Source organism: Phodopus roborovskii, unplaced genomic scaffold, assembly GCF_943737965.1.
Source record: "Phodopus roborovskii unplaced genomic scaffold, PHOROB, whole genome shotgun sequence".
NCBI lineage: Eukaryota > Metazoa > Chordata > Mammalia > Rodentia > Cricetidae > Phodopus > Phodopus roborovskii.
Genome location: NW_026126480.1, coordinates 15,401,309 through 15,473,397, shown reverse-complemented (window position 1 = coordinate 15,473,397; position 72,089 = coordinate 15,401,309). Strand labels below are relative to the sequence as shown.

Sequence of the window (72,089 nt, the reverse complement as noted above, 5' to 3'; positions counted from 1 at the left end):
TAGATAATGTGTAAGCCAGGTAATAAAAAGTAAAGAGAACAGAAGTGTATATGTTTATTCTTACCCCTTTAAATGTGTTCAGTTGGGCCAGTTCTTCCTAAATCCTCTGTTGAAACTCAGTTCTCTGAATTTTTGGGATCATATCCAGATGGTAAAGCTAGAATTTATGGTCTAGTGTAACCACACAACTATCCAGCATTCAGAACTACAGCTTTTGGTTTCTTCTCATTCTTTATTTGCTAACACTGGTCTCTGGCTTCTTGTTGAGGCAAGTTCCAAGGTTCATTGCCACTTAGGTATTTAGTTCACCTATTAAGTATTCAGAGCTGATTTTTCATTTGTTGTTTTCCTATTCAAAGAAGCTTTTCTTCATTGTTTTCTCATTCTGCATTTGATTTAAGTTAATATGCCATTGGTATTTATGTTTATGAGTCCATCCAAATTCCACGATTCCATTTGTAAGAGCCATGTACTCATTTTAAAAGGACACTATCAAGCTCTTCTCTCTAGGATGTGCCTCATCCATGAAATGCTCCATGAATGCCTGATCTCAGGTCTCCAATAGCTTCTCACTCAATCCTGAGAAGTGGCAACTTCAACATTTATTCCCAGTCAACCCTGCTAAGTACACATCATGTTTGATTAATGGTAGAATTCAAATGTGTGTGAGTCACATTTCCAGAAGCAACAAAATCATAATCCAGTCAAAATATAAACAATTAAAATACAGAATTATTAGCCAAGAGTTACAGAACATGACAGACAAACCAAAATTAAAAGGTAATGTTGGAATTAGTAAATTCAGGAAATGGCTTCTAAGCCTAGGTCTGGATGACAAAAAGGAAGACTCTGGAATTATTAAATGATACAATCTTGCAATAAGAGTACCACACAACTGAAAGTCAAGATTTTTAGGAGAGGCCATGAATTAGGTGGTCTTGGACTCTCCAAAGTTCAGAGGAGAGGTTAGTTGTGATTGTGATTTACTCTTCAGAGAAAGGGGATTGGAGAGGGGTTTTCTGGTTTGTTTTGAGCAGAATAAAACAAATATGGCCATAAACTCCCCTTCCTGATCAGGTTCTTCCTGTCCCAGAGTCACAGATCTTAGGTGTTGATTGACAAAGAAGGAACACAGTTTGAAGTGCTTAGCTATAAAATCACAAACAAATAACACTGAAGATGAAATTGAGAGATCAGTTAAAATATAATGAGCATAGGTTTTGAAATGAATTTTATCCTGTAACTTGTTTAGGCAGATTTCAAAGCAACTGAGAAAGTGAAGAGCAGACAGGGATGCATCCTGGAGATTTACAGTAACAAGATGTTACTACTGTGCAATGATGTGAGGTGTAATTATTAGATATCAGAAAAGGTGAACCCAAGCACAGAATTAATGGAAGAAGTGTCATCTACATCATAGATACCATGAGGTAGGCTGGGGTAGAGAGACTCTATATCTGTGAATGCTTCCTACCAGCTGAATTTATCTAGAAAGTGGCTGATACAGGACTTTGACATATTCCAAAAGTAACAATTGAGCAGGCCACACAGAGGTGGGGCATGTCTTAATCCCAGCACTTGGGAGGCTGAGGCAGGGGGATCTGTGTGAGTTCGAGGCCAGCCTGGTCTACAGAGTGATTGCCAGGATAGGCTCCAAAGCTACACAGAGAAACTCTGTCTCAAAAAACCAAATACATACATACATACATACATACATACATACATACATACCATAATAAAACAGACATACAAGGGTAAGGAGTCGATGCTAAGGCATACAAGCTTTGCCTTGTCAGAATAAAAAAAATGCTTAGTACATCTTACTCTTATTATAATATTAGTATTGTAGGATAAATGATCTCCCATGATTTTCATAGTCATAATAAGCACTAAGCAAAGTGCTAGCTAACTCCCCATAAAACCATGAAACTTGACCAGGTAACTGACATGTCTGTCAATGTCTGAGGAATAGAGATTTTATTGCACTTAACAATCATCTCTTTCAAAGTCAGCCAGATTTCTCTGTGAGCTATTTTAGTGTTTATGTATTAATGAACCCTATTGTTGTCTTCAGAAATTAACCTGTCCAAGGAGGACTGATGCCTCTTTGTTCATAACACTGTCTATGTTCCATGAAAAGGTGGTTGTGCATGGTTCCTATCTACTCATGTGTCTGCCCTATTAGCCATTTATATATTCATCTTGCTTTTTGGAAATTTTTCAAATTTGTTGACATAATAATACCTCCCCTCAAATATGTGAGCATTTATATAATTTATTGCAATTCAATATTTTATGTGGTTCTTTGCTTACTTGAAAACATATAGAGTGTGAATATTAGTAAACAGCCTAGTGTACAAACTTGTACCTGTGGGATATCAGGGTGACTACAGCTGTGTATTTTTCCCTGAATTATTTGAAGTATGTTGACACCCCATCAAGGAAATATTGAAACACTAGTGGGTGTGGATGATGACATAAAAAACACCCAGGCCAAGAATGAGATCCTCCTCTTGGGAGCAATTCTCTTGTGGATGAGCTCCCTTACTCATTGATGCCACCCTGCTAATTATGCCAGTTTCTTGCCCCTCTATTTCATAAAGACTTCTGGGTTTTGGAGGGATTCATAAATTTATGTTCTAAGGAGATGATGAGGCCGCTCTGACGGCTGGACTCACAGCACAGCACATCCAACTACAAAGAAAAGACACAGCTTCCATCCAGTGAGTGCCCCTCCCTCAGGCCCACCACAGGGATTCTTGTTCAGAGAGCTTAAATGCTATCATTTTTTATCATCTATGGATCTGTCTTCCACAACAGGCCAAATGTATCTCCCTATAAAGGCAAGGATCACCAGGAAATGACAGATTCCTATCTAAATCAAAGCTCTAATACTTGATCCCTTGTCACTAGGCTAAGAGGGTTTTACAAACTCCTTATTTTAAAAGCCTGTATTTTGAATTATGATTTCCTGTACAAGGCTGCAAAAGGAAGCAAACAAGCAAACAACAGATTAAAAAAAAAAAAAACAAACAAAACCAAATAAAAATCCCCATATAAGCAAATTTCCCATTCAACAGCATACTTTCTAATTTTAGTTGATTTCTCTGTTGACTGTTTAGTGAGGATATAATTAGGAGGGTTTCACTGTGTGTCTGTAAATGATGGTGCACATGTTATTCCTTGTGTGAGTATGTGTGGGGGAGACTGTACTTATAAGTAAAGGAGAATATAAACATGAACACATATTTGTAATATTTTATATTCTGTAGTATCAATAAGCAGCTGTAGGTTTTCCTAAACTCTATGGTACAATAATGTCAGGTGTGACAAAAGAGGATGTGGCAGGTCCTGTGTATGCATGACTATAAATGCTTAGACATGTGTGTGGAAGTATAAATGTATATTTCCTGAGGTGTTAGAGGGGCTCTGGATATGTGTTTACTCATAGATGCTGTGTTCCATCTTCTGACCTTTATTCCTAGAGCAGTTGCATTTGAGGGACTTTGACTAACATACACACAGATGACCAAAGAAAAGACTTCAGTTGGAGTGGGAATTATTTTTTGTGGGAAGTTTTCAGAGCTTTTCTCCAGACAAGAAGGTCTGGCACCTTCTTCGATTCCTTCAGTTGGCTCAACAGAGGAAAAAAAGAGGGGAGTTTAGTCTATATATTGGAGGATTTCTTAGTGTTCCTTGGAATTGTCAATTTTCCCATTTTTTATCAACACAGAGATAGTCTAAAATAACAATAACAAAATGTTAAGCTCTGTATATACTATATCTAAAAAAATCTTATTAGAGACATCAGCTTTCATCCTTGTTTGAAATAGAAAGAGAAGTCTATAGAGAATAGATGACAAGAAGCCCACTAGTGAAAAGAATGTTTTCATTTATCTGTTGGAGGATATAGAAGCCAAGACATAGATTTCATCTTACATCCCATCCACTTTTAGGATTATGACTAGTAAGTTTTCTTTCTCCAGACTCTTGTCATCATCCAATTTCATTAAGCTTACCAAGGGCACTAAGAATAGAATGAAAACTCTAGAAATGGAAAAGGATATAAGGAGCCATTTTACTTTTGTACCAAAATAGAACTTTAATTTGGGGTTTTTATGCAGTGTGGAAGCATCTTTGGATAAAACTAAAAAGGTAGTTATCTATGATCTGTTCATGATTCTACCATTTCTTTTGCTGGCATTATTATGGCTGCTAAAAGACAAAGAGATTCCCAAAAAGAAGGGATAAACAAAAAGACTAATGTGGATGGAAAACTAAGACGCAGTTGTTAAGGGAAACTGGGGAAGAGGGGATCTGGGATGAAACTGGGAGGAGTGGGATGGGGAAGCTATTTGGGATGCATTGTATGAGAGAAGAATCTATTTTAAAAAGAAAAAAAGAAATAGTTTCTACAAGGAAGGAAATCTGCTTTAATAAGGTGAGTTGCCAACAGTATTAATTCTGAAAGGGAGTGCCATGTACTAGAAATATGTTTTCATTACATTTAGAAACAAATAGGTCATCATACAGAAATATGCTTGTGTAGCAAAACGATGCTCTAACTACAGTACAGCAAAACAAGCAACACTAGCTGCTTTTAAGGAAGCAGGCACTCAAGCAGATAACCTTCCCTGGTGTCAAGAGAGATTTACAAAACAGAAGTTTGATTACATGTGGGGAACAGCCATGATTTGGAACTAGAGAGAAATGTTACTGTGTCTTTATCATGGGTGCTTATGTACACAGTTATTGCCCCAAGAGAGAGAACCAGGAAAGGAATGGCTGTTAGAATAGGAGTCTTGAAGAAGTAGGAGGAATGGGTTCTTAAGTAGTGCTCGCCTTCCAAAAAGGAGAGACTCCTGCTCCCAAACCTGGGGTAAGAATAAGTAAAGATATGAATACATTTAAAAATTTAAATAGCAATACTAATATATGTAATTCCAATAAAACATTTTCTTTTGTTTGATGGATCCAAAAGTTGGTTTCATTATAGATTGTTTTTTTAAACATTTGTAGTCTTTGATTTCAAAGAGAAGGAGGGCAGAGACCACAGTAACTGTTTCAGTAGAGAAGTATATCAGAGAAAAGTTAAGAGACAAATTGACCAGAAGAAAATGGAACAATTATAGAGACTTTTTTTACGCAATGTATAAACATTAGATGTCAAAAGATCTTGAAAGTAAAAACCTAATGTTGAAATGTGAAACCATGGGATTTCAGAGGTAATTCTTTTTTTGTATATGTGATGACAACTTTAGGGTGACCATAGCCTTGGGAGGTTGAGGCAAAGTCTGGTTAAAGGTTATTGGAGCTAGAGTTCTGTAGTTGCATGTAGTGTATCTATGCTATCAAAAAGTGAGTTCCCAAAGTCATGGACATTTTCCTATTTCTGGCCTACTTTAATTTCTATTTTTCTCTTCAATTGCCAGTATATTTGATTTCTGAAGTATATGGGGAAGTGGTAGAATACTGCACCTAATGATAATGCTCATAGAATCTTCTACCCTGCTGCTATGTTATAGGCACTAATTTGATCATCAGCTTTTCATAGAATTTCCACTCTGATCTAGGGAGTATACTTGGCTTGGCTGTATAAAACTGAGTGGAAATATATTCCTTTCTCAAAAATCTAACAGTCTGATGGGGAAGGTAGAATGTAGTTACACATATTAGAACACTGAAATTTCGTGTTGGAGACAGGATATCTGAGAGAATGTGAAGAACTCTCTTCACATTCCCTCTTAGGCCAAATCCTCATCTGCATTCTCCCACCAGCCTGCCATGCTAGGCTTGAATGGCACTCCCTTCCAGCCAGCTACACTACAGCTGACAGGCATTCCTGGGATGCAGACAGGCCAAGCTTGGATTGCCCTGATTTTCTGCTTCCTCTACTTCATCTCCATTGCAGGTAACCTCAGTATCCTTGCTTTGGTCATTCGGGAACCTCCTCTGCACCAGCCCATGTACTATTTCCTCTCTATGCTCTCTCTCAATGATTTGGGAGTGTCACTATCTACACTTCCCACTGTGCTTGCTACCTTCTGCTTCAACTACCGCCATGTTGGTTTTGATGCCTGCCTGGTCCAGATGTTCTTCATTCACACATTTTCTTTTATGGAATCAGGCATACTTCTTGCCATGAGCTTTGATCGTTTTGTGGCTATCTGTGATCCACTACGCTATTCCACTGTGCTTACCAATAGCCGCATCTTAGCTATGGGACTGGGTATCCTTACCAAAAGTTTTACTACCCTCTTTCCTTTCCCCTTTCTTGTAAAACGATTGCCCTTTTGCAAGGGCAATGTGTTGCATCACTCATATTGCCTCCATCCAGATCTGATGAAAGTGGCATGTGGAGATATTCATGTTAACAATATCTATGGACTCTTTGTGGTCATTTTTACCTATGGTGTGGATTCAATTTTTATCCTACTGTCCTATGCATTGATCTTGAGAGCTGTATTGGCCATTGCATCCCAGGAGCAGCGACTCAAGGCACTCAACACCTGCATATCACACATCTGTGCAGTGCTAGCATTTTATGTCCCCATAATTGCTGTCTCTATGATCCACCGCTTCTGGAAAAGTGCTCCTGCTGTTGTTCATGTTATGATGTCCAATGTCTACCTTTTTGTGCCACCCATGCTCAACCCCATCATCTATAGCGTGAAAACCAAGGAGATACGCAAAGGCATCCTCAAGGTCTTCCATAAATCCCAACCCTGAGGAATGCTGCAGATACCGAGAGAGATCTTTTAGAGGAAGGACTAAGTCTTGTCTGCACGTTTAAGGATTTTGCAAATACAACATAGAGGACTCAAGCTCTTGAGAGTTGTGAATTTGGAATCAATAAAACAATGTCTAATTTAATACAATGATGTACTTAGTTATTGGACACTGATGGTGCAAATTATGTGCTAGTTGCTAAAAATGTTATAATGGTGAGTATATCACATTGTTAAATGAATAGATATACATGTCAAAAGTTGTACAAATAACAACTGTCACCCTGAAAAAAAGTTAGTTATTTTTCGGGAATAACAAAGTCTTGTAGTGAAGACTGTCTTTAACATTGAGAATTCTTAAATCACAAGGAATGAGTTGGTAAATTTAAATGCAGAAAAATGGGTGGCTAGGAAGTAGCTTTTGAAAGAGTTGACAGAGGTTAGCTAGAGTGTTTGCTTGAGGATGACAGCATGAAGGGAGGGTTAAGGTCTTGCCAAAATAAATAATATATATATATATAGCCTGGGATAAAATATTTAGTCAGAAAATGTACAGCCTTAGCTCTCCAGTTGTGGTCCAAAAAGAAGCACCAACATACTTCATAGCTTGATAGAGAACAAAATCTTGATTTTTCCCATTTACGCTACTGAATGAGAACTGCAATAAATAAGAACTTGATGACTATAGCTTAGAAAGCATAGAAAGTCTCTGAAGACTTTGCAGGTACCGAGTGTTGTGTATTTGCTGTGAGGTGAGAATGATAGGATACATTAAGTATTTGGAAACAGTTCTCATTGTGTGATTCCCTGGTCAGCATTGTGATCCACATCTGGAAATTTGTGAGCCATGCCAGCTCCAATGATTCCCGAGTTCACGAAAAAGATTTTGGAGAGTGGATACAGCAGTTTGGATCTTAATAAATTGCCAGACTTAATCTGGTATTTTTGACTTAGAATACTAACCTAGATATTTGGGGAAAGTCATAATTAATTTTGTTCAATGAGGCTTCCTTTTGAGAAGCATGGGAACAATGTCTAGAGATGTTATTCAAGTCTAGTAGATAGTTTTGTTGTTGTTGTTTTGTGGGACCAGATCGGCGGGAAACATGCTCGTAATAAAATGGGGCCTGCAAAGTGGCTACTAAGAACTTCCACTTAAAACTTAACAAAAGCAGCAATATGCAAAATAAGAAAACAAACAAACGAAAAACTTCTTAGTAACAATATTTTTCTCAGTTAGACTCTGTTTTGCTAGAAAGAAACAGAAATTTGGCCAGCTCCTTTAAGAGAGGGTTCCTGACTCATCAGAAGTGGCAAAAACCACATGGCTTTTTAAGAAGCACTGCTAACAGTTCAATGTGTGTATAGAAGCTGGAGAGAGTAGCTGGATATGGTGGCACAAGCCTTAATTCTAGTACTCAGGAGGCAGAGGCAAGCAGATCTCTGTGATTTCAAAGTAAACCTGGTGTATGGAGTGAATTCCAGGGCCGCCAAAGTTACACAGAGAAACCCTGTTAAAAAAAAAAAGCCACATAAATATGAAAAGCACACAAAGAATCTGGATACCGTATGCTATGATATTGACTTTAAATCGCTCAGTTACTAAGGAAGAAATAATTGCTCTAATATACTTGATTATCAATGATGTGAAATTAATCCAATTTATATATTTTTAAAATGCTTTGACTCCAAAATTTAAGTCTAAGGACTGGTTACTGGGAAAAGGGATTTCTAGTTTTTGTTTTCACAGAAAATGAAAAGCTGTGATTCCTTCCAGACTAATATGGTTTGATCAAGCAAAACCCCCTGAATAACTGTCCCAGGTGATCCACCATTCAAAACAGCTGGGACAAGGCAGCCTTACAAACCATTACAGACAGGATTTCTGCATCTTCTTAGGATTCCTTGACAACACCCCCTACCAGCAGGAAGCAGTTTGGAAAGAAAAATGCCCATATTCCCAAGTATTGTCTATAAATGTTTGTTTTCATTTATATGGGGTTGATTATAAATGGTTAATGACCACAAACAATCTCTTTAAAGGTAAAAATGGGATTATGGTATAGATATAAATACTTTGCTTTGAAATGGATTTTCATTTATTGATACAATTTAAGGTCAATTTTGTGATATGTATATTTCTGCTCTTGTTTAGGTATTTTGTTTATGTAGCTCATTTAAACGTGTAATGTATAATTTAGTACAGATTATAGTTACCTATAATAGTCAAAACTTATAGTTAGGTGAGTTAGATTTTCTAGATATATAGAGATGTATTTGAGATGGATAGGCATTCTTCAAACCTTCAAAGACCTACAGAAATGGTTTAGAGTTTTTCTTGACAATGAGACATAACTGATCCTGGCAACACACCTGCATCAGAAAGGAAGATGAACATCAAAGGAAACATGTTATGGAGTTGGCTTCCAATACGGCAAGACTAGCTATTTGGGCAAGATACTGCTCTTGTCTGGACTGTTTTACTTTATCCTGTATAAATTGTACATGCAAAGCCCACAGAAAAGTGACTGCTAAAACAAGATAGACAATGCTACAGGGTTCCTGCTTCATAGAAGACGCTGCCAGACATTCTGCAGGACACAAAGAAAGGTGACTGAAAAACTGCCAACACAGGTGGGACATTTTAATATTTGTTGCTTTGCTGAGAAGTCTGCCAGACACACTATGGCCTAGACGCTGAAGATGGAACATTACAGAAGAACTTCAGGCGGCTGACCAGGCAGTGAGTCGTCTCTGTCATTTCTAGAGTTTATATATTATTCTTCTGTGGTCTTTGATGGAGTTGAAGACAGATACTTATGGTTATAGTTTTCCTTAATTAGGATTAAAGATAAGTTACATATAGGACTTTAGACTAACAAAGATAGGACAGATGATGGAATATTTTTTTTAAATCTTGCTAAATGTTAATGGACTGAACGCTGTTAACTGTGATTCTTATTTGATAACTGTTTTGTTAAATGTTTTGCTATGTTATGGTTAAAACCCTTCTTTTTATTTTAGACAGAAAAGAGGAGATAATGGAATATGTCATTCTGTAAATATGTTTCTCTTATTGGTTAATGAATAAAGCACTGTTGACCAATAGGAAAGCAAGATAGGTGGGACTAGGAGACAAGGAGGATTCACGAAGTAGTAGGGAGGAGATTCAAAATGTAGGACCTGAGAGAATAGAGGTCCAGGCTCTCTCTCTGGTAAGATAAGACCATGTGGAAATACTAGATTAATAGAAATGGGTTAATATTTAAGACAGAGCTAGTCAATAAGAAACTAGTAACTGGCCAACAGCTTTATATCTAATATAGTGTCTCTGCGTGTTATTTGGTCTGCGTGTTATTTGGGGCTGGTACAGCTGTGGGACCAGGCTGGTGGAAAAACTACCCATAAGTTTTGTTTTGTTTTTAAGTTGGGGGGAAACCTAATTCACCTCAGGATTGTGGTATCCATGGTGAAGAGAGCACACATAGACTTACTGCCTTCCAATCACCATGAGATGGTGGAGATTAAATAAGCTTAGCTTCAGATGAGAGTTTGATGAACACCCTTCAGAAATTACACACTGGCTGTTCCATGATACACATTCTTTCCTCACACGCCTGATCACTGTATTCTAAATCCACCTAATATTGAAAATTTTTGATAGGACTCTCAAATAAGCTTTTACAATGAGATGAGGCATCAGAGTGTATCAACAAGAATTCAATATGGACAAGTACCCTGACTAGGTAGTCTCCTGAGAAATCATTCTAATGTAAGGCATTCCCCTTGTGATTAAAAGGGTGTGTTTATTTCTCCACTTAAATTTCACCAGGGAGGAACCTCATAATTTCTTTACAAATGCTAAAATTTAATGTAATATTCATTTAAAATATTTTATTAGTATATATTTGTTGTATTGATGTATTTTTTAATAGTATTTTCATTCAAGTGTGTCAAGTGCTTTGAACACATTCCCCCATACCCTCACCTATGCTAGTTCCTTCCACTTCCTAAATAGTCATTTTGCTACCTTAATGTAGTGTGTGTGTGTGTATTATCTACAAGTGAGAGAAATAATAAAATTTTCTTTCTGAATTTATACTGCAGGGAGCACATAAAATTGTTTATTTATGACATTTTCATGTAGGTATAACATTTTACTTGGCTTGTATTCACTCCCATACATTTTCTGTCATCTCTACTCCACTTTTCTGTTAGTTTTTTCATCCTCAAAATAGTCCCCCTTTTGCTTTCATATTACAAACATGCATATGCACACACACATGTGTGTACACATGCACATAAATACATGCCCACATATTACATGAATGAATAAATATTTAGGTAAATTTTTATTTATCCACTCACTTGATAGAGATAGCTATAGATTTTATAAAAGTACAAAACCCAAAGGTCACCAGGGACATGGTAGAGTCATAGCACTCCATGACTTTTGAAATTGATTCTGGGATATTACAATATTTTTTGTCTAAGTTCTTTTGAATTGCATATCTAGCATTCAAACCCATTATTCCAGTTCAACTAATGGTATAACAACAGTGGGAGCAGACATTAATTTCACCTGTTCTTTCAATACTTAGAACTCCAAAAGAGGAGAAATCTCTTTGCCAAACTCCACTTCTTTTCCACTCTCTTACATTACCCGACAAAAAGAAGCAGCTTCCTTTTCATTCTTCCTTTAACAAGGTCTATTCAATCAGAAACCACAATGAAGAAGAGGCACATGAAATATTTACATGTGAAGAACAGACATTGAAGAAAAACCTACTAGGGGATGGGAAATTGAGAACCACCTCAGGTCTTATGTTGAGGATATTGTGAATACTACATTCAACTCAAATCAAACAAACCCTTTCCTACCTGAATATATGTCTCTTATAGATACTTAACTGTTCTATGAAAACCAAGTTTCAAGTTGAAAGAACGTTAATTTCTTGCAATCTCAAAGCAATCAGGTTACATGGGTAGGACTCAACCAAATTCTGTGTAAGTTTGTATTTCATATTTCTTCACTGCCCCAAAATGTCTATTTAAGAGACCATGAGCTTGTGGAAGTTGGTAGAGGGTTCAGTGGAAGATAGAAGGAATGAATAGGAAATTTGATAGGGGATAGTAGAGATGAATGATTACAACCAAGGCAATATTCTGCATTACTTAAATCTTGAGGTTGTCCCTGGACTCCAAGCTCTCTGCCTTCACAAGCTTTAGGCTCTGCATGGAACCTGAAGCTGTTTAAAATTCAGTATTCAAAGGTTATGCCTCTGTGTTCCAGGTTCAGTTTTAATGTTGGCCTGGTTATCGTGCAGGGATGAGAATTTCAGGTAGTGAGCCCAGAAGCTCTTTTTTTCTATCCATGTCCTATGGAAGGAGCTGAATTTTTTTTAATCTCAGGAGAGAGAGGTTAATGCCTCTCCAAGGGAAATGGTTTTAAATATTCTTGATTTTTATTCCCAAAGTGAGACCTCACTCTCTCCATTTCCCAGCACAACTCATCATCACACTGGAACAAAACAAAACACCAAGGGCCCAGGTCTTTGGGAACCTCTTGCCTAGATCTCTAAAGTCCATCTTCCTTTTTGTCTAGTGGCTGCTTGAGGCCACTCTGGAAACATTGTGAACTTTGGCCACCTGTAAATCCAAGGATATCTTCATAACGTCCTATCAGGTGATGTTGTCTGTGTTTTCTTGATATGTATGTATACAAGAAGTGTGTTTTTATCCATCATTCTATTTGCTTTTTATTCTTTATGATCATGTTTCTGTATTTTTAAATTTCCCTTAATCTCAGTGTGTATATGGACAGATACTAATGTCCATGATAGAGAGGTTTAAGACAATAAACAAGTCAACAAATCTTACTGTTCTGTAGGTTTTTTTTTTTTTTTTTTTTTTTTTTTGTAGAAAGAGTAATACTGCTTCAAATGCCCTATGGTTTCCCAGGTGCTTTCATTTGGGGTTGCAAAAAGTGATCTTAGTAATACAGATATAATAACAGGGTCTAGAAACTAGTCTCTGCCATGTCTCACACTGATCCATATTCTAGAAATTCTGTAACAGAATGGGAGAGACCTTGATTGCCTGCAACCTGAGGCCTGAGGTGAGGAAGAGAGCTGCAAAGACCTTTAATCTCAGTTCAGCAGGTACTGCTGACCACCCCCATACTTCCACATGGGCTTGTTCTGTCTTTGAATAGCTCCACAAACAGTGTATCTTTAAATCTGGGAAAAACATTCCTCTCATGAGCTTCAAACTACTTTACAGGTCTGCCACACCTACTCCCATCCATGGCTGCACTCATCTCCACTCCCCTCACTATTCCAATTTTTTTCAAAGCTTTCCATGTGGCATTTTTTCATAAGTCACAGTTGGTTTGATAACTGTCTAAATATAGCATGGACCCAGGACTCTCAGTTTTGGCTGAGCATGACATATGAGCTTCTATTCATTTAGTCATGCTTTTAGTTTTCCAAAAGCACATTTTGGAGTCAGTCATAGGAAGTGCTGTGGAGGCACTTGATTAGGCAGGAATATGACCTTAAGGAATACAGCATCTAACAGGGAGGACAGAAGTACACACACTGTCCACCAATCATTTTACTAGAAATAGTTACAAGTAGTTTATGGGGTGTATTTGTTTGGGTTCTGTTTCTTATTTGTCTTCAAGACAGGGTCTCTACATAACTGTCCCTGGAACTTGTTATGTAGTCTAGGGTAGCCATGAACACAAGAGAACTGCCTGCCTCTGAATCCCAAGTGCTGGGATTAATGGTTGTGTACCATCATGCTCTACTATGAAGACAATTTCTTCATTGAGATTTTCAAGTTTCCCAAACACTCTCACTGAAGAAATATTCACAAATTTCAACAGTCAGCCAGATATCACAGCATTATGCAATACAAATGATAAAAAGAAAAAGGAAGACCATTTGCTGGGCATTACCAGCTACCTAAGTACTAACTCTATAGCCAGCATAGAATTACCTCTCAGATGTCACTATGGTAGGTTTGGTTAATGTAACCCTGATACCAATATTGAGAAAAAAAATAAGAGCCTCAGCACAAGAAAGCTGAAGAGTGTTTTTGGAATATTTCACTTTGTGGAAATCAACATTACTAGAATATTTTTAGAAAGAAATGAAACTTAGTTGCAGAATGCCATATTTTTAAACTGGTTGACTATCTTAAGAATGATGCAGAGAAGAGAGAGAGACACAACACACACACACACACACAGAGTGAGAGAGAGAGAGAAAGAGAGAGAGAGAGAGAGGGAGAGAGAGAGAGGGAGAGGGAGAGGGAGAGAGAGATGCCATAAAAGAGGGAGCCATTATAGGGTTGTTTTTGTTTGTTTGTTTGTTTGTTTTTTGTGCTTTCCATCTTTTGTTTCCATCAGAGAAACTGACTCCAGAGAAATGTTCAGAGACCCATAAGTTGACCCCAACTAACAATTTGAGCAACAGTGGAAAGGCTACCATAAATGCCCTTACATGATAATGAGATCAACAACTAACTTACCCACCATCATGGAGCCCTCATCTAGTACCTGTTGGAAATAGAAGCAAACACCCACAACTAAACACTGAGCCGAATTAGAATCCAGATGCAGAGAGGGAGGACAAGACCAGGCTACAGAAACCCACAGAGACAGCTGACCTGAACACAGAGGAGCTAATGGGCCCCCAGACTGATAGCTGGGAAACCAGCATTGGACTGACTCAGACCCCCTAAGCATGGGTCTCAGTTAGAATGCCTGGGCAGTCTAAGGGACCTCTGACAGTGGAACCAGGATGTATCCCTGGTACACAAAAGGACTTTGGGAGCACATTCCTCATGGAGGGATGCTCCCTTAACCTAGAGGCAGGAAGGAGGGCCTAGTCCCTAATTCAAATGACTTGACAGATTTTGTTGAACCCTCCTGGAAGGCATCACTTGCTGCAGAGTGGGGGGTATGGGATGGGAAGGGGTCAGGGTGCATGGGAGGGAGAGACAGAGAGAGGAAAGGAGGGAGGGAGAGGGAACTGGGATTGAAATGTAAAATAAGGGAAAAAAAGAATGATGCAGGAGTCGGTAAAGAGACTCATTTCACAGACAATAACTACCCCCAAGAATTTAGGTTTAAAATAAATACAAGACAATACCTGTAAAGAAGAATTTAAGCATATTGCTGAATAGAAATATTATAATTTATAAAGACCAATTGCCAAGATATATTATAAATACCCTTACATTCTGTTCAAGCATGAATGTGACTGTTAACAAAATGTTAACAGTCTATAAAATACTATAAAGTTAGGATTTAGATAAATTTTTATTGTTTACCCAGTATTATGAAAAGCTGTGACTGTGTAAACTGTGGATCATATTGTTTATTCATGTTAACTTTGTATCCAGAAGGAGTATGACCAAGAGACCTGTGTGGTATAGGAATTAAAAGACAGAACTTTGAGAAGCAGACAAAGTGATTTAGTGTGAGCAATGTGCAGCATGAAGAAGGAATTATAAAGTACCACTTTTGAAACTGGGAGTTATTGCATGTTATTAAGTTATTTATTCATCCAGTATTTTTACCCAAATGTGCTACTATATTTTTCAACTTAGGCAAATGCAAATATTCTTTTCTACTCATATTTACAGTGGCTGAGTGAAAATTCAACTCCATGATGACTCTAACATAGCTCCAACAGAGACTCACTTTCATCATCTTAGAAAATCAGAAACACAAACACTGAATATCAATATTCTCTATGTTCTACTTATTTAAATATGAGAGAGTATACTTTCATTTTATAAACAAACAAAAATGCAGTCTCTCATAAGATTGAGAAATCTGAAATACCTTCTTGACATGTGACTGGGGGCGGCATTGGAGACTCATGGGATCAGGAAGAAAGATGTGAATGTTTGTTATGTTACTTCACCCACCACAACCTTTCTCCCTTTAGTGGATGCTAACAGGTATGACTCAACAGGTGTGGGCTAACTTCAGTTTGTTTCTAATGCAGGTGAAGACTTATTTCTACTGTTGGTGTCATGGGAGCAGAGAACAATGAGAGTCTTGACTTGCTAACAGTCTTTCTGTCTGGCATTCCAGGACTGGAGGCCAAACATGGCTGGCTTTCCATTCCCTTTTTCATCATGTACATGGTTGCCATTGTGGGCAACAGCTTAATCATGGCAGCAGTTCAGGCAAACTCAGCTCTCCATGAGCCAATGTACTTGTTCCTCTCCATGCTGGCAATTTCTGAGGTGGGAGTCTCTGTGTCCACACTGCCCACTGTGATGGGCATTCTTTGGTTTGATGCCTACAGAATTGACTTTGATGGTTGTTTGGCCCAAATGTTCTTCATTCACACTTTTTCTGGCATGGAGTCAGGAGTCCTGTTAACCATGAGTTATGACCGCTTCATAGCCATCTACAACCCTCTACGCTACAGAGCCATCTTAACTCTGCCTCGGATCATAGCCATGGGTCTGGGTATTACACTGAAGAGTGTTGCACTCATGGCCCCACTTCCAATTCTTTTAAAACAACTGCCATATTGTCACATAAATATCCTTTCTCATTCCTATTGCCTCCACTCAGACCTGATCCAGCTGCCTTGTGCAGATACTAGGCTGAACAGCATCCTGGGCTTGGCCATTGTCCTGGCCACTTTTGGACTAGATTCACTGCTCATTGTGGTTTCTTATGGGTTCATTCTTTACACAGTGATGGGTATTGCTTCTCGGGAGGGTCAGAGGAAGGCCCTCAACACATGTGTGGCACATATATGTGCAGTACTTATATATTATGTGCCTATGATTGGTGTGTCTGTGATGCATCGTCTTGCTAAGCATGCATCACCAGTGATCCACACACTCATGTCAAGCATATATCTTTTTGTGCCACCAGTGCTCAATCCCATCATATATAGTGTTAAGACCCGTCCAATTCAACAAGGAATTGCCTCTTTGTTCTCCAGCAAGAAGAGATTGATCTGAATCACAGACCCAGGGGCCAGATATAATCATTGAATTAAAAAACTATGATTGTAAATCTCCCACAGGTAAAGTTTTTGGTTAGGCATTTTGACAAGGAAAAGAAGGGAGGAATTCAAAGCATTATGACAAATTTGATTCTGAATCACAAGTGACATATTCAAGTGCATCTCATCTTACATTTTATTCACATATATGTGTATCTGAAAACAGTCTATGCTTTTCTTCTCTAATCACATATAATTATTAAAGATAGAGATAAATGAATTTATCCTTTATTCCTCCTACCTCTTTGAAAATAGCAAATTAATAATGGTTCTGAGGTTTAATGGCATCTGAATTAAAATAAGTAAAAAATTTCTCTTTTGTGGGATTCCTATGGATGAAGTGTCCCCTTTAATTAAGAAAGTCAATTAAGGAAATGTACCTTTGAACAAATATAGTTTCTTGTTTGCCCCAGATATTCATGGTTTCAATATTTTCTTCATTATGCTAGACCACCTTTCACTCTGAAAATTGTCCATCTTTAAACAGTAAGTTGTCTGATAACCTACCTACAAAGCCACCTTGCTATATAAGTAACTGATTCTTCCTTCAAAACAGTATACATTGGTCTCCACAATCAGAATTTGTGTGTATTTAATGACTCTACGAACATTTATTGAATGATTTCAATTGAGGCATAAAATAAAGTATGAACAGACTCAGCTGCCCAGGCATCACTCTAGAATGTCTTCCCATTTCCTTCCTTCTCCTTCACCTTTCATTGGCTTCAGCATGTTGTGTGATGTAGTCTATTCTCTTCTCTGACTCCTCCTCTCACTCAGCTCTACAAGCACAGGCCTAATTGTCTCCTTCTGCCCGTGGTTTAAAAGAAAGCTTCATCCAATAGGGATGACCACACTCTCACCTCTGAAACTGCAGTTCCCTTTGTAGAATGGTTTACAGGTCTAGTAACAGGCTCTTTGCCTCTCTCACCCAATCACAATGACAATATTTCCATTTCATCGGACATCCCTCCCTATTTATTTTGTCACCTATACACAGTAATGGTTTGAAACACTCATTTTGTTTGAAACAGCAATTCTAAGACTTTTGTTTTGTATTCTCTAAGACAACAAAAAAAATCTATCTTAAATATTTTCAGGTTTACAGCTAATATTTTATAATGAATGTATGTAGTTGGTGAGAGTTCATTTTCAAAGGTATTATAGTAGGTTTAAAACAGTTCATGATACACTTAAATGAATCTAAATATACTATGTTTTAATAATTAATGTTAGGAATTTGAGAATATATTCTTTAACAGATATATTACATTGCCTTTAAATCACTTTTTATTTCTGTCTTCAACAAAGTTTTGATTGTGAAATATGTTTTAAATCATTTCATATTTATTCTATTATAAATATATGTGACAAAAATACATACATATTTAAATGTGTGTTCTAGAAATAGCTATTCTATACTATTGTTAAAGAGTGTATGAATTTGAAAGACAGCAAGTCAATTATACAGGAGGATTTGAGGAGGAAAAAGGAAATGGAGGCATGATGTAAATATAATCTAAAAAGAAAACCCTAAAGGAATAGTTTACAAAAACTAAAAATAATGCATTTGGCATGTAATTTATATAAACAATAGAAGCTTTAAAATCTAGATAGGATCTGATCTCTTAATGATGGTTCCCTTAATGATGGCATAGTTTTCTTTATTGTAAATAGTTGTTAATGAGATCTAGGTTGGCCTGCATTTTATTTTCTGTTTTTCCTGTAGATAATACTGGAAAACTTCAAAACAGACATAAGAAGATGATATCAGAGCTGTTTGTTACTTTCCAGAGCCATTGTTTAGTGGATACTTCTGGAACCAAATCACACAATTTAAGTGAACTCTGCATGAAATTATTTAAACTGTTTCTCACGTTCCTATTTCCCCAAACTCTCAGCTTCTTAAACTTATTCCACTTCAGCTCTTGATATATAATATTCACTTGTCTTTTATGAAGGACCAGCATCTATGATTTATTCTTTCCTTAACTGGTCTCCTAATCCCTAGTGGGAGCTTCTCCCACTGTTATGGGTTGAAATTACATAAAAACTTGTGTTTAATTAAATTATTGTATTTAGTAATGAAAAAGGCATGCAAAGGCTGTAGCTTCAGTGAGTGTGCTTATACATTATAAGAATTTTGAGTTTGTAAAACAAAGTCATACACTTTACCATATGTTCAAAACACTGTAGAAGAAAGAAAAAGCTCTATATTTTAAAAGTGGATCTCTTCATCTCAAAGGCAAGTGGTAAGAGAAAAGCAAACCTGAGCTTAAAAAAATACTCCTCTTAATTTCCTGTCAAACAATAATGTCTTAATGTCTTTTGTTTTACTGGGGGCATCCTATAAAGTATCTGTTTTTCTCCGTGTCTTTGTTATATACAAGTTATGGTATAATATTTATGCATGAATCCATGTTGTGTATATAAGACTACTCTTTAAATGTTAACTACAGTGTTCAGTGTGCTTTTCTCTGCAAGAGGAGGCGAGTGATTCCCTGGCAGATCTGCTTGGATTTTGCTCTGTAAATGATGGGGTTCATCACAGGAGGTGCCAATAAGTAGATATTGGCCATGAGAACATGGACCAATGCAGAGGCATGGTTGGCAAAGCGGTGAGTCATAGACACACCAACCATGGGGACATAGAGAACAAGAACAGCCAGCATATGAGACACACAGTGGTTGAGAGCCCGGAGTCGCTCAGTCCAAGTGGCTGTGTTCAAGATGCTTTTCAGGATGAGTACATAGGAGAGTATAATGAGCAGAGGGTCTAATACAATAATGAGCAGGACCAGAGCAAATCCATACCAGCTGTTGACCCTGATGTCAGCACAGAACAGCTGAATCATATCCTGGTGAAGGCAGTAGGAGTGAGAAAGAAGGCGGGAATGGCAGAACGGCAGGTGCTTGAGTAGGAAAAGGGAGGGAAGAACAGCTAAAACACAGCGGCAAATGATGGTCAACCCAATTCTACCAGTGACCTCATTGGTGAGGATAGAGGCATAATGGAGTGGGCGGAAGATGGCCACATAACGGTCAAAGGACATGGCCAATAGAACGGATGATTCCATAAAGGAGAAGCCATGGAGGAAGAAGAACTGGGCAAACCAGGCCTCAAAGCTGATTTCCCGAATGTTGAACCAGAGGAGCTGCATGACAGTGGGCAGCGTAATAAGAGTGAGACCCAGGTCAGTGAGGGCCAGCATGGAGAGGAAGAGGTACATGGGCTGGTGGAGAGATGGCTCTGTGCGGATGACAGTGAGGATGGTGGTGTTTTCCATAATGGAGATGGTATAGAGGCAGAAGAAGGGGATAGAGATCCAGAGATGGAGAGCCTCAAATCCAGGGATGCCCGTGAGGATAAAGTAGAAAGGATTATGAGTGGTGTTAGTTACTTCTGACATGCTTGGTGGATGCAACATGAAGAATCTGCACTGGAACAGAGTCAGTGTGATACCGTAAGAGAGTCATTGTTCATTCAATCAGTACAACCAAGTAGTATATACTATAGATCGCCCCTGGTAAATATGTACACACACACACACACACACACACACACACACACACACACACACACCACACATAAATAAATCTTATTAGGGTTTTAAACAAATAAAACTTAAGTTTTGTCTCTGTTCTACCTGACAGTTATCACAGAAAGATTTTTTTTTTTGTACTTTGTACTACTTACTCAGATGAAATGGGGTTTAAATTGGGAAGTATTGATGTGGCTTCCATGTAGTCTGCTTCAGCTACTGTGTGGATTATAATGACAATTATTCTCTTAAGGTTCTTAGGAGTAGAACAGAACTCCTGGGGCAACACCACAGGTTTGTTTTGTACAAGAAGAGTTTAATATTCATGGGGATAGTCCATGAGAAGTGACAAGTATATAGATAGTAAGTAGGTCTAATAAGACCAGGAGAAGTCCTGGAAACTTACTATCACTTTGCAAGTAGCTGAGAATCTAGGAGGTACTATGATAATGTAGACCAGAACTTTGTGTCAGGAAGAAAGGACAGAGGGTAGGAAGGAAGGAAAGTAGATATGTTAAGATCAATTTATAAGGAAATATAAAATTTAGCAAATAGACAAAAATGGGAAAAGAAACAATGGGAATTGTATGCAAAGAAGTTTTCTGTAAGAGAAACATTTATAAGGGCATTTTAATGTTAGTAGAGTAACGGGAAATGAAGCCAAGATGAAATTAGTCTGAGGGAGGAATTAACGAGAAACTTTGGAGAGTTTCAGTAATGTCTTTGCAAAGGGCTGTATACTGCCCTCTGGAGGATGAATGCAGGTCTTTTTAAAATCTAGATGAATGGCTCTTTAATTTTTGGAAGATTCTGAGAATGAACACTGTGAATATATTTATCAGGAACAACTCACCGTTTAATTATTTCTTATAATAATGGAGTGTTACAACCTCCATGCCCCCCCAAGAAGTCTATAAATGCCAAGTTTGCAATTCTAGGAAAACTCATTTCAGAATTTGAATAGTATCAGAAGCAACAACAATATACAATGGAGAGAAATAGGAAACAGTAAATAAAAAAATAAATTGATGTCTTTCAATTAGAAAAAGAAAAATGATTAAAATATTTGTTTGTTCTGTAAGCCAATATAATTTAAAACCTAAATAATCTGCTCCATAAAAAATAAAAGTAAGCATATATTTGGGAATAATAAGAATATTATAGAGACATTATAATCACCAGTGAGAATGACCAACAGAATATTAAGGAGCAAAAATGTTCATAAACCATAACAAAAGACAAGTGACCATGATGAAGGCCATGAAGCTGCCATAGTAATGAGCACTAATATCTTTTAATAGCCTTATTATTAATGTTTCATAACTTAGAAAATATTATAAACAAAACCATCCTGACTAGAGAGGTGGCCAGTCATTTGTCAAAATGTAAAGGAAAAATATCTGAGATAAATTATGTTGGTGCCTCTATCCCCCAGCACTACAGTGACAAGATTGTTCTCATAACCAGGAAATAACCATGATACAGTGGCTCCTTGTAGCTGTTCATCCTGATTCCAGCAGAGCAGTTCATCACTTTGTGCTGGCTCAGACACTCTTGGATAGAGTTTGGAACTCTATACCTCTTTCCTTTTTCTAGACTGTAGACACATATATTGTTTTTAAATGTTTACGGTCCTTCTCTGTTTTTATATTTCCACTTGTGATGGTTCGTCAGTGCAATATCCATAGAAGAATATATTTCAGTCTGAACAATTTGTGAGCTCACAGAACTAGATGACAAGCTACATGGACCATCGAGTGCCAAGAGATCAGGCCTATTGTGCAATTTCTGAACACTTCACGAACAAACAAGAAGTAACACTATGAGATGACGGACATTGTCTCTTTTCAGTGAACAATCTATCCCTCTATATCTGATTAGACAGTATGCCTTAAATTCTTCAATGATTTCTTTTGAAAACCTCCCCTGTGGACTTACAAGTAAAATTGTTGATGCTATTGTAGCTGAATACAGCTTAGTCTCTGTGGTAAGTTGATCATTACTGGGAATGGCAGAGAGCAGCGGAGAACAAGACAATTACAGCAAACTTCCAACACACTGCCCTAGAATGCAATAATTTTAACTCAGTTAACTAGTACATGACTGCTGTTCACCATTCTCAATCAGAATGTTTACAGAAGAAAAAAGAGTTTAAAGTTTATTGAGTGCCCGTGCAAAGGAGCTGACTCAGTTCAGTGATGAAGGCTCGCACATACATTGCTCTGAGTTTGAGCTCAATGTTCACATTCTTGTACAACTTTTCCTCATACCAACCCTTTCTTGGTCCCTTTCTTCTTCATAAGTAGTCCATAGTTATTTTACATGAGGGAGAACATGCGATTGGCTTTCTTTCCACCACCATCTTGATTGTCCATTTTACCCCTTCCTTCTTTTCACATTCCCCCCTCAACTTTGTGGTACACACACACACACACACACACACACACACACACACACACACACACACCTTGGTTTTGAATATGATAGAAAATGTTATACACACACACCTTGGTTTTGAATATGATAGAAAATGTTATATAAAAATCTAGGAAATCTTGCTGAAAGTTGTTTACCAGGTTCTCTGTAGTTTGAGTAGAAATCTAAAAGGATAGAGGAAGGGTTAAGATGGTAAACCAGGATATGATATGAATATGAATCTTCTCTAGCCTTGTACAGGTGGGCCTGCTTGTAGGGATGATGGGAAATGAAGCAGAAATGGGGTAAAAACTAGTGCTCTGAAGGGAAAACAGAGCTTTCACAAGGCCTTAAGGGGGCAGAACTCGACTTAGTATTGGTAAAATGTGGTGATGTTCTTACTCTGCTGTGCATATTGATTTACAATCTATTGAGTAATTCTGCCAACCCTGCCATGTGAGGCCAGCATACCTGCATTCTTGTGGGATAGTTTATTTAGCTCTTCATGATCTTTCTAGTGCTGCTTCTTCTAGATAGACCTCTTCGTGTGCTGAGATCTGGATTGAGTAACTGGCAAAGATTCAGGAAACCATTTCTTTACAACCAGATAGATTGCTTTTAACTTACAAACCATCACTTAGAGGGCACTATAATGCCCAGTCTCCTGATGGTGCATGCTAGTTTCTGTTCATTACTTTCCTCTACTTTCTTTTTTTTCCCAGAAGCCATCTTTTTTAGAGATATTTGATAAGACTTCTGTAGAGCAGAAAGGATGGCAAAATAAGAGGAACAGGGTTATCATCCAGTGAAAGCTACTTTCTAGGGCAAGATTCTGATGACACAGAATGGCACATCCAGGTTCCATGGAGCATGGAATAAGGACAGCTGTGCCACTCTTAGCATCAGTGGGAGTGTGTGATAAATCTTTGCACAAACTGCTTCATGTTTGCTACCTGCAATATTCCCTGCAACAAGCCCCACTTCTGCATGGAACAACTCTGAAACAGGTCTGCTTTCTTCTTCCTCGTGGATATGTAGTAATGTCTGTCTCAGTTACCGCTTCTCCTCTTATTGCTATCCATTTGGGAAGTAGTCCAGCCTCATTGAATACTCATTGTGTTCTTTCAGTGATCTTTGGCCAATGTCTGCGAGTGGTTTTTATGTGACTGAAGATCTCAGGCTGGAATGTAGAAGATGAGTGGACTTTATTAGAATGCTCAGATTGTGCTCTGAGACCTCATGCCTCAAGGGAGAGAATAAGGAAGCCTCTGTTCTTCACAAGAGGTATCAATACTATGTTGTGAAGCTTCAAACCTGAGTAACCAGACCCAAGAGCATATGATTTGGCTCTGGATGGAATGCATACTCTCTGAAAAATTAGTGCCAAGGAGTTATATAAGGATGGACTACCATAAGGGTCAAGGGTAGAAGATAAATTTTGTATTTATGCTTAACAGGGAAGGGTTGTGTTCATTCCTTAAGCAGAAATTCTATTATCTTGAACTTCATATTTATATTCGATTTTTTAAAAGCTCTTATTCATCATCCAAGCTTAAATTTGAAGTGTTAAAATTATTTATATGAATTCCTATTTTGCCTGCTTGTAACAGAAAGTTTTGGGCAGAGATAAGATGGTTTGAGATTGTTATAAAGATGTGAAGTCAAGAAATAAAATTGTTTGTCTTCAGTGAATACAGTCCTCTAGCTTGAAAGAGGAAAAGTAAATAGTAGCAACAAACAGAATTGTCCCCAGTAACATTTCTTGAGCATTCTGTGTTCATCAGCAGTTGAGCAAGCTGGCATTTGGGAATGTACTGATCCTCTGAGGTTATGTGACAATCGTCTAACCCATATTCTAACAGAGGCTTGTATCAATGACTGTTAGTCCCCTCTTCATTCTGGTTTTGAGGCCTGTCTGCAGTTGGAGAAAAGTTACCCTTTAACCAAATTCAGAGCCAGTGTAGTCTGGAGATGGTGAGAGGTGTCCAAATCATTTGGGAGGTTCATAAGTTTTTAGGCAAGTGGCTGTCCCCTTTCAATGACCTGTAGGGAATGGGTGTAACATGGACACACATTACTTCCTCCCCAGGAAAGCAGGATCTATATCTACACATGAAGAAACTGTTTATATAAAATAAAAATTATGTTCGCATAGTTCATATATGTTAAAAATAATTGTGTAATAAAATTGAGAGACAGCTTTATATTTGTTATATTGGGAAAATCCAAGAATATTGAAAGACACTGGTTGGCAGATAAATGGGTGTGTCTTCTATGGAGGATAATGACAATGCTTTACTTATAAAATATATAAGTTTACAGAAATATTTATGCAGTAATTCCATCTCCAGAAATTACATTGACAAATGCAGTTAGCCACATATAAGTAGACACACCATGTGTGAGAACTTGTGACTACAATACTATTTATAAAATTACATAGAAACAGATACCCTGAAAACCCATAAATAGATTCTGATAAGCACAATATAATAGAATTCAATGAATGAAACATGGATATAAAAATAAATGCAAGACCTTTTCACACACAGGCTATGAGAGATCTAAAAGACATACACATACATATATTAAACCAGGTTGAGTACAGCACATGGTTTCTGAAGGAAAGCAGTATTTGAGACAAATGAGTGTCCCTTTACAGTGATCAGCATAAAACAGCTGTTTTGAATATGATGTTTTGAGTTCTCCCCAAGAAAGGCTGGCTCTCTCCCCAGAGTGATGAGACTGTGATGAATGTCACCTAGAGATATCTGACTTAGGAGTTTTTGTGTAACTTTATTTATATGTTAATTATTTTTAGATGGTCTGTGTAGTACAGACTAGTCTCAAATTTGCTCCATAGCTGAGAATGAAACTGAATTTCTGCTTCTCTTGCCTGCCTCCCAAGTGCTAGAATTATAAGTTTGTACCACCGCCCCCCCCCCCATTTTATAAGGTAATGACATTATGAACCCAGGACTTCACTAACCCACTGACCTATAGCCTCAGACATTATGAAACTTTATTTAGACTGCATTTCTCCCCAGCCAGTGGCAAGCTGTGGTTTAGATGTTCATTATAAAAAATTCTTTTATTTTTTATAATTATATAACCAATAATCACACAACTTAAATATATAATTTGCATATACATACACATATAAAAAAGAAATATAATTACTTGAAGTGTTTTTTGATGTTAGAAGAGATAAAATAGAATTACTGAAATGTAAACCAAAAGTAAACATGTTTGACATGTATCTGTTAGGAGACTCAAAATTTCAATAGCCTTAGATATTGGGGTATCCATAGGAAGGGAGTTGAATAGTTACCATGCAAACTCTGGAAATGGAAGTGAGGTGCTAATACTTTCATTTTCTACTACATTGTTTGACAACCTGCTCTCAACATCTCCTTTGTATCCCTCTAAATGTGGGATGCTTTTCTCTGGATTTCCCTAAAGATATTCCCTCTTATTTTCTTGGCCCAGAAAATAACCTTTCTCTTATTTCTCTCGTTGTCAATGAGAAGGTCCTTCCTGTGGGTTTGCCAGCTTGATATCTCCCTACAACTCTAAATCACTGCTTTCTTCAGAGTTCCGCTGTCACAAAGTGGGTGTGAGTCTAGCCTATACTCTTAGGCAACTATAAATTCTCAGTTCTGAGTGAATACAAACATGAGAAATGGGAACTTGGAGGTCAGGTCACAGGCATAACTTCCACAGGAAGTCCTTGTCATTCATCACACACCTTAACATGCAACATGAAAGCATGATTTTAAATGTTTCAAATTCATATTTGTCTTAGAGTTCTGTTGCTGTGAAGAGACACCATGACCATGGCAACTCCTATAAAGAAAAACATTTAAGTGAAGTGGCAGCGTACAAATTCAGAGGTTTAGTCCATTATCATCATGGTGGGGAACATGGCAGTGTGCAGGCAGACACTGTGAAGTAACTGAGAGTCCTACAGCTTACAAGCAACAGGAAGTGGTCTGAGTGTCACACTGAGGGAAGCTTAGCAAAAAAAGACCTTAAAGCCTGACCCCCACAGTGATGTACTTTCCTCCAACAAGGCCATGCCTACTTCAACAAGGCCATACCTCTTAATAGTGTCATTCCCTTTGGGGGGCATTTTCTTTCAAACTGCCATAATATTCAAAGGCTTCTTTTATTTGGTTTACTCATATGAATATATTATAAATTTTGATTAAAATTGATTCTGAACTTCATTCTAGTACAAAGTGTGGCAGAGACAAAAATATGTGGAGAAAAATAACTTTTCAGTGAAGTGAGTGATCTATGAGTGAAGGAACCTGGCCTCTTTTGTCATTGCTCAGTTTTGATGGTTTAGAAATATGTTCAGTACATTCTATTTGGCTGAGTTATAGTAAGAACAAAGTGCTTGAGCTTTTGTTCCATTGACATATGCTATGTTAATTGTTATTCCAAAGTCTGGCCCAGCTAGAGTGTAACAGTAGCTCTTGGTTCTATATGCATGAACAAGACCTTACTATAAAGACTCAGTAGATTTTTATCTGAAGAATAAATATTATGTTATTGCTACCTGAGACTTTGTGAGGAATCATTAAAGAGGGATGTATTTACTTCATACTCATCCTTCAATATCTTGACTTACAAACTCTTTTAATTGCTTAAAGTATCTGAGGAATCATATTCAACAATAAAAAAATACATAATGAAGAAGCTTGTTTCTCTGCATCTGTGTAGAACTACAAAATCTTGTATAATGCACAAGGTTTGTAATTTTAGATAACCTGATGTGGGGCCTCGGTGAAGCTGGAAATGACACGTCAGTGCCTATGTGGCAGAATCTCTTTGAACACCTTGAAACTCAAGTATCAGTTTATCTACTGTGGAATTCAGAGATTCAGTATGATACAATACTTATTATTTTCTCTCTTCCTAGAGTAGGAGGATCAATAGGTTTCTCAGGTATCTTTCAAATTGCAGTTTAATTTTTGTGATGAAGAACGAGGTGGGTTTATTTTTAAATTTCTGTCCCAACTTTGGAAAATAATGTATTAATGTATCTAGGCATGCATGCCACACAACATGGCATATAATACCACTGATTTTGTGAACTGATCCATCACAAATAATCCATGTTCTTGTCATTCCATTCTAGTTCATTACCAGACTTGAATTTCCTTCTACTAGACACTGGGTTTTTAAAGAAAGATTTATCTATCTATCTATCTATCTATCTATCTATCTATCTATCTATATTTAGCATGGTGTGTGTGTGTGTGTGTGTGTGTGTGTGTGTGTTTGTATGCGTGTGTTGAAGTACAAGTGCCTATGAAGGCTAGATGAGTCTGATCCCCTTTTACCTGGAGCTGAAAGCAGTTGTGAACTGCCTAATGTGCATGTTAGAAACAGAACATTGGTTCTGTATGAAAGCACTGTGCACTCTTTATCACTGAACAACTCCACAGATCCTAGACACTGTATTTTAAGCTTATATCAGTTATATAACATAAACTGGGATGACATGTGACTATAGAAACCAACTAAACATTCCCCCTTCTCCCACTAAACTCTTAGCGTCTTCTTTGACAACATTCTGATGATGCCACGGCGGATCTCTTTAGTCTTAATGCTGTAGACAATGGGATTGATGACAGGGGGGAAGAAAAGATAAGCATTGGCCATCATGGTTTGTAGCAGAGGAGACACATGATGTGCAAAGCGATGTACCATAGACAAGCCAATCATAGGTACGTAATAAGCAAGTACAGCACAGACATGTGAGCCACATGTGTTGAGTGCTTTCTTTCGTCCTTCTCCTGTGGTTATGCCCAGTACTGTATGGAGTATAAGCCCATAGGATACCACAATGAGCAATGAATCTAGCCCAAAAGTGGAGGTAACAATGAAAAGTCCATAGATATTGTTGATAGAAATGTCCCCACAAGGTAAGTGGATAAGATTAGGGTGGAGGCAATAGGAATGAGAGAGGGCATTGTGGCCACAAAAGGGCAGTCTTTGTAAAAGTATAGGCAATGGGGCCATTAGTATAACACTTTTCAGTCCAATGACAGCTCCTGTGCCAAAGATGCGAGGCAATGTCAAGATAGTTGTATAACGTAGTGGGCTGTAGATGGCTACAAAGCGGTCCACAGACATAGCTAACAGCACAGCTGACTCCATGATGGAGAAAGAGTGGATGAAAAACATTTGGAGAAGGCATGCTTCAAAGATAATCTCAGAAGTGTCAAAAAGGAAGATACCTAACACCGTTGGTAAAGTGGAGGCAGATACACCAACCTCAGCCAATGCCAGCATGGCAAGAAAGAGATACATGGGCTGATGCAGGGAAGCATCTGTTCTGATGACATGAAGAATGGTGCCATTCCCAAGGAAGATAATGATGTACATCAGGCAGAAGGGAATGGATATCCAGATGTGCTTTGTCTCTAGCCCTGGGATGCCAACCAAAATGAATGTTGTAGGTAAGAACCCCACAGAGCTATTGGAATTCTTCATGTTGAAATTTCATTCCATGGGGGCAGTACCACCTCAAAAGTCAGAAACAAGCTAAAAAGGTTACCTTATGTTGAAAAAAATTTATTGGACATCAAGGAAAGAGAAGAAGAAAACAAACTTTAATTCATGTGACCAAAGATCTTATTTCTGAAAATTAACAGATGATTCCCATTAAGATATTTTCATTGGGAAGGAGTTTCTCTTTCTGTCATAAAGAAGTTATAGATGAGAGAAAATGATACAGTCAAACGTACAGTGTACCTTAGATCAGCTAAGAGGAAAATGGCCATCTTGTGTTGTTGTGGATGCTCTTAGTTGGGGAAAGCTACTAGGGTACAAGGGACATAAACCTATATACCATCCCAGAATAAGCTATCTACTAATGTTTGTAATAAATCAATAGCAGTTATTTATAAATATATAAGTATAAGACAACAACTTTAAAATTCCCAATGAATGAATAGGTAGTGAATAGTGGAGGACCAAGACAATGAATGCAACTCAGAGATAGAAGGACTGTGTGCAAATGACCAGATGACTGAGAAGGATTCAGGGACCATGTTTGCTGATCCTGAAAATTCTGTGATGATTGCTTCCTGAATCTTTTGACTGCTAATCTTAAAAAATTGCTGATCTTGGAAGATAAAGTGTTAATTTGACCATGTTAGCAGTTTTCTGTGGTCTTGGCTTGTTTGCAAGAACAAAACAAGATCTTCATGTCACTTGAGCTACGTTTCCAAGCTCCACTACTGGCAGGACACTCTGGTATTTAGCACAACTCTTGCTTTTCATATCCTGTTCAAGCTCATGGTTTAAAATGTCTTGGACAATTAATCATACCACAGTTATTTTGAAGACCACTAGCAGATTCCTTAAGAGGAGGTGACATGGGATTTAGCGTTTAGGTAAAGCAATGTTCTTACTACTCCTTTGCACATTATCATTGGATAATTAATTTCAAATTAGTAATAATAACAGTGGTAAAAGAGACTAGAAATCTATAATTAAAACTTCTAGTTATTTTGCAAAAAATATAAATAAATAAATTTATATTATCACAATAGAAATTACTGCCCTCTCATATTTCAATGTTTTGTTATGTATGATATAAAAATAAAACTCACACTTGAACTGAAAAAAAAATTGCTGATCTTAAACATTAGTCTTTCTTTGTTTTAGACATGTCACTGACCTCACAGTAGCAGCAATACTAAGAAACTAAGCAAATTTTCAATAAATGCTTTCTGGGTCAGGAAATGTTGTCAGAAGACAAAAAACCACTTTCCTAGAATGAGCAGAGCATTGTCTGGTCCAGCAGGGCAATACAAGATAGGAGGGACTTCTCATGGTAGACTTTTTTTTTTAATCTTTATTATTTTTAAATTATGTGTAGGTGTATGTGTGCCTGCATGTGGATATGTGTACATGAGTTAAGTTGTCCTGGAGCCAGAGGCATCAGATACATAGGAAGTGAAGTTACAGATGGTTGTGAGCTGCCCAGTGTGGATGCTGGGAACTAAACTTAGGAACTCCAGAAAGACACCAAGTGCCCATAAGTCCTGAGTCATATCTCAGTAGAACAATGACTAAGAAAACATATGTATCCCAAAGTGTGCCTTGTTGGTTGCCTGTCTTAGTCAATATTCTATTGCTGTGAAGAGAACTATGACCATAGCAACTCATAAAAGAAAGCATTTAATTGGGGGCTTGCTTACAGTTTGAGAGGTTTAGTTCATTATCATCAGCATGGCTGGGGGTGGGCAGCATGGCAGCCTGCAGACAGGCACCAGAGCAGTAGATGAGAGCTACAGTCTTATTCTCAGGCACAGAGAGAGGCATGGCCTGGCATGGGCTTTTAAAACCCCAAAGTCCACCTGCTGTGACACATTTCCTCCAAGAAGACCATACCTCCTAATCCTTATAATCCTTTCAAATACCCTGATGATTAAGCTTTCAAATGCAAAGCTTATGTGGGCCATTTTTATTCAAAGCACCACAATGCTCTGGGGTATGTTTTTTGTTGTGTGTAGACCAGAGATTAAGTATAGAGCAGAATTTAATTAACATTAAGTGTTTTCCTCAGTCACTTGCCATCTTATTTTTTGAGGCAGTGTCTATTACTGAACCCAGTGCTCTCTATTTGAGCTAGACAGGCAGCCACTAAACCCCCATTATCCTACCTTTACCTTCCTAGCACTGGGACTTCAGATATGCACTCCCAACTTGGATTTTTGTATGGGTACTGGGGATCGAAACTCAGGCCTTCTTGTTTTGTAAAATGTCCTTTTCCCACTGAGCCATCTTCCCAGCCCACTTCAGGGGTATTTCTTAATCTAATCAAATTGACACTGTTGGCTTTACAGCCTGCCAAATAACCAAGGAGACTCTTCATCTCAAGAGTTGTAATTATATCTGCAAACATCCCTTTTCCAAATTAGAAAATATTCACAGGTTCCTGGGATTAGGATATATGCATATCTTTTTGCAGGTACCACTCAACACATGTCAATGATATACTTCAGTTTAAAGATTTGAGAACTAGTAACTAGTTGGTGTTTGTAAATTTTATGTTAAAGAATACTGTCAGAGTTATTCCTGGTAATACAGGTGTAAATATTCACAATTTTCCCCTTTCTATCTTGTTGCATAAGCATGTCCCAATATCACTATTTTTGAAGCTTAAATCTTCTCTTTTTACTTTTTTTCCTGAACTGACATTCTGTGATGGTTTTACTTGTCTTTCTAGCTCCTGACTTCGCCTCACTCCATCCTGTTTTCTACACAGAAGACGGACAGAGTAACTAAACCTGGCCAAACACAACTTTCACAAATGTAATTATAACTTCTTCCTTGCTCTGTTCTGAAATGGTGGTCCATTCCTTCCAAAATAGATATATTTTCTCTGGGTATCTGCAAGTAGCCCATTCTCCAACCTTTTGTCCACTTATCTGAGCCTTTCTTGTCCACGGCTCTATAGCCCCACCACCCTCCCATTAGTATATTCTACTCATGAAGATTAACATTCTCTTAAAGATCCAGAAAGGGTGAAAACAAGTAGTCATTATCTCTAGGATTCTATTGATTGGGCAAATTGTCACATATATAATCCATTGAGAATTCTGGGGACTAAACCCAGAGCTTTCCTTATGGTGGGCAAGAACTCTACCATTTAGTCACATCCCTAGCTCCAGGTGAATTATTTTTTAGCTATATTTAGGTGTGTGTGTGTGTGTGTGTGTGTGTGTGTGTGTGTGTGTGTGTGTGTGTGTGTGTGTGTGTGTGTGTGTGTGTGTGTGTGTGTGTGAGTGTGTGCCTGTGTGTGTGTAAGATCAAAATACAGCATGCTTGTGGAGGTCAGAGGACAATTTATAGGAGTCAGTTTTCTCTTTCTATTCAATTCTGGGGATTGCATTGCAAATTATCAGGATTGGCTGCAGGTGCCTTTACATTCTGAGCCATCTAGTCAGTCCTAAATTGTTAATTATTTTTAGCAGAAATGCTTATTCATATTGAACATATACATTTAAAAACTGTGTAACAAAATATAAATTTCCCTATCTTATCCTCTGAGATTGATATTTTGGTATGTATCCTTTCAGATATATTTTTGAATTTCATAAATATGTTTGTATAAGTTAATAAGATAATTTCCATCAACAATGAGTTGCGAATATATTTGCATATTATTACCTATAAAGCCTCATCATTTTATTTTAGGGTTTTGATATTACCAAATTGCCTTCTTATACCAATCTGTGTTCCCTCCAGTGGCACATGAAAATGCCTATTCTCTCATACCCATGGAATTCTTTCTAATCTCTGTCAATCTCAGAGAAGAGATACAGCACCCTGTGGCTTAATTTATATTTCTTGTTGGTAGTGAAGCTAAACTCTTTCTTCTGATCCTGCCCACCTGAAGTTCCTCAGAAGTGTGTGTCATTGATTAAACTTTAAAAACATGAGCAGACCACTTAAGGACTTTTAACTCATTTATCAATGTGTGCCTGTGTGCATGCTCACATACCTATTCACACAGGCACAAGCCTAATGTACAAATTCTCTGATACAAATTCTACTACAGGCATTATAACAGAAAGAACTCATTATCCAATCTGGGCATTATTAAGTTTCTATGACTTGCTAATTTATACCCAATTAGCATTTCTCTCCACCAGTTAGCATACATGGTGGAGAACGCATAATAGTCTTGGACTTACTCAGGGAATCTCTGCAACTTTTAACCATAAAACACAGGGAGCACATGTATTTCTAATCCTGATGAGACATGGTCATCAAGGATGCTGAATGCTTCTTCTCAATAATATTATATCCTAGGATAGGAAAGTCAAGGTACTATGAAAGGATCATAGAAAGGGGGTTTGATTTACTTTTAAAAGCCAGAGGAAGTTTTACTTAGAAAGTAACATTTCAGTTCAGACATGAGGATCAGCAGAAAGTTTTCAGGTTTAGTTGAGAAGTTAGATGTATCATTCAGGGGTGTTAACCTGCTGACTGTGGTGCATGCAGCTGGAGGTAGCTATGCTGTGAACCAACATAAAACCATAAACCCACTTAAAACACTACAAAATTGTCCTTATACGTTAATTTGCAATTCTGAATTATGAACTTCATAAATGATGATGCTGTCAAAAGGTTGAGCATGCCTAACAGGAAAAAAAAATCACTGCCATAGTCAGTGTGTGACATAGCATTTTCTCAAACACTGAATTAAGATATTGAGAAAATGAAAAATTTGATAAACTGGGCTATTAAAATCACTGTCTATATAATATTTTATGAAAAAATCAAATGTAGCAATGAAAAAACACCCTTATCCTTTTCCTTCTGTGCACAGGATCCCTGGTACTTATCACTAGATCTCAGATTGGGAAAGGTCTGTATGGTGGGCTGTGCTGTAAGTTAAGGTGGAGAGAGTCAAGAACAAATTACTCATGTCCGAGAAAGCGATCCCATACACAAAACAAAATGTGTTAAAACATTAGCCTCAATATATAGCTACTTCAGTGGACCAAGTATTAATCTCCTGGACTGAACATCATGGACTTGCTTTACTGAATCCATATCCTACTTGCCCCACCTCAAGAGACTTGATTGTGAACTGACCAAGAGACAGTCTTTCCTTAACTTTTTCAGCCCTTTGTTCTCTGATTTTATTTTCTATGGCTCTTGCATTTTTGCTCCTCTCTCATCCTTGCTCTCCCATCTCCACAATCATGTAGAGATATTAACACAGTTGTTCTCTTGAGTTTAGGATGTGTTGCAAAAGTTGGGAGGTAATGAAAGGGATTATTTAGCTGTGGAGATTAAAAATAAACAGCATAGAAAAGATAATAATGTAGAAACTATCATCAGAAAAAAGGGAATGTAATACACTGAATTGCATAGTACTGCAACTGCACAGAGCAGGAGGTGGCTATTATGCTAAGTGTACCTTCCCCTGTTTGTGTGTATATTTATTTCTTTACTGTTTAAGACAGCAGTATTGCTATCTGCCTCATATAGGGTCTGAGTAGTTATCATGAGCTTTTAGCAACAAGGAATTGTTAGCATGTGTTGCCCACCAATCCATTTTAAAAGCATTTTCTGAGAGATCGTTAGTTTATTCACAGTTTTCTAATTAAACTGTTCTTTCCTATTACTGCATTACTGTTATCTGCACAGCATCTGTGAGGGAAACAAAAACAAACAAACAAAAAAACAAGGAGTCTTCATTAATAGATCAGCTTCTGAAAAGGTGCATGGGTTCCATGGAGAACCCTAAGTGATACACCAGAAGAACTGTTTCTAGAACCTATGACTTCTGATATTGTTTTGTTAACTTGCTGTTAGCTATCTTCAGCTCTAAGTGCTTCCTCTCATTTTACCTCACATGTCCAGGAAGCTAGAGGGACATGCCCATTCATAGGAAGAAATCTGTAGAGCTTTGATCTCAGATGGATGTGGGAGTCTTCTTGAAGCTGCTTTAAGATGCAGGGCTGGGAGACCATAGGCTTGACACTCACCAATCAACATCAGCATGGATCAAGGAATCTCACTTTGGCAAGTCCTTCACCCATGTCATTCTTATCTTCATAATTCTGTGGCTAGAATGATGTCTTGCATCTTTTTAAAGCCAATCACAATCTCTGCCAGTGTAGTAGTAGTGACAGGGTCAGGTTCCCTTAGGATCAATTAACTATCATACCACTTTCCCAATATCAGATGCCCCTAAGGAAACTAAATATGTGTATGAATAAATGTGGATATATTTATCTTCTATGATAATTACATACATAATATGTAGAAACTACATGGAACATTTTACAATGTAAAATGAAAGCAAACACTTAGAGAATATATTATATTATCTGAAAATAGTCATATATAAATTAAAGTTAGAAAAAATTGCAAAAGGCTAAGGAAAGTAAGTGGATGAAGGTGCAATGAGAATAGCCTAGCCAAATATACAATTTTATAGTTAAATAGGTAGAACAAATTCTGGTGCTCTATTATTACACAATATGGTATTGTTAACAGTAATACATTGCCTCTTCTAAAACAGACAATAAATAGTGTTTTGAATACCATCACCACACAGAAATGATAGAGATATAAAGGATTGATACGCTACATCATCTTGACTCAATCATTACCCAATGTATAACTGTATTGAAAGACTGGGTAAGTATATTTAATTATTGCATCAGTAAAGAATATAATACCATTTAAACATAAACAATTTAAGAGAAAATAAAAATATATTTTGTCTTAACACACAATCCAGTTGTAAGATTTACTAAGATTGTTTGGGAAATGTTCTCATTGTTACACTAGTTTTACAAGTGATGCGGAGGCTGTGGATAGTTGTGCAAATAGCAAAAAAAAATGCTTCAAATAATAGGATATGCATGAATATATACAAGATCTAGTTATCAAAAATAAAATTTGGCCTGCGAGATTTAGAAGAATATGGGGGAACTCAGAGAAAAAACTCTTTAATAAATATAAGAACATAAAATATATGAAGAAGTGTTCTGACAGCTTAAACAGTCTGGACACATTATCTATCATCCTGCAAAGAAAGGGTATTAAAGGACCACATTGAGAAACTGAGTTGGGTGTATAGGAGAAACAACAAAATACTCAACACGTGCTATTGGAGAAGAAAACATTACTGCATTCTGTAAAGACCAACATGAATATGAACATCAATTGAGTTTTCATGGAAATGTTCATTCATTAATACAAGGAAATGCTGAGGTGTTTTCTCAAAAGATGGGTAGCAGAATATGCAGGCAACACACTGAAGTCATAGTTAGACAATACTTTGAATATACTGCAGATCTCATGCTAAATAAGAAGTTGTTTGGTGTACTAAGTAGTTTTGGAAAAGAGCCTTGAATTCATTGCATGGCAGCACACCCAAGACAAGGCATGTAGAGTTGAAAGGGCACAGTCACTCTAGAGAAGAAAATCAAAGTCAAAAATCAACTCATGAACATATAAGTTAAGTACATGGCTAGCTGAGAGGAGTTATTGGGGTTAGTTCATTTTCAGTACTGATATATGAGTGCATTTTTAGACAAATAAAAGGCATGTGGAATATTAGCATGATTTCAATGGGTCTGAGAACAGGAGAAAAGTGTTTGCAGTCTTCAGGTCCCCTCACCTCTGGGGGTGCTAATAGGTGGGACAGAGGTGGAGCTCAAAGGGTGATGAATGACTGGGCAGAATGGAAGGCTTAGCATGGGGTAGAAGTCATGAGCATGAATGAGCCTTTCCCATGGATAAGGAAGCTTCAGACCACCAAATAGGAAATAAAAACCTTATTAGATAAAAAAGAAACCATGTTCAAATTTTCAGCTTAAATTATTCCTCCACCCTGAATCTTGTGACAAACTAAGTTATTTAATGATAAAGCGTTTAAAAGCCATCCACTTATGAGTTTGAATGTATTTTACTGGCCATTACCTCCTGAATAATATTGATAGTTTATACAGTATGAAATTGGGGAAAATGTTTGAGATCTTTGTAATTTTAACAGACACCCCATGCATTCTCTTCTCTCTTTCTTCTCCTTTTCTTTCTTTTTTATCTTTTTATTTATTTATTTTTGTTTGGTTTTTCAAGACAGGGTTTCTCTGTATTGCTTTGGAGCCTGTCCTAGAACTTGCTCTGTAGTCCAGGCTGGCCTTGAACTCACAGAGATCTGCCTGTCTCTGCTTCCTGAGTGCTGGGATTAAAGGCATGCACCACCAATGCCCAGCTTCTCTTCTCTCTTAAAACAACAACAACAAAACCCCCAAAACAAAACAAACAAACAAAAAACTAAAAACCAAGTCTGCAAACATACCCTTCTAACTTCTCAGGTATTACCACAAATTTCCCATACATGCTTAAGATTAAAGCCCTCAAAGGCCTCCCAAATATTCCTGGGTTCACTTAAAATCAGGTTTACACCAAGACCACAAGTTCTTATTGATAAGTTGTAGTATTTATTTTTAGTTTAACCAGACTGCTTTCTCCCAGGATTTTTAGTATTTCATTAGAATGTAAATGAGAAAAGTGAAAAATTATTTTATGAGCCAATTGGTTTAACTAGGATCATATGTGTAAGCTCACTAGATTGGAACTATTACTGGAGTTTGGTGAAGTCATTGGTGAATATATCATTGGAGGCAATGATTCCTCTTCCCCTGAAATCCATCAGTAACAAGTAGCAGTGAGGGGTATATATGGGGATGTGTAGGAGGTCAAAGAGTTTGAGGGAGAGAGTAATTAGAACATGTTGTGTACATGTATGAAATTGTTGAATAGCAAAACAGCAAGGAAACAAACAAAAATAAAATATGTAAAAATTGTAGTCAATAGAGAAAGAATGGATAAACAAATAGAAGAGGGTGACAACACATAAAGGTCAAGTAAATCCCTCTCTTTACACACACACACACACACACACACACACACACACACACACACACGCGTGTTTATTCAGCCAGAAATTTCTTTGTTCGCTCACCAAGTACTAATTAAGTATCTGAAATATTTCAGGGACTACAGAGAACAGTGGATATATATGTGTCCTGAGAGAGAGAGAAAAAAGATAAAGCTCATGCCTGTGAGGCTTAAAACAGTCTTGGTTTGACAGACAATAAAACAAATAGTTTATGGATGACTACGTAATAACAGCTGTATTGCTAAAGAGAATTTTTCATTCATTTGTCTGTCACAAGGAAACAACAGACTGTAAATCCAGGCCAAATCTGGGCATCAGAACAGTTGGATTAAGAGCATATGAACAAACTATACAACTTAGACTGACACCTATGATGCATCAAATGTTTGATCCCTATACATTCATCAACATGAGATACTTTCAAGTTTTCTAGATTTGAAGCTAATAGTTCTTTCTCTCTTTCCACATTGCTTTTGGTGGTATGACTGGCTTAGGGGCCTCTCAGTGATGGTCTAGGGTCTGTTAATATTTTCTTTGAAGAAAAAGTTGTAGTAAACCTTGGTGAATCTGCTTGTTATTAGCACTGTAGATGATGGGATTGATCAATGGTGGTAACTGAAGATAGACATTGGTGAGGAGCAGACAAACAGTGGGTGCAGAAGGCTTCATGAAGCAATGTACCAGAGCCATGCTGATCATAAGCATGTAGTACACAAGAATCACACACATGTGTGAAACACAGGTGTTAAGAACCTTCCTCCACACCTCCCAAGAGGTAATGTTCAGTACTCTGTATAGGATCAGCACATAAGAGACAAACATGAGCAGTGAGTCCAGCCCAAAAGTGTAAGTCATGATACAGAGCCCCCAAATGCTGTTGGGACGAGTGTCCCCACAAGGCAGCTGTATTAGATCTGAATGCAGATAATAGGAGTGGGAGAGCACATTTAGGCCACAGAAAGGCAGAAGCTTTCAGAGAAACTGCAGGGTAAACATGAGCAACAGACTCTTCAGTCCAAGTATAACACTGGTACCAGCAATATGGGGCAGTTGGGATGACAGTATAGTGAAATGGGTTGTTGATGGCAATAAAGGGATCCATAGACATGGCTAGAAGGACTGATTCCATGATGGAAAATGAATGTATGGAGAACATCTACAAAAGACAGGCTTTGAAGCTGATTTTATTGGCACCCAAAAGAAAGATGCTAAGCACAGTGGGCAGGGTCAAAGGCCAGCATGGCTAGGAACAAGGACATAGGCTGGTGTAGAGAACTGTTTTTCCAGATCCTAGTCAGAATGAGGGTATTGCCCACAAAGGCTATCATATACATGAAACAGAATGGGAAGACCAGCCATAGTCACAATGCCTCCAGAACAGGGGGGCCAGTCAACTGAAAATATTTAGGGGGGAATTGACTGCTGTTTAACTTTTTCCTGTGCCTGACACCTGGAGACTTGGATTTGTTCAGGGCCAGGAATGCAATCTGACAGAAAAGCCAGCTTATTGTAGGTGAAGAAGACCTGATTTGCTTTGTCTGTTGTGTGTACCAATTCGTTACTCTCCTTCTATGGCATGACCGACTCAATGTGCCTTAGAAAATGTGGCATGACTCACAGGCAGCTATGTATCAAGAAGGAGATATGACAGGGAACTGTATAATTCACAAGTCAAATAAATTGTCTTAATAATCTTACTGTGTTTAACTTCTTTTTTCTGTTTTGGTTTTTTGAGAAAAGGATTCTCTGTGTAGCTTTGGAGCCTGTCCTGAAACTAGCTCTGTAGACCAGGCTGGCCTCAAACTCACAGACATCCACCCACCTCTGCCTCTCCAGTGCTGGGATTAAAGCTGTTTAAAGGTGTGTGCCACTACCTCCTGGCTGCACCACCACTGTGTTGAACTTTTTTTTTAAAAAAAAATCAATTTATTTTTTATTTATTTAATTTTTTCTTATTTTACATATTGATCCCAGTTACCTCTCCCTCCCACCCTCCAATTTCCCCTACCGTCCCCCTCATTCCATCCCCCATCCACTCTCCAGGGAGGATGAGGACTTTCATGAGATGTCTGTCAAGTCATTTGGGGGTAGGGCCTAGGCCCTACGCTAAGGGAGTTTCCCTCCATGGGAAATGGGCTCCCAAAGTCTGTTTGCACTATGGCTACATCCTGGTTCCACTGCCAGAGGTCCTATAGACTGCTAAGTCCTTCTAGCTAACACCCACATTCAGGGGGCCTGGTGTGGACCTATGTTGGTTCCCCAGCTGTCAAACTAGGATCCATGACTTCATACTTGCTCAGGTCAGCTGTTTCTCTGGGTTTTCCCAGTGTGGTCCTAACCCCTTTGTTCGTCACTCCTCCCTGTTTGAAACTAGATTCCAATAGTTTGGCTCAGCGCTTAGCTGTGGATCTCTGCTTCTGCTGCCATTAACTATTGGATGAAGGCTCTAGGATGATATTTAAGGTAGTCATCATTCTCATTATAGGGGAAGGGCATTTAAGGTAGCCTCTCCACTATTGTTTAGATTCCTAGTTGGTGTCATCTTTGTGGATTGCTGTACAATTTCCTAGTGCCAGATTTCTCTTTAAACCTATAATGGCTCCCTCTTTTGATGTGTCTCTTTTCTTGCTCTCTTCTATTCATCTCCTTATTCAATCTTCTTGATTTCTCATGTTCTCCTTCCCCTTTTGTTCTCCCCTCCTCTTTCTCCTACCTCCCTCTCCCCCCCCCCATGCTCCCAATTTGTTCAGGGGCTCATGTCTCTTTCCCCTTCACCAGGGGACCATGTATGTCTCTCTTATGGTCCTCCTTGTTTTCTAGCTTCTCTGGAGGCATAAATTGTGTTCTGGTAAATCATTGTTCTATGTCTAATATCCATATATGAGTGCCTAATATCCATATACGAGTGAGGACATACCATGTTCGTCTTTCTGTGACTGGGTTACCTCACTTAGAATGGTTTCTTCTAGTTCCATCCATTTGCCTGCGAATTTCAAAATTCCATTTTTTTTTCTTTTGAGTAGCACTCCTTTGTGTAAATGTACCACCATTTCTGTATTCATTCTTTGGTTGAGGGGCATCTAGGATGCTTCCAGGTTCTGATTATCACAAATAATGCTGCTATGAACATAGTTGAGCTCATGTGCTTGCTGTATAAATGTGTATCCATCCTTTCGGTATATGCCTAAGAATTGCTGGATCTTGAGGTAGACTGGTTCCCAATTCTGGAGGAACTGCCATATTGATATCCAAAGTAGCTGTACAAGTTTGCACTCCCACCAGCAATGGAGGAGTGTTCCCCTTTCTCCACATCCTCTCCAGCATAAACTGTCCTTGGTGTTTTTCATTTTAGCCATTCTGAAGGGTGTAAGAATGGTATCTCAGAGTTGTTTTGATTTGCATTTCCCTGATGGTTAAGGATGTTGAGCACTTTCTCAAGTGTCTTTCGGCTAATTTAGATTTCTCTATGGCAAATTATTAAGTTCTGTACCACACTTTTTAATTGGATTATTTGGTGATTTGGTGACTAGCTTCTTGAGTTCTTTGTATATTTTCGAAATCAGCCCTCTGAAAGATGTGGCGTTGTTTAAGATCTTTTCCTATTCTGTGGGCTGCTGTTTTGTCTTGTTGACTGTCTTTTGCCTTACAGAAGCTTCTCAGTTTCAGGAGGTCCCACTTACTGATTGTCGATTTTAGTCTGTGCTACTAGTGTTATGTTCAGGAAGTGGTCTCCTGTGCCAATCATTCAAGGGTAACTCCCACTTTATCTTCTATAAGGTTCAGTGTGGCTAGATTTATGATGAGGTCTTTAATCCATTTGGACTTAAGTTTTGTTTGTGGCAATAGATATGGATCTATCTGTAATATTCTACATGTCAGCATCCAGTTATGCCAGCACCATTTGTTAAAGATATTCTCTCTCTGTGTGTTTTTTCCCATTGTATAGTTTTAGCTTCTTTGTCAAAAAATCAGGTGTTTATAGGTGTGTGGGTTAATATCAGGGTCTTCAATTCAATTCCACTGTTCTACTTGTCTGTTTTGTGCCAATACCAAGATGTTTCATTACTATAGCTCTATAGTAGAGTTTGAATTCAGGGATGGTGATGCCTCCAGATAATCTTTATTTTTCAGGGTTGTATTGGCTATCCTGGATTTTTTTGTTTTTCCATATAAAGCTGAGTATTATCCTTTCAAAGTCTGTGAAGAATTGTTCTTGGATTTTGATGGAGGTTGCATTGAATCTGTAGATTGCTTTTGGCAAGATTGCCATTTTTACTATGCTGATCCTTCCTATCCAAGAGCATGGAAGATCTTCCTATTTTCTGGTATCATCTTTAGTTTGACTTGGCATTCTGTACATTTCTATTAATTTATGTTTATGTTTAATTTATACTGGTGATAGGAATTAAAAGAAAAAATACTTTAATTGTGCATAGAACTGGGTGAGAGATAAAGACCCAAATCTCATCTCTACCACTCAAAAAAACAGTCAAAGCAACTTTGGAAGTACATAATTATCTGGATTTGCCTTTAAAAAGTATCTTGTTGTAGTTCGTATATAATACCCTTTCAACAAATCCAACTATTATTAGAGAAGCAAGAATAGCAATAGTATCATTGATACAGATGAATCATTTACTTTTCCTCTAAGTATTATTCCTTAAGGACTTTTGGTTTTATTTATCTTGTATAGCATTTAGATTTTTCCAAGTTAAGCAGTTTCATAGTTGCCCTCAATTGTACATACTGAAGATACTAGCTTTGTATTTTTAGCTGAGATTCAACATAATTGATATTTTTGTCAAAAGTCTAGTATGATTGGAATAAGTGATTTGTTTTCTTGTTCTTTGTAACAAAAGGTGTCCATTCTCATTTCATTAAGGAACTCCTCTGAGCATTCAACAGCTTCAACAAAGGTAATTGGATAAGAAATTATTAACAGAACAGTTAAAATACTGGATCCCACCTGCCCATGGAAGGAAATGGGAAATGCTGGAAGGAAACCATTCTCCTCTATAAATGCAGATGGATGGAGGCAGATATGTTATAGGATATAGCCCAAACTTTGTGCGGTCATTGTACAGATGTACTACTCCCTTTAAGTAGATCAATATAAATGAAAGCACTTCTATGTTACAAATAGTTTGATGGGATGAAAGCTTGTGATGTCTGTTCACAACTCATTGATTTGACTTGTTACTGGTAATGACAAGTTTATTTCAATTTCAAAATGAAGATTTTTTTTACATTATGTAAATCCTATGAATTAGAAAGCACCCTCTTTGAAGCAGGGGTTTACTCTGTAGCCCAGGCTGGCCATGAACTCATGGAGGTTCTTCTGACATATACTACTAAGTATTAGAATTACAGGTGTGAACCACCTTTGTCTATATACTTTTGATGCCTTTTAAACTCTACCGTGAAGGATTAACTTCTGTGAGTCTTGTTAATGTCATGTCAGGATTACTTTGACTTGCCTTTCTTACACTTTCTTACATTGCTGTTGTTCTACTGATATTTACATTCCCTCACCTTCTCCTGTTCTCCTTCCCCACAACTCTCTTTTCCTTTTCTTTTCCCCTTTGCTGTAGTATGTTTTAATTGATGTTTTAATTTTAATTGATGAGAGATGAGAGGAGTACCTTTGCGATAAGAGTCACCTGCCATTCCACATGTCTCAGCATAAAGGTAACCTCTAGATTTGTGGTTTATCATATTTAACAACTGACACATATTTGGAGACACCCCAAGTGTCACTTTGTCATTTTGAGACTATATCCATACACCAGTGTATGTCATGAAGGGATAAGATGTTCATGATATGAGGACAGAAGAAATATAAAGTGTAGTAGGTATGTGGGGTAACTCAGAAAAAAAATAACAAGTTCAAGCTCACCTGTAGATTCCCCATCTGCCTTTCCCCAGTGGTTAGGACTTCCAGTGTAATTCCAGCCTTCTTGTGTTAACCCTTCACTGTGGTTGGCCTCAGTCTGGTGTTTAGCTCAGTAGATAGAGGGCCTTTGGTACTTCTATCATGATCAAAGAACTATGCCTCTCTTTCCACCTCCATCTTTCTGGTCAATAACCAGCTTTTGAAGATTGTCTTACCTCTGTGCCTACAGAAATAATTAGGCCAGAAAAGAGAGTCTCAGGGGTATTGTCTGGGGTTTAAAGTATGAGAAAATATAGAACAAGATGTGTCTTCATGTGCATGGCATTACATGCACAAAGAAGTGTGTGAGTTTATGTAAATATAAATCTCTCTATATATGAATATATGTGTACAAATACTTGTATATACATAATGGTTCTGTTCATGTAAAATCTTACCTGGAAGTTCATATAAATTTATGAACATGTATGAATAACACATTCAACCAAATATACAAGTATACCAATTAAATCTATACATGTTTATGTTTGCATGCAGTATATTTCTTTATATATGTAGATATTAATATAATATGTAAATATTATAAATAATATTTAAATATAAACATTTACAGGTCCCCTAAATACTTTGCTTATTCCATCTTCATTCTATTATAATATCTTAAACCTACTAAACAGAGTAATACATATGTCCTGTGGGTACAAGCATAAGTTGCCTTGTGCTAAAATCAGACAAGTACGTGTTAGAGAGCCAACTGGACTTGTGGCTTACAAGCAGACTTAGGGCTTCTTTACCTATATTAGGTCTTAAGAATGTGCTACAGTCATACAAAACCTACTTGCCTCAGGCTTGTCATATTTTCTGATAAATCTTCTTTCTATTGCTTTAATCATGGTTTTCAAGTTTTTCCTTGCTATTTTCTCCTTTTTTTTTTTTACATGTTCCTGTGGGAGTGGAATCCTTGTTAACTGTAACACTAATGATTTAGAGTCTTCTTCTGGGTCACCCAAATACTATTTGCAACCTATTTAAAGCATTGATAAATGTTAAAACGTGTTTGAGAAATTAGATGATTACATAAGATTGAGATGTCATAATCCTTATGGTTTTGAAGAATGAAGTTACTGTTGAGTCCTGGAAAAATCTATTAGGCACTCTCTTAAGTAACAGGAATCTCTGGACCATTAATGAACAGATCTTGGATTCATTTGGAGAGCAGATAATTGAATAGATAAACAGGAGATACTTTTGCTTCATATTTGGATTATAAATTAAAGCGATGAAGAGAACCCAAGGGTTTAAGTCTAATTCTGATAACAGACAAATCTACAGAATGGGCAGAAAAACCTAACAAAACAAACTAGAGACACCATTGAACACAATCTGAAGGAGGAAGGAGTCAGAAAAGAGAATCATTTGTAACTATAATATTTAGCGATTCAGTGAATGATGAAACCAGTTAGACTCAAGCAGATTCCCCCACCAGCAGCAGATACAAGTAAACAGGAAGAGGTCAGAGCATATTCTCTGAAGACTGTAGTCACCATTGCTATCAAAAGAGGGTAGCAGAGGGCTGCCTGTCAGAGTTGACCTGTCTTCTGAGTTACACTGTTAGCAGTGTTCCACTTTTACGTCACATACATGTCATGGGACACAGACTACAAGAATATGAGACATTTTACTTAAAACTGAAAGCTTGGCTTTATATGAACTGGCTTAAAAAATTGTTCCATACATGAAATTCACATCAAGTCTTTGGGTTTATTATGATGTTGTTTAGCTTTAGGCTGTTCTGGTTTTGTGCTTCCTTAAAAGCGAAAGATGCAGAGTGGCTCATTTGTCAAAACACACAAAACTGAGATGCTGTAAAACAAAGTCTACCAGGAAGGAGTTGTGCCAAAACATGACTAGTTGTTCTAGATATCTACACTCTTATTATTCAGTCATTAGGGTTTTTGATAATTATAAAGTTAGTGAATAAAATCATTTTGTACCTTATTGTGACATTTAGCTTTTTCAATGAAAACTTTAGAAACCTCCTAGCCACTGTTATCATATCTGCTGCATTCTTTAAAGTCATAGGCATTGCTATGGGCATTTATCCTCAAGCAAAAATTGATCCAGAGCATCAAAGAGCAGATCTGGTAACCATGTACTTGAAAAATGAGTTTTAACAAGAGACAGGCTCAGGAGAGCTTAGGTCAGCCTGGCTATGGGTTAAAAGTGAATGGGAAACACCATGAGGAAACAGCTCAGCCTTTGTTTTGGGGAAGAGAGCTATGTATTATTGCTCACTGGGTGGAAATACCACCTCTCAGAATACAGAAACAGAGAATTTATTTATTTTTATTTTATTATTTTTAATTTATTTTTTATTTTTATTTTACATATCGATCCTGATACCCTCTCCCTCCCTTCTCCCCTCTTTCTCCCACTCTCTCATCCCCCCCAACTACCCTCTCCTCCTGTCTCTCCCCACTCCACATGTAGGGTGATGCCCTCCAGAAGGGCTCATCTAAATCTGTCAAGTCATTTGGAGTAGGGACTAGGACTTCTCTCCTGTCTCTAGGTTAAGGGAGTATCCCTCCATGGGGGATGTGGGCACCAGTCCTTTGGGCACCAGAAATACATCCTGGTTCCACTGTCTGAGGTCCCTTAGACTGCTCAGGCCTTCTGGGTGAGACCCATGTTCAGGGGGTCTGAGTCAGTCCCATGCTGGATTCCCAGCTATCAGTCTGGGGGCCCATGAGCTCCTCCTTGTTTAGGTAAGCTGTCCCTATGTGTTTCTGCAGCCTGGTCTTGTCCTCCCTCTATGCATCTGGATTCCAGTTCAGTTCACTGTTTTGTTGTGGGTGTTTGCTTCTGTTTCCATCAGCTACTAGATGAGGGCTCCATGATGGTGGATAAGTTAGTCATTCATCTCATTATCAGGGAAGAGCATTTATGGTAGCCTTTCCACTGTTGCTCAAATTGTTAGTTGGGGTCAGTCTTGTAGATCTCTGGACATTTCTCTAGGTTCAGTTTTCTCTTCAAACCTATAATGGCTCCCTCTTTTATGGTCTCTCTCTCTCTCTCTCTCTCTCTCTCTCTCTCTCTCTCTCTCTCTCTCTCCTATTCCTCTCCTGACTTAATCTTCCTAGTCCCATGTGCTTTCCTCTCCTTTCCTTCTCTTTGTCCTAGATCCCTCTCCACTCACTGCCCCCCATATTTTATTATTTTTAATTGAAATAGAATTACATCACTTCCTTCCTCATTCACCCTCCATACCCCTGTTATGCTCCCTCAAACACCTTCTGTTCTTCCTCAAGTTGATTGCCTCTTTTCTTTTTATTATTATTGCTGTGTACATATGCATGCATGTATGTATATGCACACACATATGTATATACATATACATACATACATACATATATCTTGCTGAGTCTGTTGTTGAGGTTTAAACAATTCCTAAGCTGACCAGTTTGCATTGAACAAACAATAAGGGTGCTAATCTTGGGAAAAGGTAGTTCTCCTTCTCCCAGTAGTTAGTTGCCTGTAGTTCTTTGTTAGGAATGGGTCTTCATGAAATTTCTCTGTTCCATGTTAACATGTCATTGTTCTGGTCTTGTATACACAGCCATTTCTAGGAGAGACAGAACCAGAGAAATTTTACTCTCAGTGATCATCAGGACACTAGGGACAGTTACATGCAGTGACTTAACAGCAATAAGTCACTAACTCATTATATGTAGAATTGTCCACTTATGGACTTCCTGATGGCCAAAGGGAAGTAGATATTTGGTAGGCAATATTTTCCTGGCTACAATCCAATCCAGTGTTATTGTGAGGACCTCTGAAAAATCATAGTGTCCTATTGGAAGCCATATGGTATTTGTCAGGGAGGAACTCTAGTATTTGTCTGCTACCATAAATAGATGATCTTCTGCCCCAAACAGAAGCAATGTTAAAGAAAGATTAACAGTGAATTCATCATAAGTTTAGAAAACAAAGGAAATGATGGAGTTGTCATAGAATACTTTTGGTCTTGATACCATAGATAACAAGGATCATCAGAGATGATTAGGAGACAATGCTCATGATGATGTACCAGGGGCAAGGTATGATGCCCTAAGCTGTGTATAATGAAGGGGATAACACAGGCACATAGAAGCAGAGAACAGTCTGAGCAATTATAGATCATTGCAAATAATTCTTCCTTTCATCTCCCACTTTTATCTTCTTGCTGTTATTAGACACTCTCTACATGTCTATATGATCAGTAGATGAGGCAGTGCTCATCTTTCTAAACTCAGATCTTTTCAAAGAACCCCTGGTTTTCCCTACTCAGGGTTCAGGCTAAGACATCTTAATGTCCCTGGACATCGAAAGTTATAGATGCTACTTCTACTCACGCTAGGTCTTTAAAGGCACATAGTCAGCATTTACTGAGATTTCTAATTATCGCAAAGTACCAGATTACATAAGTGATCCTTGAGGATAAAGGGTCCTTTCTAACTGCCAACTTGAAATTAGTCACTAATTTACCTTAAGTTATAATTTCAGCATGCACAGGCACACTAGTTATCTTATACCTTTGTGCTTTTGTTGATATTAAATTTTTTCATGCAATATATTTTGATCATATTCTTCTTATGTCCTTTATCTCTCCAAAGTTTTGCCTTCTCAGAAATTGTCCAGGAGTCCTGATGGATCTTACACAACACAATTTTATTAGAAACAATTGGAACATTTTTTCTAAAGCAGACATTTCAACTGTACAATTTCAGTAACCTGATACAGAGGCAATAGTTGCCAAGCCTTGCCCTTGTTCTAACTAGTTCTCAGAACTCCAAAAGCAGGGCACTCAGGAAGATGTTTACATGGTAAGCCATGCTCTTCTCAGCTTTGGTGTCTGAAATAGTATTATTTACTTTCATACTTTCATCAGTAAAACAATTCATTGATGTTTTCTATTAAAAGAATAGATATGAAGTTTAATTAATAGTCTACATTTGGAAAATTTAGGACAAGGTCTGGAGAAGAAAAGGAAATATAAATGTATTTGTTGCTATTGCTCCTGATAAAGAACTGGTTCCTCAGCTTTACCTCTTTCAATCCACAGAAGGAAATTCCTTCTCTATTTTATCTAATGTGTTAGAAATCAGCAGATAGTGCCATTGAAGGTATGGTGACCTCCTGGAAGACTTGGATGTTATATGATAATTGAAAAAGAATTGAAAAGAAGATATTAAGGGAAAGTTTATAGTGTAAGCCAAGACAAATTAGATTGGGAGATGGGCTGACAAATGAGGCTCAGGAAAGGGTAAAGTCATAATCAAAGAAATGTATGGGAAAGTTGAGGAGCACATTGGTGGTCTTTATAAAAACATGTAAAATGTATATGTTATAATGGTGCCATTGTCAAAGAAACAGGAGATGCCAGGTGGCCAAGAAAGCAAAAGAATGCAAGTGAACCACTGAAATATGTGGAGAAAGGTATTAAAAACAAAAGGTTGAGTGATAGAGGGAAGGGATATTGTGGAACTTGTTGGAGGCTCTAAAGAACAGAGGATGCTAGAGACATGGGAAACAGGCATGGATGAAGAGCTCAGAAGATGGAGAATCAACATGTAGGAGAAATGCATATCATAAGATTGAGAGGAGGGAGCTGATGACATAGAGATATAGAGAGAGCATTTAGGAGAAGGGAAGGTTTCAGAAGAATCAAGAGAGCCCTGGGATCAAGAACAGATGGGGAATGCTAGAGGAGAAATAAGGAAAGGAGCAGAGAGGAAGTTTAGATGGGATGTGAAAAGAGAAAACTGTTGAAAATCAGCAGATAATAGAGGTGGAGAGGAAGACAAGCAGTAGAGAAATGGTGCTGTGAGCAGTCTAGGAGATCAGTGCCCGAGAGAGAGGAAGAGAGGAATCAGTCTTCTCATCTCAAGTGAACATAACATTGAAGAAGTACAGTTCTGCAGAGGAGAATGTCCTCACAGGAGGTGTGGTGTGATGGCCAAGGGTACTAGCTCCGGGATTAGACCAGAATTCTAACCACAGCTGCCTTATCTATTAACCCTGTGTTTAGTCACAACATCACTTAATCTCAATTTCCTCATCTGGAAAGTTGAAACAACTACACAAGTTTTGCAGATTAGCAAGTCATTCATATGCACTTTTAAGCTGTATGAGCTAGAACCATGTACGCAATCGATGCAGATTACTGGGTGCAATTTGTAATAATACATTCCCTTTTAAATTATTTCATATATTTTTCTCTTATATTCTGTATATGGATGTTTATATTATGGTATGCTGGTGGGAAAAGTCAGTGCAGAGCCTGACAATGGAGAGCGGGCACATCATATTTGGGAGCCTGGCACTTTTGAGCGTTATTTTGGACAAGCTATCTACATGGCTTCTTTCTTTGATGGATGGCTTTCACTCAAGTCTTACCTCCATTAAAGCAAAATGTTGTGGCTAATTGGACTTTAACAAGACATGATCTAAAATGTTGAAAGCTGTGTTAGTTAGGGACACAGTTATAGAGATTACAATCCCTTGTCTGCAGAAACACTTAATCATTACACTATAAAGAATAAGGTTGTAATAAGCCCAGATTTCTCTTCTTAAAATATCAGGGACAGAACAGGATCAGCACAGAACAATGATGGTTGCAAATTTGCTATCCTTCTAGGAGCTGCCCTATCCCACACTCTCCAAATAGTCTGCTGGATAAGATTTAACACTGAGGCCACTGGATTGGTTCCCTCTATCATAATCCAAACAGTCTTCAATATCTCAGGATTTCCTTTACATACAGCTTCTTTTCGGACCCTCAGCTTTCTCTTTCCTGTACCAGCTTCCTCTGGTTGATCCAGGATGATACACTGTGGACTACACTGGCATCTATAAGGTCCTCATGTTTCCTTTTTTGTAGTTTGGGAATCCCTGAGGATTCTGTTTAGATTGATGCATACTTTGCAAATACAAAACAATGTTAAGGCTTAGAATTCTGCCAAAATTAAGCCTGGGTGCCTCAGTTATCTTCAGTGGAAATGTGGTGGCCTTGAAGTACCAGTGGCCTAGATGTTTAAGTGAGCCAGGTAGTTCTTAACTCTCCTCTCACACAGCTTCCAACTTTTTCAGAAATTACATTAGTTGACCCTCAGCTTTTCCTCTCTACTTTCTTCAACACTCCTCTTGAGATCCCCTGGGTGATCATGTAATTACTAAAACTCATGCATTCATCAAATATCTAGAGATTTTAGGGCACTCAGATATTTGGACACAAAAATAATTAAGATAGATTCTCTGTCTTTGAGAAAAGAGGCATGCTCAATATAAAGACTGATTTGAGAAAGAATTACTTTCATTGGTTGGCAAAAGAAGGTTAAAACAGGAAGCACAAGTATTTAGAGGAGCCTCTTCAAAAATGGCCGCTCCCTTGTCAAGAGCTCACATGACAGATAATGCAGGAAATGTACAGAGGCTCTGAGTCATCACAAAGAAATACACAAAAGTTAGGTGATTTTCAATTTTTTGAACAATTATATTTTACTAATAGAGTGTTGCCTTCAAAAGCTTCTAGAATTCAAATGGGGAGGGATGGTCCACGTCATTTGCAATAGATAATCATTTGCAATAATAAATGTGCTTATGATAAATTTTGTTTGTTTGTCTTTTTAAATACCATGTCATAGTTAAAAACATAAACACTACCATCATATACAACAATGTCATATTCAGCAATATTGCGGGGAAAGTTATTTTGCCTCTGAGCCCCAATTGATTTGTCTATAAAATACCCGTTTAATACACCTATCTCACAAGATCATTGTCTAGTTTACATGATATATAGAACATTGTGGCCTTGTAATGATGCCTAGATCATAGTATATTGTTAAAATAGCTTCTAGCCTCAATAGTATATACTTGTAATACCAACTCTCAGAAAGCTGATAGAGGAAGACCATGAGTTGCAAGCCAGACTGAGATATAGGCCAGTCTCCAAATAAAGGTGCTATGTGGAAAATAGTATCATCAATTCAATTTTTTTTTAGGGAATCTAATATTGCTCTAAACTCAGTCTACTTAAAAGCTGTCAGTTTTTGCTATTCTTCTTTCTTCCACATTCTGATACAAAACTGAAAAATTCATAATATAGTATGGCAAAGGTATATCAAGGTTAAAGGGCTAATAGTTGGAACTTCTTTCACCAAAACACAACAGATCTTGAAACAACTGGTATTATTTGGAATGGTTTAAGAAAAGCAGTCTAATTAGACTGCACCTCAATTCTGGAATCTTATAATTTTTTTTTTCCTAAGACAGCTGGACATGGCATTACATGTCTGGAATCCAAGTCAGCATTGGAGAAACAGAAGTAGGAAAATCAGGAGTTCAAGGTAGTCCTGGGCTCCATGGCAAGTTTGAAACTAGTCTCAAAAGTTCAATAAACAAATAAATAAATGAAAAAAAAAAGAAATTCTAGGATAATTTTTTCCCACCTCTCTACAAGTGTCAGTTTCTCACTGGAGCAAAAATGTCTGTGTAATTTTCAGGTGACATTGAAAATAAAAGGCACTTAGCAGTCACTACATTGTCAGTGCTTAGTAAGTACTAATACATACCATCACTACCATTGTTCTCATCACCAACATCATCATGTGGGGCCTTCTAGAGTCTTTGCAAATTAGCTATTTTAGGCAATGCAACTGAGTTGTGATCTTTGGTAAATTTGTATTATGTTAAATATAATGAAACAATAAGATTATGTGCAACAATGCTTTTTTTTAAATTTAATATGTTTTTTCTTATTTTACATATCAATCCCAGCTCCCTCTCCCTCCAATCCTCCCATGTTCCCTCACTGGCCCCATCCCATCCCCCATCCATTCCCCAGGGATCCATGAGAGATCATCAAAGTCTGACAAGTGCCCCCCTCCCCCTGTGTCTCAAGGCTAAGGGAGTATCCCTCAACAATGTTTTTCTTAATGGGAATAAATGTTCAGAAAACCTGTACCTTCTGATTTTTCTGTTCATAACAATTTTTTAAAATCATTTTTGAAATAATTTCTTTTTCTTCAGGGAGAGTCTGGTTACTTGGCCAAGGTGAGTCTTGAACTCATGAACTTAACTGCTGTGGTTCCCAACATTTATCCCTATGCCTGCCTTCTACATTATTTTGTGGAAAATAGTTTCCTAGGTATTAAACATTATTTTAATAATCAAAATTTTATTCAATGGGTTAACTCATGTCTTTTGTAACATGTTTGACTTTGATATTTATATAGTTTTATTGTCACGAACAATATAACTATCTTTTTTTAGTAACTTAGAAGTTGTTCAGTGTGTCTAGGTGCCAGGGCTATTTTTGTGAACAGAGGTCAGAATAAAAAAAATATGTGTAAGGAGTATCTGCCTCTATAGATTCTGAAACTCAGGTTTCATGGAGTGTAAACAATTGGGATTATTACACAAATATGCATCTTCATAGGTATGTACTCATATGCATACATATACACATGGCATGCATATACATATGAATAGAGAAACAGTTTACCCATGTGCAAACACACATACACAGCACACACACACACACACACACACACACACACACACAAGACAGCACCCAGAAATTAAGAGGTCAGGATCTAGTGTATGACTCTTGGGAAGCTTTGTGCAATGTTTGATGTTTCTGGATCAACAAACTATTTTCTTTGACAACTGTCTCATTTGCTATCATTGATACTTATTATTGAAGATATATTACAAATCACTCATTGATTTTACTGAATATAGATTTATTAATGATAGAGGTATGTATAATATCTGCAAGTTGTTTGAATTAGTCTGATATCCCAATGACATACCCACACAATACGTAAATATACAAACCACACACTACTACTTGACAAATGTTAAACAAGGTAAATATGGGGTGCTGTGGAAGCCAAATGCATTGTCTGCTCTGTGTTTAGAAAACAAGCCCATCTTTTAGAAAGTGACATTAAAGTGGAGACTGAAAATGGGTTGTGATCAGTTGTGGTGGGACCAGACCCTCTGTTGATTTTGAGTTCATATTCCCTGAGAAATAGAATTGTGACCCAACAGATTGGTGGCAGTTTCCTTGCCTGAAACTGTTCCCTTGCACATCATTGTGCAACATCTCACAACCACCGCAACAAGAAGTACAGAGTGGCTTCAGTTAATATTGAATCCAGTTGCAAGATTTAAGGGATTAAAAGAACAAGCAAGATAAAATCATAGATGCTCAGAGTGGGGAGGAGGATCATTGTTATGATAATGCCTGAGGAAACTTGGAGGATTCTATGGCAGGTGAGGTTGGCCTAAGCAGCAACAAACATGCCAGGCAGACAGTGTAAAGTGAGAAGTTTTATTAGAAAGGGAAGGAAAGGGGGAAAGAAAAAGAGACAGAGGCAAAGACACACATAGAGAAGATGGAAGAGAAGAGACAGGAAAACTCCTGTCTGCCCCAGAGGAACAACAGGAAAGAGAGGAGTGGGAAAAGAGAGCATGAGTGGGCAGGGGTCTTTCTTTTAAAGGTGTCCTATGCACCTGCGTGCAGACTACACAACTGTGGAACCCTGGGCTGACCAGGGTGCTGCCTGAGTGCATTCATTCTGCCAGGTGATAAGAGCAGGCCATCATAATGCCTGAATCCTTACAGTCATTGTTTTCTATTACATGAAAGATCATAGGAGAACAACTTCGGGAAGTGTTGAGGAATTCTATTTAAAGTACTTTAGGGCAAATGTATCAGATATAGATGAATTGAGAGAACTTGAGTATTTGACAATAAGATTTAACCAGAATAGAGAGGAAGGGGACTCTGGCCAAGTAGAGAAGATGGGAACAGTCCCAAGGGGCCACGGAAAAGGTGTATTTCCTCAGGGAATTTACAACAAATCGCATTTGTTTATTACTAGGATCTACTCTGGATACTGTATTTATTCTTTTCCTTTTCCTTTTGTGTTAATTTTCATTTTGATATTTATTCTTCTATGTAACTTTTGATGCTACTCAAACCACAAATCTCAAACCTAGGAGGAGGCATCATAATTTCAGAAAGAGAAGATCCATGTTATTAAGCCTTAAGCCACAGCTTGAAAGAAAAGAAACACACATTTTATTTATGGTTGGGAGGTTGATGCTGGGAGGTATCAGGTGTTATAACAAACAGTAATAAATGTGATAGAGTTTTGACTTACTAGAATAATGGTATTCAGTGATGCATTTCTTTTCAGTATTCAGAATTGTCCTTTCTAAAGCCTAGGAGCTTTGTGATTGCCCTTCGGATCTCTTTGGTCTTAATACTATATATGACTGGGTTAAGCATGGGTGGTACAAAAAGGTAGATGTTGGCCATGAGAAGGTGCACAGCGGGTGGAGCATTCTTCCCAAAGCGGTGCACCAGGGACAGCCCTGTCATGGGCACAAAGAACACAAGCACAGCACAGAGATGTGAAGTACAAGTTTGGAAGGCTCGGATCTGCTCTTCTTGGGAAGCCAGTCCTGCCACGGTATACAGGATGAAGCTGTAGGACAGTGCAATGAGCACCAGGTCCAGCATCACAGTAAACACCACCAGTGATAGTCCATATAAGTTGTTGAAGGTAGTGTCTACACATGCCAAGTGTATCACTTCCTGGTGTAGACAAAACGAATGGGATAGGACAAGAGGTCCACAGTAGGGAAAAGCCTTCAGGAGGAGGACAATTGGGATAAGGGCTACAGGCCCCCTGAGAATGACACACAGGCCTATCCTGATCACCCTCTCACCAGTGATAATGACAGAGTACCTCAGAGGATGGCAGATGGCCACATAACGATCAAAAGACATGACAAGGAGCACTGCAGACTCCATGAAAGAAAAAGAGTGGATGCAGAACATCTGGATTTGGCAGGCTCCAAAATAAATGCTATGGTAATTGAACCAAAAAATACCCACAGTGGTGGGCAAAGTAGACACTGACAGTCCCAGGTCAGTGAGCGCCAGCAAGGAGAGCAGATAGTACATGGGTGAGTGCAGACGATGGTTTGTCTTAATAATCATCAGAATGAGACAATTTCCTGAGATGGCCACCAGGTACATCAAGAAAAAGGGGATGAAAATCCAGTGTTTAAAGGCTTCCAGACCAGGAAAGCTACTGAGGTAGAACATGGGACTAAATTGAGTAATGTTGGACAGGACCATTTATTAAGAAGTAAGAAGATATTGGGCTAGTCTTCCTCAAGGATGGAGCTGAAAATAAATGGATATTTCTGATTATTAATTAGTTCTTCAGCTTCATGAAACTCATATCTCTGTAAGGAAGTTTGCAATTATCTCTCCTTTTGCACCCTCAAACTCACTCATCTGTTCTATGCCTTTCACATCACATTATTAGAAATTTCTTTGATAAAATCTCTCTCCCTCTCTCTCTCTCTCTCTCTCTCTCTCTCTGTTTTTGTTTTGTTTTGTTTTTGAGACAAGGTTTCTCTACATAGCCCTAGCTGTCCTAGAATTTTCTCTGTTGACCAGGCTGGCCTCAAACTCAACGATCTGTCTGCCTCTCTACCTCTGCTCCAGAGTTCTGACATTACTTTTTAGCCTTTTCTACTGGATTTTTATCATACCCATTCCTTAACTATGGCTATTTTTATCCCTAGGCATTTTTGTTTTGGAATTATGATGATGTGTTGTGCAAAATACAGGGTAAAATCCATTTAAAACACTAAAGGAGGAAGAATAATGAAAAAAGAACAGACTTTCGAGATTGTGGGTTAGGACTGATCATTGACTTTAGGTACCTTATACAATCCCTGTTGAGCTATTGAGAGCGTAGACACAACAGTTAAATTACTAATAATTATGTCTAGAGAACTCTGATAATGGGAAAAGTCAGTATGTACTAAAGTTTGCAGTGACATGGCTTGGAAGGTGATTGGTGAATGAAATAAAGAGAAATGTGATGGTGCAGGAGATGTCATGGGAGTATACTGAAAGACTAAAAAACAAATGAAGCTGGGCATTGGTGGGGAACACTTAATCCCCAGCACTCAGGAGGCAGAAAGGTGGATCTCTGAGATTAAGGCCAACCTGATCTACAGGGCAAGTTCCAAGACAGCCTAGACTACATGGGGAAACGTCACAAAATAAAAAAACAAAGAAAAAAATTGTATTTACAAACAAACAAATGATGAAAAAGACAAAGCTGAACCCACATCATTTCAGCTAGGAAGTGAGAATATTTTGCTCATTTTTCCTCTCCATTCCTTTAGTAGTTCTCTATTCAAGCAAATGACCCACAATTTACTAATTTTTATAATTTACTTAGTCAGGGAAATGCTCTTTAAATACATTGGTAAGGGCCTATGTTTAGTATGTCTTTAATATATCTGGTTTAGTTACATCAGTTATATATATTTCTGACCATTCCTTACCTTTTTACTTTCCTCTCAGAAGTTTTGATAAACTGGCTGGTTCCTTTTTGATTGTTATAACAGTTCCCATTGGGCTCTTTCTTCCATTATTCAAAATGTTCATGGCACTCGATTTCCTGACCTTGTATATCTTAACTTCTCAATTATTATTTGTTATTGTTATAAAGGTGCCTATAAATACTTGTTTCTAATCCAGATAGTTCTGCTATGTAGCCAGTGTGAACCGTTGACTCTTTTTCAGTTGTTTGTTAATGTGTGCCAATTATACTTAATACATTTACCAATGAGTTCAAGTCCATCATCCCACATTTAATTCTCCTTTAGATATTACTTACTGTTTCCAAATATGCACTACTTTTTTTTTTTACTTAATCTAATTTTAAAACTGAGTTCAGTCTTTCTTACCTTTTAAATATCCCTTCATTTATTCCTTTGTATGCATCTGTGTAGTCGTTTTAGTTCTTATTTTCCCCAAATCATCCTAACCAATGTTCTGATACAATCCCCAGAGTCCACCCCTTTACCATCAAAGCATCATTTAGAAAATTCTAACTCGGAGTCACTATGTCAGTCCTTCAATAGCTTCCCTTTCAGCACACTAAAGAGCTGTGGTAATAAGTCTAGTTTCTTGAGGTCAGGTGCAATTGTGTTTCTCATAACTGGGAATCTTTTACTACTATTTCACAGATGTGACTAAAGTCATGTCTCATTCCAAAGTACATTATATTAATGTCATATGTGTGTAGTACTCTACAGGCCCTTCTTGTTTTGGTACCTTTCCATACCCATCCTTTGTTTACTCCACTTAGCATACTCATGTTATTTCTTGATGCCCCATACATGTTAGTACCCAGACGTCTATACTGGCCTGTCCTTGTGATTCTGAGGGGATGCCCTCAGCTGCAGCCACTATGAGCACCACCTGCATATCTAAAATGTTCCCTTTTAAAAGAGCCCTACCAGCCTCCCATCCTCCTCTCTCTTTCTCTCCCTCTCTTTTCCTTCTCTCTCTTCTCTCTCTCTATACCCTTTCTTCTCTCCTGCTGCTCCCATCCCCAGAGGCAGGTCTCCCTCCTTCTCATCTTATGATCCCTTTCCCTAAAACAAAACAAACAAAACAAAACAAAACAAAACAAAAAACAAAAACAAAACAAAACAAAAAAAACCAAAGCAAAACCCCCTCAGCTTGAATCCTGTCTCGTGGCATCTTTCACGGGCTGCTTTTCTTAAATTACAAAAGTACACTGTGCTTTTGTATTTTATATGTCTTGCTTTCTTATCAAACAACAGCCCTTGTTCTTCCAACTATTACATACTTGCTGGTTGGTTGAGACTTAGTACAGATACTCCTTCTTACTGACTTTCCTGACTTCTTTCTTTATAGTTAGGTGAGTTCTTAGCACTTACTGCATACCTTTTATGTGACACCATTTAAATGTAATGCACATATGTATCTCTTGAAATGTGTGCTTTTTATAGTTAGGTGGGGCACATACATATTAGCATAAGTACAAACATGTACAAATAATGTGTTTTATAAATTTACTTATAGCTCATAAATATTATCAGCCTTTAGTAGTCTTATTTAATATAGATTTTATATAAAATATAATGATATAAAACAATAAAGACATGCTTATAATACACAAATATTAAAATTATGATTATATATTCATGCATCTACTTATGCTTAGGTATACTTCACAACTTATCTTTGACCAGAAGGCTAAGTACAATGTATGTTTAAATAAACTTTATGTTATATGAATTATTTATATACTACATATGTCATTTGCATGTCTACATTTACATATGTTCTTCATATATATGTATGTATTTTTCAACCAAATAGACTAAGACCCCTGAATTCCAGAGCAGTGATTACCATGGGGTGACTCTACCATATGGTATTTTCATAAAGAACTAAATAAAGAGATGAGCAGACATGCTGTTCACCTTTTGTCCCACCTGGTTGTGTCTGGGCTCAGCTGTTATCACTGACTTCAGCATAACATGGCCCAGCAGACAAAGAGAGGGTTCTGGTGAAAAAAAGAAGTTCACAGACACAATGATGGGGCTGGTTTTACTTCTTTTAGAAAGGAAGTTACAGGGAACTTATATTGGCATTGTAAAACAATTGTCCTTGAAGGGAGAGACATACCTATATCTCTATTTCCATAGAGAAGAAGAAAAAACTGTCCATCAATATGCAGTTATGTCTAATGACTGTGCAGCCACAACACTCACAACAGAACAAATATCAGTGAGGTAAGAGGGAAAATTCTCAAAATGGAGATTTCTGACATATAACAAAATTAGCTACCTTTGCTATACCTATTTTTTTTTTTTTTCAAATTTAGCATTTGCTGTTTGTAGAATGAACTAATGATAGGAACACTGTTTACTATAAAATTGAGCATAAATATTTGGACCATATTCCTTATCTTGAAATCTAGAGAACACACACCCCCATGATGGTAGAACATGCCTCTTTTGAGTAGAGTAAGAAGAGGACTGTGGAAAACAAGTTCATACCTAGATAACTAGATTGTCACTAAAGGTTTTCAGCATTGATACATGCAAATCAAGAGCTTGCTTCCCTGCTGTATTCACTGACATTCACACAAAATGCACTTAACATATTGTTAGCTACTGAATGATTACTATCAGGAGAGAAAGAGGCATAGAGAGTGTAGTTGACAGCTGAGCAAGGAGGGGTACATACAGATTAGAAAGAGACTAATCTCTAGGCATGATCCAGGAACAACCTGACTGGCACAGAAGCCATAGTCATGAAGAAAGGGTACCACTATTCCTTAACTATAATATAACACTGCAGATGGTCTCTCTTTTCTAGAGATAGAAGGTCCTTCTCTCTGTCCCTGTCCCTGGGTTTCACTGAGAATTTCAGAGATGGAGAACTCAGATTCTCAGATTTCATTTTTCAAGAGAAAAATGTCATGAGTTACAGTGAAGGAAATATGGCTAATACATTTACACAAGGTCACTCAAACATATATGGGAGAAACCCAAATAAGAACTGAGACCACCTCCTTCTATGCTCAATGCTGTTTTGGAACATTCATTCATTACTCCACATCCTGTATAGCCTCTATCTTCCCTTTTCTGACTCCCTATTACATCACTCCAAGAGAAGATAGTGGTGGACACTCACCAACTGCTGTTAATTTAAAAAACATGAAGTCACAATAGTTTGTGTACTGTAGGCAAGAATGTCTGCAGGGTCAGGGAGAGGCATCAGGTGGTTTCTGTCAGGGATGTATTTATCTTCCTTTCTGTTAGCTCAGAGAACTTGAGAACAAACAAGGAGTCCCTAGGGGTAGGATCCATTTAGGCAAACGTCTTTCTTTATCCCCACTCATCCTTCCTTCTACAGAGTCACCTGAAGCTGGAGTGCTCTTACACTGTAGGGTTGGGTACAACAGTGAAAGTCACCCTACCACATTGCCTTTTACCCTGCTGCTTTATAAAAAACAAATCTTATTAGCTTTGACATCATTCTCTTCCCTTCATCTATGACAAAGGACCCATAATTTGCTTCAAAGACTGGGTGTGACATATGAAGAGGCTATAGACATGATGCCACATTGTCTTCTTATTGCCCATCTATTTTGAAATCCAGTCATAACTGCCTCAGATATCTTATCTTCCAATACTCATTATTTACTCAACTTTCAGCGCATAAGATGTTTTCCAACATGACCAACAACAATCAGATTTACTGATTGCTCTTGCTTTCTTTACATCTCTGATATGAATATCTATTTTTGGCAAAATATTCAATTTTACTTATTCATGATATGAACTGTAAATGTGCTTGCTTTTCTCTCCTTTCAAAACATACAGAGATGGGATTTTAGAGACTTTTAGTATGTCATATCCTTCAACAGGGAAAGTGGACCAGTCTCTGTGTGATATTTGGGGCTTGCACAGCGGCAGGACAGACCAGGCGGCGGGAGGAAAAACCTTACTCCTTACATATGGCGCCCACGTGGCTAATGAGAACTTCCACTTAAAATTTAACAAAAGCTTAAAAAAGGGGTTTTAGAAACAAAAGAACAGAGACAAGCAAGGTTTCTTGGTAGTAGCATTTTTTCTCGGTTGGGTTCTGTTTTGCTAAAGACAAACAGAGATTTGCGCACGGCTCCTTTAAGGAAAATTTCCTGACTCAGCATAAGTGACAAAAAACCACAAGGCTTTAAAAAAAGCACTGCTAACAATTTATTGGTGTGTATCAGAGCTGGCAATGGCAGTGACCACATCTCCAAGCCGGCAACCTGCTGCTTGCTGCCCATAGTAGACCAAGGCAGTGACCACAGCTCTCATTGCTGGCGGTAAAATAGCCACCACCATCTTTGGTAAACCACTGCAGGAACAACTATGACTTTCATTTCAGCAATGTTGTTGTTTACCAGATAAAAGACTCATGGCTACAAAAAGATAAAGATTTACAGTAAAGACAGATTCACATTAAGAAAAAGCGCTAAAGGTTTACAGTATTTTCTAAAATAAATGTAGGCTTGGGAGAGAAGAAGAATAAAATAGTTTTAAAAAGACAAAGAGGAACTGGGTGTGGTGGCACACACCTTTAATCCCAGAACTCGGGAGACAGAGGCAAGCAGATCTCTTGTGATTTCAAAGTAAACCTGGTATGCAGAGTAAATTCCAGGACAGATAAAAGTTACACAAAGAAACTGTCTCAAAAAATGAAAAAAATAGAAGAAAGAGTGTAATAATAAAGCCATATAAAAATGAAAAGCTCAGAGAGAATCTGTGTACTGTATGGCATTATATTGTCTTTATATCGTTTGACTGCTGAGGAAACAACTATTAAAGGAAATACTGCTGGATTAATTCAATTTATATATTTTAAAAATGCTTTGACTCAAAAATTTAAGTCTAAGGACAAGTTACTGGGGAAAAGGATTTCTATTTTTGTTTCTACAGAAAATGAAAAGCTGTGGATTCCTTCCAGATTAATATGGTTTGATCAAGCAAGACCCCCTGAAACAGAGTTCCTGGTGATCCAACATTCAAAGCAGCTTGAACAAAGTAGCCTTGCAGACTACAGCCAGGATTTCTTCATCTTCTTAGGATTCCCCCATGACAGCTCTCCCTATCAGCAGGAAGTAGTTTGGAAAGAACAATGCCCAAATTCCCTAATATTGTTTATAAATGTTTGTTTTCATTTAAATGGGCTTGGTTATAAATGCTTAATGATCACAACCAATATTCTTTTCAAAGGTAAAAAGGGGATTATGGTATAGAAATGAATACTTTGTTTTGGAATGGATTTTCATTTATTGATACAATTGATACAATTTTGTGATGTGTATATTCTCCTTTTGTTTAGGTATTGTGTTTATATAGCTCATTTAAAAAAGTAATGTAGTACAGATTTTAGATAGTTACCTATAATAGTAAAAACTTATAGCTAGGTGAGTTAGGTTTTCTAGATATATAGAGATGTATTTGAGATAGATAGGAATTCTTCAAACCTTTCAAAGACCTACAGAATGTGGCATTTAAAATGGTTTAGGGTTTTTCTTGACAGTGAGACATAACTGCTCCTGGCAACGCCACCTGCGTCAGAAAGGAAGATGGACCTTGAAGAAATGCATTATGAAGTTTGCTTTCAATATGGCAAGACTAACCATTTGGACAAGATACTGCTCTTGTCTGGACTGTTTGACTTTATGCTGTATAAACTGGACATGCAGGACCCACAGAAAAGTGACTGCTGATTCAAAATGGACATTGCTACAGAATTCCTGTTTCATGGAAGAGTCTGCCAGAGAATCTGTAGGACACAGAGAAAAGTGACTGACAAACTGCCAATACAAGAAGACAGTCTGCTAGACACACTATGGCCTATGGGCTGAAGATGGAAGATTACAGAACTTCAGGTGACTAACAAGGCAAGATGTCTCTGTCATTTCTAGAATTTATATATTTATTCTTCTGTGGTCTTTGAAGGAGTTGAAGAGAAATAGTTATGCTTATAGTTTACCTTAGTTAGGATTAAAGATAAGTTACTTAGACTTTAGACACACAAAGATAGGATAGATGATGAAATATTTTCTTCAAATCTTGCTAAATGTTAGTGGGCTAAATAGTGTTAACTGTGATTCCTATTTGATAACTGTTATGTGATATATTTTGCTATGTTAAAGTTAAAACCCTTCTTTTTATTTAGACAGAAAAGAGGAGATGATGGGAGATGCCATTATGTATATATGCTTCTCATACTAGTTAATGAATAAAGCACTGTTGGCCAATAGGAAAGGAAGGTAGGAGGGACTAGGAGACAAGGAGGAAAGCAGAAGTAGTAAGGAGGAGTCAAGATGGAGAGTCTGGAGAAAGCAAAATGCTGGCCAGCTCCCCGGTAAGAGAAGACCACGTGAAAATACATAGATCAGCAGAAATGGGTTAATACTTAAGACAGAGCTAGCCGATAAGAAACTAATACCGGGCCAACAGAATTATATCAAATACAGAGTCTCTGTGTGATATTTGGGGCTGGCGCGGTGGTGGGACCAGACCAGGCGGCGGGAGGAAAAACCTTACTCCTTACATAGAGTTGTGTAATACTGACTTTACATATAAAACCCATATAACAACTTTATTTTTTCTTACAAAAATGTGATAATTGAAGGTCTAGTATCCAAGCAATAGCATTTGACAGTCATACTAAAACAAACAATCACAAACAATAAACCACTCGGCATTTCTACTTCTTTGTACTCCCAAGTGATGTTTAGGCTTATTTTATCATACTATATATAACTTAATTTGCACGTTAGCTAAAATTAATCAATCTTATACATTTTCTTCCAGTTGCATGAATTTAGTTCTTACTGTGAGGAAATCTGAACTGGGTTAAACAGCTACACAGATAAGCCTGATCTGGCTTCCTTTTACAAAGCTTACATTTAGTAAATAAGATAGATGTTCTATCAGAGTTTGTGAAACTGTGGCCCTGTGTACAGTAGGAAGGCATATGTTGTTTACAAAAATTGAGGACAGGATGGAAGTGCGAGAATAATACAGATCACAAAGCAACTGCCTTTAGCTCTATTCCTATTTCTCAGGGTAATGCTGGGGTTTTGGAGATTCGAGGTGAAAGAAATGAGGATAGATTAACATGCAGTCATGTAATACCACTCTGAGAGTGAGCCATTTAAGGGTTTAATCTGCAATGTATTGGATTCTGTTACTAAAGTATCTAAATCAGTTACTATAAAGATATGTACAAAGCCAGTTAGTACAAATATCTAATATTTTGAAAGTTTTCTGTTTGTAAATGTGGTTTTTAGTACATAGAATATTGGGAGGAGGAGAAGGAGGGTGAGAGAAGAGACAAAGACACAGAGAGAGAATTAATGAGACAGACAACTCAAATACCATGCTTCTCACAGATCTGTTATCAGTCACACTTAAGCTGGCCTCTTTCCAGAGTTGATATGCCCCTTCTGGTTGAGCCAGGCTTGACTGGAATTTGAGACTCCTCCCAAACTGAATCCTGTTGATGCACATTCTGTAGTTCTCTAGTGTAACCACTGGGAGGAGGCGTCAGCCCAAGAATAAGTTGAAATTCAAACCAGCATCATCTCTTCATCTCCCAGAATAATTTATTATTTTTCTTTTGTTGCTATGCTGCCATGCCACCTATACCTACCACACATCTCTAACAACTCCTGACCCATTCAGTTTTCAAGAATGAGCTATTTCTCTCTCATATATACCCACACCTACATCCAACAAATCCTGAACAAAAATTTTGACTTGGATGGAGCAAAATTCTTCTATAGTTCATTCAGAGTTTAAAAGAATGATTTCACAGTTATAAATCTGAGTGACTTTCATCTTAGTGATACTGACCAAGCCTTAGCTCTCATTCTGACTTGATGCAAGCAGATCTAAAAGAAACCCTCAACATTCCCAGACTGTTTGGTTTGCTTTTCTTTGGGACTCTCTGCCATGAGAAATATCAAACTCTTTCCCCCTACCCACACACTGGTGAACTCCAGTGTGTGATGGAGGATTAATATGTGTCTTTAAGGTTGGAATGTTGATGCTGGAGTTTACTTGTGTGCACCTCTGTCTCCCTGTCCACCTCCATATGTGTAATGCTAAGTCTACAATATTAACAAAGCAGTAGTTTCCACATTGCCCAAGAGAAGTCCTTTGAGAAAGCTCCTCTTTCCTCAAACTTTATACCACCCATTCATTCTGAAAAGGAACCAAATTTCTCCCTTATGTCTATTTGTGGATATGCTAGCTAGTATTATGTCAACCTGACACACAAATTAGCGTCATTAAAAGGAGGGAACCTCAATTGAGAAAATGCCTCCATATGATATAGCTATAAGGATTTTCTTAATTGGTTATTTATGGGGGGTGGCCCAGTCCTTTGTGAGTTGTTTCATCTTTGAGGCTGGTAGTTCTGGGTTCTATAAGAAAGCAAGTCGAGCAAGCCATGAGGAGCAAGCCACTAAGCAACACCCCTCCAGGGCCTCTGCATCAGCTCTGCCTGGAGGTTCCTGCTCTGAGTTTCCATCCTGACTTTCTTTGATGATATCCAGCCAAATGGGAGTATAAGCCAAATAAAACCTTTCTGCCCAACTTCCTTTTTGGTCATGTTGTTTCATCACAGCAATAGAAACCCAATTGAGACAGTGGACTATTGAGCTCAAAGATCTCTAACACCTGTCTTATTAAGGCATATCTGATATTTCCTAAACACTCATTCCTGGGTCAGTCCATCATCTCATACAGAAGTCATGTTAGGGAGGAGTAGGTAGCTACTGTAAAGCGTGGTAGGTTTGTCACCCAGTCAACGACTGAAAGCCTGTCACAAGAACAGCAGCTCACTTCACATGAGGCATTACGTAACATTGGGATGGAAAGGATAGGATTTTCATATAGTGAGAAGATGTTTCAAAAGTAAGAAAACTTTTAAAATTACTTGTTTCATTTTTTGAGATTATAATTACATTATTTCCCCTTCCCTTTCTTTCCCCAAACCCTCTCAGATAGTCTCCCTCGCTCTCTTTCAAGTCCATGGCTTATTTTACATTAGTTGTTGTTATATACAATATGTATATGTATGTGTATATGTATATGTGTATGTGTGTGTGTGTGTTCCTAAATATAATCTGCTCAGTCTGTATAATGTTAATAATATGTATATATTCAGAGCTGATCATTTGGTATTAGATAACCGATTAGTGTACTCCTTCCTCCCATGGGATTACTATTTCTTCACCTCCCGGCTTTCTTTAGTTCTTTAGTTCTTTGTGTTTGCTTGAGCCCTCTTGGGATTTTCCCCATCCACTTTGACATGTTTACTGTCGTTTCCCTTGTTCAATTTATCTTTAGGCAGCCATGTTGGTGAGACTTTATGGGAATGGCTTCTGACATATCCAGAAGACATAATTTCACAGCACACTCCCTAATCCTCTGGCTCTTCCAATCATTCTGGTCCCCCTTCCACAATGGTCCATAGGCCTTGGGTGCAGGAGTTATTTTGTAGATGTCCTTTTAAGGCTGAGATATAAAACTGCAATTTGATTAGTTATGGTTTTCTGTAGTGATTTCTATCTTTAAGCAAAACTTTTAACCATAACTTTAAAAGAATGATAGAAATAGCCATTAGCTTTAGAATTTTTTTTCCCACTCTGAAAGACATACTTCGTGCCATCAAAGCAGATGGATGACTCTGAACACCTAACCGTAATTTACTATTCCTTTTTTTTTTATCATTTTACATATCGATCCCAGTTCCCTCTCCCTCCCTTCCTCCCTCTCTCTCCTTCTTTCCCATGCCCTCAACCACCCTCCCATCCCATCCCCACCACTCCACAGGGAGGGTGGTGCCTTCCAGGAGGGGTCAACAAAATCTGTCAAGTCATTTGGAGTAGGGACTAGGCCCTCCCTCCTACCTCTAGGTTAAGGGAGCATCCCTCCATGGGGAATGTGCTCCCAAAGTCCTTTTTTGTACCAGGGATACATCCTAGTTCCACTGTCAGAGGTCCCTTAGACTGCCTAGGTCTTCTAACTGAGACCCATGTTCAGTGGGTCTGAGTTGGTCCAATGCTGGTTTTCCAGCTATCAGTCTGGGGGCCCATTAGCTCCTCCTTGTTCAGGTCAGCTGTCTCTGTGTGTTCTGTAGCTTGGTCTTGTCCTCTCTCTCTGTGTCTGGATTCCAGTTTGGTTCAGTGTTTAGTTGTGGGTGTCTGCTTCTGTTTCCATCAGCTACTAGATGAGGTCTCTAGCTTTAGAATTTTATAACAGAAATATTTGAGAATCTCAATGAAAATTTGAAGGAAAGATGACACAGTTGTGGGTTATAGGTTCACCTAGAATCTATAGAATATACAAATTGTCAGGCTTTTGATCAGGTAGCTAAACAGCTTTCCAGATGTGAGAGGACATATTGTTCTGAGATTGAGTAAACACATTTTTAAAGTTTTTTGAAGTCATGTCTTATTTTCAAAGGATGGCTCTGTGAAATTGCAGAATTCTGCAGTAGTTTATTTTGAGGCCAACCAAAGCCATTCACCTCTAAGATCATTGCTAACATTCTCAGTCATCTTACCTTCTTCTATATCATTCACTTTCATTTATTTTTACTTTCTTTGAAAGTGTATTCCCTATAGAATTATGATTAATGAGGTAGAAGCATTAATTCATCAGGTTCCACAAATGAAGTTGAAATTTCCTGGAGAATGAATTTCTCTAAGAAACTCAGCATCAGCACCAGGCTTAGGTCAGCATGGCATGCACCTAGAAGCAGAGTTTAAGAATGCACTAGTTTTCAAGTTCAGCAAGAGCAAGCCTGTTAATCACAGGTACCTGACATTGAGTTCTCCATAAACATTACTCTATATGTGTTCCTCACTTTGTACTTTCCTAATTTGTCTGACCCAGTATTGGTAATTATAAAACAAGAGAGACACAATCATTAAGAAATGGTTTTAGAGCCAAAGATGGTGGCACACTCAGGTTAGCATAGCACTTGAGAGGCTGATAGAGGAAGATTGCAAGTTCCTGGCCAGCCTGAGTTTTATGTGAAATTTCAAGCCAGCCTGGCTTATGTAGTGAGACTTGTATTAGAAACAAAAACTAAAACATATGAATAGTCTTGGAATTTCACAGGTTTCTGAGAAAGATAGCAGTGTACTGCATGCAACATAATGGAATGGATGCTCCCAATAAACAAGAAACTATAACCAGAAGTAAGACATGGAAAAAAAACTTCTCAGATGAGCAATTCAAGGGAATGAATATATGGTATAAATCTGCCACAAAAGAATGGAGAGAGAAGAGACAATATTTCACACTAGGATATTTCTCAGGGATGTCCTTCTGTCTTAGAAAGATCACAGGAAAACACAAGATGCATAAATAGCTTTCTGACATCAATTCAGATTCTTAATCAAAATCCCAGGCTTATTATATCCTCATCCAGTAAGCATTTTAACTGTCCCGAGCTTTGTTTCCCCAAATAGAATATGTTCATATTAATACTTGATTCAGATAGCATTTGAGGAGACAAAATGTGGTATAGGAGTAACATTTTTTTTTAATTTTTAAAATTTAATTAGAATTATGTTAGCCTTCCCTATTCTCCTTCCTCTGTGTCCCATGTCTATGCCTTACTTTCCCCCCAAAATTCACAATTTGCTCCTCTTCTTTATTGCTATGGTATATACATGTAGATGAATAAAAACATAAATACAACTTGTTGAGTATGTTCTGTGTTACTTGAATGTATATGTTTCAGCTCTGTATTGACTAGATAATCAGGGACTGATAATTCTTGGGAAAAAATGAAGCAGTCTCTTATATCTGGAAGTAACACGAACCATCCAGAGGCAAGATAGACAGGCAGAGAATATGAGGGGAAGGATGAAGGCCCTTGTTCTAGAATCTAGTTAAAGTCCTTGCCAGCAACAAAGCAAGAATTCCAGCATGATTAACAACTGCTCAAAGGTCTTCTCCTTTCTCAGGAATAAATCCCCAGTTTTCTAGAAATCCCACCAGAAACTCCACTCACAGGAAAAAAGACATGTATTAAACCCATTTGTGCAGCTTTAGTGTTTTTCCTTTCACAGAGCATAACTTGCTATCAAAATGTTTCTTTTTCAAAGCAATCTTTTGAGGTATATCTTGAGTCATCAAAATGACCATGTGGCCAATGCCAAGAAAATGGCTTACTCCTTTGAGAAGCCAGCACCTATTCTTGAGTGCATCCAACTTTTATCTGATTCTCCTTTTGAGAAGCAAGTACTCTAACTTGGCTATGTCACACGTGCTTCTGAGTGCCTCTCTTTTTTAAGTATATATTAAAATATCTTAAAAATTTCTGATTCACTGAACTGTATAGTATTGGAAATTCTTTACAGAATTTTTTGAAGCTACAAACTCCCAATTGTCCTGAGACTAAGTCTCTCAAAGTCTAGAGGAACATCTCAGGCTACTGAGAGCAGTAGTGTGGAGCTGTGCTCTGCTACATATACTTTTTTGGGAAACCTTAAGATGAAGGAGAATTCTCCTGAGAATATTGGGAGTGGGGGAGGCAGTGAGTGAGAGGGAGCTAGGAGAAAGAGAAGGGGAGGAGAAGAAAGCAGGTGGGACTAGGAAGATTAAGCCAGGGGAGGAATAGATGAGAGAGAGAGAGAGACCATAAAAGAGGGAGCCATATACGTTTGAAGAGAAAACTGACTCTAGAGAAATGTCCAGAGACCTATAAGACTGACCCCACCTAACAATTTGAGCAACAATGGAAAGGCTATCTTAAATGCCCTTCCCTGATAATGATGTTGATGACTAACTTATCCATCATTATAGAGCTCTTATCTAGTAGCTGATGGAAACAGAAGCAGACACTTACAGCTAAACACTGAGCTGAACTGGAATACCAATGCAGAGAGGGAGGACAAGACCAGACTACAGAAACTCATAGAGACCTGAACAAGGAGAAGCCAATGGCCCCCAGACTGATAGCTGGGAAACCAGCATTGAACCAACTCAGACCCACTGTACATGGGTCTCAGTTAGAAGGCCTGGACAGTCCAAAGGACCTCTGACAGTGGAATCAGGATGTATCCCTGGTGCACAAAAGGACTTTGGGAGCAAGTTCCCCATGGAGGGATACTCCCTTAACCTAGAGGTAGGAGGGAGGACCTAGTCCCTACTCCAAATGACTTGACAGATTTGGTGACCCCCTCCTGGAAGGCACCACCCTCCCTGTGGAGTGGTGGGTATGGGAGGGTGGTTAAGGGGCATGGAGGGATGGAAAGAAGGACGGAAGAGGGAGGGAGAGGGAACTGGGTTTGATATGTAAAATGAGAAAAAAAAAAAAAAAGATGAGGGAGAGTTGCAATGCCTTGCCTGTGCTCATGTGTTTCTCAAATACAGCAACACAGTCTGAAGAATGAATTTAATGGCTTCTTCCTTTTTTTTCAAAATGGGAGTGAAATATTTTATTACAGGTGGCTCTCTGGTCCATCTGTGCATAGGAGACAGGGGCTGGCCTTGTCAACTGATGACAGTAGACTATGTCATCACTGTGTTTCTGGACAGGAAGTTGCACTCCTAAACAGACTTTCCATTATTATTCTACTTTCAAGGCTTAACCTGTGGACTTATCTCAAAATAACCAATTATTATTGAGTCCTTAGCTTTTCCTAGGATCATATGACTTCTATCTTTTCAGCTGGCTTCTGGCAGAAGCTGCTTGTAGACTCTGATCCCAGGAGTTTATCATACTGTAACAACTGTCACTACAGATATCTGGCCCCAAACCTCCTGTTTGGGAATATGCCTGATATTTAACACAAGAAATTACCTTGTTAAAGCTGAAGAATAAACAAATGTCTTTATTGAAACTGGGAAGTCTCAAAGATATACATATATATCATAAGACATGAACAAAAGGGAGGCCTCAGTGTGTTCATTTTTCCAAATGTTTTAAAGTGTTTTCTACATATTACTAAGTTTCTAGGATACAGCTGTAAATAAATACTAAATATTCTACTCTTGTATACACAGAGAGCATACAGAATATTGTTCATTATAATCCTCAAGTTTAGATAAATTAGCTGCAAAGAAAAGATGGTAAAAACTAAATGCTCTTTGAACCATCATAGAAGGTAAATAGCTCTGGTATCTGGAGTTAAGTAAGCATCTGATTTTGCAATAACAGAACAGGAGGGATATTTCCTTGTTTCTCCAACTGAGAGAAAGCAGGGGTTAGGAGACCTTTTGTCATCTACTTGTACTACACATACCAAGTAAGACAAAGGCATAGAGATTCCACAAGGTAGTCTCCAGTGGAATTTGGGACAGTGACAATTTGCTTGTTGCTCTTAGTTATTGATAGATCATCCCAGGTTCTGTTTCTCACCCTAGGTGCAGAACTCATTTTATTTTATGTGGATGCTGAATATTGTTGTTTGGTTCTTTTAGTTCTCAGCATTCTCCCAGAAGTTTGGGGGAAAATTGCTCATTGCCTGACATGTCTTCATCTTGTTGCAAATCACAGTG

At 37.9% G+C, this 72,089-nt stretch overlaps 5 protein-coding genes and 1 pseudogene across 5 annotated transcripts; 2 read left to right on the top strand and 4 right to left on the bottom strand.

Annotated features, from left to right (window-relative positions):
* Window positions 1-5,784: 5,784 nt before the first annotated feature.
* Window positions 5,785-6,729, top strand: LOC127227597 (olfactory receptor 51I1). The gene has a single exon (XM_051191978.1). It carries the CDS (start codon window positions 5,785-5,787, stop codon window positions 6,727-6,729), a length of 945 nt encoding a protein of 314 aa, XP_051047935.1.
* Window positions 6,730-15,779: 9,050 nt separating this feature from the next.
* On the top strand, window positions 15,780-16,730 carry LOC127228067 (olfactory receptor 51L1). Its single transcript, XM_051192505.1, has one exon. The coding sequence runs from the start codon at window positions 15,780-15,782 to the stop codon at window positions 16,728-16,730; it is 951 nt and encodes a 316-aa protein (XP_051048462.1).
* Window positions 16,731-19,236: 2,506 nt separating this feature from the next.
* On the bottom strand, window positions 19,237-20,202 carry LOC127228057 (olfactory receptor 51Q1). Its single transcript, XM_051192495.1, has one exon. The coding sequence runs from the start codon at window positions 20,200-20,202 to the stop codon at window positions 19,237-19,239; it is 966 nt and encodes a 321-aa protein (XP_051048452.1).
* An 8,082-nt stretch (window positions 20,203-28,284) lies between these two features.
* On the bottom strand, window positions 28,285-29,238 carry LOC127228063 (olfactory receptor 51J1). Its single transcript, XM_051192500.1, has one exon. It carries the CDS (start codon window positions 29,236-29,238, stop codon window positions 28,285-28,287), a length of 954 nt encoding a protein of 317 aa, XP_051048457.1.
* Window positions 29,239-38,716: 9,478 nt separating this feature from the next.
* Window positions 38,717-52,711, bottom strand: LOC127227596 (olfactory receptor 51I1-like; annotated as a pseudogene).
* A 2,621-nt stretch (window positions 52,712-55,332) lies between these two features.
* LOC127227595 (olfactory receptor 51M1) lies at window positions 55,333-56,286 on the bottom strand. Its single transcript, XM_051191977.1, has one exon. It carries the CDS (start codon window positions 56,284-56,286, stop codon window positions 55,333-55,335), a length of 954 nt encoding a protein of 317 aa, XP_051047934.1.
* Between the last annotated feature and the right edge of the window lie 15,803 nt (window positions 56,287-72,089).

Coding starts and splice junctions, on each gene's coding strand:
- LOC127228067 (XM_051192505.1), top strand. CDS start 15,780: ATGGGAGCAGAGAACAATGAGAGTCTTGACTTGCTAACAGTCTTTCTG.
- LOC127227597 (XM_051191978.1), top strand. CDS start 5,785: ATGCTAGGCTTGAATGGCACTCCCTTCCAGCCAGCTACACTACAGCTG.
- LOC127227595 (XM_051191977.1), bottom strand. CDS start 56,286: ATGGTCCTGTCCAACATTACTCAATTTAGTCCCATGTTCTACCTCAGT.
- LOC127228063 (XM_051192500.1), bottom strand. CDS start 29,238: ATGAAGAATTCCAATAGCTCTGTGGGGTTCTTACCTACAACATTCATT.
- LOC127228057 (XM_051192495.1), bottom strand. CDS start 20,202: ATGTTGCATCCACCAAGCATGTCAGAAGTAACTAACACCACTCATAAT.